We start from the raw sequence: 65968 nt of genomic DNA on the forward strand, positions 1-65968 counted from the left end.
TTTGATTGGACTCCACACACAAAGATGTGTACAAAGCTCTCCCTAGCCCTCCATTCGGCAAATATAACCAGAACTCTATCCTCCTGATTCTTGCTTACAAGCAAAAACTCAAACAGGAAGTACCAGTGAGGCGCTCAATACAGAAGTGGTCTGATGAAGCTGATGCTAAGCTACAGGATTGTTTCACTAGCACAGAATGGAATATGTTCCGGGATTCATCTGATGACATTGAGGAGTTTACCACATCAGTCACCGACTTCATTAATAAGTGCATTGACGACATCGTCCCCACAGTGACTGTAGGTACACATCCCAACCAGAAGCCATGGATTACAAGCAACATCCGCTCTGAGCTAAAAGTTAGAGATGCCGCTTTCAAGGATTGGAAAACTAATCCAGACGCTTATACGAAATCCCGCTCTGCCCTTCGACGAACCATCAAACAGGCAAAGGGTCAATACAGGACTAATATCAAATCCTACTACACCAGCTCTGAATCTCGTCGGAAGTGGCAGGGTATGCAAACTATCACGGACTACAAAGATAAACCTGCCGCGAGCTGCCCAGTGACGCGAGCCTGCCAGACGAGCGAAATGCCTTTTTATGCAATAGCTTGTCTGGACTTCTGTGTGATCACGCTCTCCGTAGCCGATGTGAGTATGACCATTAACCAGGTTAACAGGCAGATTGCCAAGACATGTACTCAGAGCATGCCCTAACCACCTGGAAAGTGTCTTCACTGACATTTTCAACCTCTCCATGACCCAATCTGTCATCTACATGTTTCAAGCAGACCACCATAGTCCGCTGTGCCCAAGAACACCAAGGTAACCTATCTAAATTATTATTGCCCCGTAGCACTCACATCTGTAGCCAATAAATGCTTTGAAAGGCTGGTCATGACTCACATCAACACCGTCATCCCAGACACTCTAGACCCACTCCAATTTGCATACCGCCCCAACAGATCCACAGATGACTCAATCTCTATTGCACTCCACACTGCACTTTCCCATCTGTACAAAAGGAAAACCTACATGAAAATGCTGTTCATTGACTACAGCTCAGTGTTCAACACCATAGTGCCCTACAAGCTCATCATTAAGATAAAGACCCTGCAATTAAGCACCTCCCTCTGCAACTGGATCCTGGACTTCCTGACAGACTGCCCACAGGTGGTGACAGTAGGTAACAACACATCCGCCACACTGACCCTCAACACAGGGGCGCTTCAGGGTTGTGTGCTTAGTCCCCTCCTGTACTTGCTGTTCACCCACGACTGCGTTAATGCGCACGACTCCAATACTCATTAAGTTTGCCAACGACACGGCGGTGGTAGGCCTGTTTACCGACGACAATGAGACAGCCTACAAGGAGGAGGTCAGAAACCTGGCCGTGTGGTGCCAGTACAAAAACTTCTCGCTCAACGTCAGCAAAGGACAAAGATCATGGACTAAAGAAAATAGAGGGCCGAGCACGCCTCCCTTCACATCAATGGGGCAGTAGTGGAGCGTGTCGAGAGCTTCAAGTTCCTTAGTGTCCACATCACGAAGGACCTATAATGGTCCAAACACACCAACACCAACGTAAAGAGACCGAAAAGATTTGTCATGGGCCCTCAGTTCCTCAAAAGATTATACAGCAGCACCATTGTGGGCATCTTAACTGGCTGCATCACCGCTTGGTATGGCAACTGCTTGGTTCTACAGAGGGTAGTGCGTATGGCCCAGTACATCACTGAGGCCAAGCTTCCTGCCATCCAGGATCTCTATACCAGGTGGTGTCAGAGGAAGGCCCTAAAACATTTCAAAGACTCCAGCCTCCCAAGTCATAGACTAGACTATTCTCACTGCTACCGAACAGCAAGCGATACCAGAGCGCCAAGTCTGGGACCAAAAGGCTCCTGAACAGCTTCTACCCCCAAAACCATAAGACTGTTGAACAGTTAATCAAATGGCTGTTTGCATTGACCCACTTTTTTGTGTTGCACTGATTCTCTTGCACACTCACTGGACTCTACCCACAAACTCACACATAGTACACTGACACTTCAACACACACACACATATACGCTCAGACACACAAAACGCACACATGCATATTGACGACCCCCCCCCCCACACACACACACACACTCAAACATAGACACACTTTAACACTCTTTCACACTCTTCACGCACGCTGCTGCTACTCTGTTTATTGTCTGTCATGATTGTCTTGTGACTTTTACCCTACCTACTTGTACATATTACCTCAATCCCGTGCCCTGCCTCGTACTCCTAGCACATTGTCTCAGTACCGGTACTCCTTCTATATAGCCTCGTTATTGTTACTATTTTGTATTTCTTTTTAATACATTTTTTGCTATGTTTCTTAATTTTGAACTGGGAAAGGGCTCGTAAGATAATATTTCACGGGAGAGTCTACGCTTTTTGTTTTCAAATAACCATCACAATACATTTTAAAAGTTGCAATTATGAATTGTTTCAGACTTACAAAGGTTTGTTCCGTGACAGATTAATAGAGGTGAACAGATTGTGTTTCTATTTATTGAATATACGTATCCGGCACACTCTTACAAACTGTACACAAACAGCGTACAGTATGTAATTGCTGTCCCTTCCTTCCTCTTGCAACAACACTAGGCTACATAGAGATATGAAACGCATCTGACTTTCCATTGGACAGATAACTAGCTGTGTGAAGGGTCAACGTGTTTCCTGAAAACTGGGCGAGGGTTGAGGCTGTTTGCAGAACCCGCCAGGCTGTGTTTCTTTCCAAGATGTTCCCTGCCCTGTGTCCTCCTTCACTCCCTTTCGTGAATCTGAGACAACTGGGTAGGTGTAAGAAATAGCTCCACCACCTAGTTTCTGCCATGTTGCTTTAAGATATCCAGTCTGATCAGGTATTGTAAGGGTAGTGAATAAGGGTAGAGTGGAGGAAACACCTTCCTGGAATGAAGAGTAGCCCGGAGCGAGCCAGGCAAAGACAAACAATGGGCGCCTTCCACATTGCAGCCAACTTTAAAGGCGAGTCGAGGCTGACTGATCTACAAAATCATATTGCATCATACATACAGTGCCTCATAAGTATAAGTAACCCCTTTGGATTTCTACACATGTTATTGTGTTACAAAGTGGGATTAAAATGGATTTAATTGTCATTTTAGTCAACAATGTATACATAATAATCTGTAATGGCAAAGTGGAAGAAAAATGCTATATATTTAAAGATTTAAAGAAAAATAAAACACTATTTACCTTCATCAGATAAGTATTCAACCCCCTGAGTCAATATATATTAGAAAGACCTTTGGCAGTGATTACAGCTGTGAGTCTTTTGGGGTAATTCACTAAGAGCTCTGCACACCTTGATTGTTCAATATTTGCCTGTTATTCTTTTCTTTTAAAAATTCTTCAAGCTCTGTCAAGGTGCTGGTGATCATGATCAGCAAATCTTGCCATATATTTTCAAGCAGTTTTAAGTCGAAACTGTAACTCGGCCACTCAGGAACATTCACTGTCTTCTTGGTGAGCAACTCCTGTGTGGATTTGGCCTTGTGTTGTAGGTAATTGTTCTGCTGAAAGGGGAATTCCTCTCACAGTGTCTGGTGTAAAGCAGACTGAAACAGGTTTTTCTCTAGTATTTTGCCTGTGCTTAGCTCCATCCCGTTTCTTTTTATCCTGAAAAACTCCCTTCTTTGCCGATGTCAAGCATACCCATACCATGATGCAGCCACCACAATGCTTGAAAATAGGGAGGCAGTTACTCAGTCATGTGTTGTGTTGGATTTGCCCCAAAGACAAGACTTTGCATTTAGGCCAAAAAGTGTGTTGCTTTGCCATGTTGTTTTGCCGTACTACTTTAGTGCCTTGTTGCATGTTTTGGAATATTTTTATTCTGTCTATTTTATTCTTCTTTTCACTCTGTTATTTGGGTCATTATTGTGGAGTCACTACAATGTTGTGGATCTGTCCTTCGTTTTCTCTCATCACAGCCATTGAACTCACGGTGACTTCCCTGAGCAGTTTCCTTCCTGTCCTGCAGCTCAGTTCAGAAGGATGACTATCTTTGATGTGTCTGGGTGGTTTAATACATCACCACAGCATAATTATTAACTTGACCATGTTTAAAGAGATACTCAATGTCTGATTTGTTATTGTTACCCATCTACCAATCGCTGCCCTTCTTTGTGAGGCTTTCGAAAATCTCCCTGCTCTTTGTAGTTGAATCTGTGCTTGAAATTCAACACTTGACTGAGGGACCTTAAATATGTTGTATGTATAGCGGACAGAAGGGGTAGGCATTCAAACATCTTTGTCAACCCCTATTACCATGTGTCATATGTCATTTGTTAAGCCTAATTTAGGCTTGCCTAAACGAAGGGAGTGAATACTTGTGCAACAACTATATTTTAGTTATTTAATTTGTATTAATAAGTAACATTTTCTTTTCGCTGACATTATAGAGTATTTTGCGTAGATCAATTACAAAAATAATCACTGTTAAGTCTATTTCAATCCCACTTTGTAACTCAACAAAATATGAAAACAATCCAAGGGGGGATAAATACTTACGATACCCACTGTAACTACTACTACTATTAACTCGTATTATTTGTCGAGCGATTTGTCAAGTCACAATTTACCCACGATGCATCACGGTTTTGACGCTCTCGAACGTGGCCTTTTCCCGCAGCGGGGTGACATCTCGCCTGTCCTGGTCTGACGCTGTGGGAGAGGAACAGTTGTGTAAACAGACTGTCATGATAGAGGTGTCACAGCACCTGAAGGCCTCGGGTGTCACGGAAGCATTGTGTGGCGTAGGTTTGGGTGGTCGTTTGTACCCTTTTCTCAAGTTAACCATCAAGCTACATGACCCGTTTTACAACAATGAAAGACTCTATATCGAATGGATATTTTTGTTCCACCTTTTAAGATCAATCACATTTAAAATAGTTGTAATGCATTTCTAAAAAGATTGGATTGAAAAATATAATCATATTTTTTGATTATTATATTAAAATCAGCAGAAATTTTATAACTCAAAACCTTCACATGAAAGGAAGAAACTATTTTGGCAGAGGATCCTAGGCCTATCCCAGTCCAGAGTTAGTGTTATCAGTACTGTGCAGTAATTAGAGCAATGCGTTCAGAACCTGCTATGACATCTAGAGCAAACAGCCATGAACCTTGTGAGATCCTGCACTGTCTGCTTTCCCTGTCTGCCTGCCTGCCTTGCTTGCCTGTCTGTCTGACACCCATCTGAAATGGAGGACAAGGGATCCAGGAAGTAGGGCTGCATTAGAGAACAGCCAGAATTTCCTCGTTCTCACTCTCTCCCGGGCGTACATACCCAAATGAGAGAGCACAGCACAACACACAATCCTACTGTACAGAAACTGTTACTGTAGAGCATGTGATCGTGTGGTTCAGTCTTAGAAAGATTTTGATCCTCAAAACCAGAAAAAGGTGCCTGGTTACTGTGTACTGCCTAAGCTGGCACTGCCACGAGAGGGGTGCCTGGGAGTGGGCACTACCCCCGAAGCTTTCCCCACATGAGGGCGGAGTGTGAGAGCGAGAGCAGAGAGAGCCAGCTTGTGCTGCCTTACAGAGACGTGTGTCCCCAGCACAGTGCTTTAAGAAACAAGCAGCACTCTTTTGAACCGCTGCCAATGGAGGCTGGCCCAAGCTGTTGCAGCTGAAACTTTTACAAGCTCACTGCTCGTGAGCAGGAAGAGAGAGACACGGAGAAATATTTGTAAAGGGAATTTGCATGCGCAGCTCCTCTATTCTCCAGTTCTTGTCTGCGCTCGTTGCTGAAATATTGGCAAGCTTATTTCTTTGTTGATCATTGTTAGTGTTTATTAAAAGGGGAATTCATATAAGGAAACAACTATATTTTTTGGGAGGAGTTTGCATGAAGGTTGAAATGCAAGGTACATTTGAAGGACAGAAATAAATGAGAAAATAACAAAAGAATAGATGACGTCACAGAGAGAGCTGCCCGGGATTATGCCTGAGAAAAGATGATGATGACAGTTTTTGACTGCAGCACTTGTCTATGTGACATACGTGTCTATGTCTCTCTCTCTCTCTCTCTCTCTCTCTCTCTCTCTCTCTCTCTCTCTCTCTCTGGTGGACAGACGGAGGCGGAAGGGGGTGAAATACACTTTGGCACAGTGACTCTGGATTATTTTGGTGACTTTAACTTATTTTGGCACAGAGTCCTGCGGAACTCTGTCATTCGGGTTTATCTTACTACTACCGTCTGTTTCCAGAAGTTGACCCTTTCCTCACCCACCCTCTGTTTGCTGTTGCTGGGGTATCATTCCTGCAAACCACATTTAATGTACACATACAGAAACGCCCATCTGTTACGTTGACAAAAAAGGACACTTTTTTTTTTAACTCACAGGTTGTTTTCTTTCTTTTCTTTTCTTTTCTTTCATCTCATTGCGACCGGGCAATTTTACCATCTTATCTGAAAGCGTGAAAGGGGTTCAAATCAAAACAAAAACACAGGCAGGTGCAGAACAGCTAAAGACGTCTGTAATGCCTACTGAAAATGGGAACCGTGAGGCATGTACTACCTGGGACTGATGCCAACTGCTGACAAAAGGCTTCACTGCACGCTCTGAGAGAAGTCTTTAACTCGTTCTTTCTTCCCCCCCAAATGCATCAGAAATCTACGGGATTGAGTTGTTTTGATGTCATAAGTCTGGCAACACTTTTTTGCCATAGGTACAACAGCCGATGTAAGTATTTCATTCTGGTACCTCTCTCTGCGCTCGTGTGTTTTTCCCTGCTCTCTCTGCCTCAGTGTGTTACTGTGAGATTCATTTGTGATGATAGACTGTCAGTCTCTAGGTTTAATTAAGGGCTATGTGAGGTGTCTTTTGTTTTGTTGTTCCTTACAGCCATTCTTTTAGAGAGGATTTCAAAGTTTAAGATCTCAATTTCCGCTATGAAACTACTTGCGGTTAGAACCCAAAATAAGATTTTTCTTTTTCGAAAGTCATCTGTTCGAGCAGGCTGTTGTGACCTCATGCTTTCTCTCTCTCTCTCTCTCTCCTTCTTTCTTCCTCTCTTCCTCTCCCTGTTTCTGCCTCTTGGCAGCTGGGCCAAAGTGGGCAGGGAGAGAGGAGGGCACGGCCGAGACTGCTCTCAAGCCCCAGCCCTTGTTCGAGTGGGGTTGCTCGCCAGCACGCTGCTCAGCCTTTCCCTCATCTTGCAGACGAAAGAGAGGGACGTGGAAATGCGCTCTCCTCTCTTTTCTTCCCCGCCCTTTTTTTCACCACCACCATGGCCTGTTCACTTCGGGTCATCTCTGCGGAGATCCCTGCTCTGTCCTTTACAAAATCTACTTCCAGGTATTTCCATTTTTGATACTGCTTCTATGCCAGGGCCCTGTAACTTTTGGTTTTTGATCTACCTCTCCTTTACTCGTATCGTTTATATTTGATCCTTTTGCACTTTTCCTATTTTTCACCATCATCTTCCTCCTGTACACGTGTCTGCCTCGCCCCCGCCGCAATGTCGAAATCCTCGCCATTACTGTATGGTAGAAATTATGCTGATTTCCGTAATGAAGAAGTAGAGAGAATTAGTTAGACCATGAGCATATTGTGCATTTTGTAAACCCATTGAAGGTTGATATAGTGATAGCTATTCACTTCGGGGTACAATAGAGCATAAGACAGCGCCCAGGACAAGATGCGTTATTTTGGGCAATGTTGTTTGTGTAGAAGGTTTTAAATACAACAGACACCAAAGAAAAATAAATAGGCCTCTTAGTGGTCTCGTGGTCGGGTCTGGCCTTTGAAGTACCTTTTTGGTTATTTCCTTTTGTTGTGTGTGAACAATAACATTTAATGCATCGTTATAAGGCAAAGAGAGCTTAATCACACTACTATGCCATAAATCCTATCCCCAAAGCCCTAAAAAGAAACGAAACGGCACCAGTACTACCTCTCGAAGGTTTAAAAGGGAAATATTTAGAGACAAAATGTCTTCTGCAATATTTACACTGCGTTTTATCTTTCGCGCAGGATTGAATTCCATAAGGTTTTTAAACATAGTGAACAATCCACATCCAGCCTCCTACATTGTCCATAGTGGAGGAAACACTGGCATATACAATAGGTATGACCAAAAGATGAGGACTCCCAGAAAAAAAGATAAGCTCGAGTGAACATAATGAACTCAAGAAGTTTTCCCATTTTTCAAATCCTCTGACTCTAGTATTAGCAGCCACAATATGAATATTTAAAAAAAAATGTTGTTCTTTTGATTTATATACCAGCATTCAAAGTCTCTTACTGCAAATATGTTACGGACACATTTTATCTCCTCACACAAAACACTTACATGCTGATGTTTTGGGTGATTTGATTTCTTTTCAACGCGGAGACCCTGATCTCGCCTCAAGAGGTTTTTGTGTGAATTATTATGACAGTTCAAGTCATAATACAGTCACATAATCTAAAAAGGTAACCAGTTAGAAGGGCCCCCGGAGGCTTTGTTTCACAATGCGACGAATGTGTTAAAAGGTGAAACAGAGATGTCAAACTAAATGACAACGTTAATTGAGCTAAAAAAAAATTTTTAAAAGAAGTGTTGGAACAATTTCTATCTACTAATTTGGTTGCTAAACAGTCAAGTTATTGCTGTTTCCTCTAGACCTGTGCAGAAACCAGTATGAACCAGATCATTCTGATGCAAGCATTGTTCTATACGTGAAGGAGCTTGTATTGTCGGCTCTCAATTTCGGATGGAGCACGTTTGAATGCTTTTTCAGCCTTTCTGCACTAACAATTGAGGTTTAAGTTGTTATTGTTGGCATGTCGTTTTTTGTTAGATCCTGCAGAATTATCACATTAATGGGGACGACTTTAAAATAAAAAGTATGGATTTATGTTGAAGTGGCTCGTATTTATTTATAGTAGATCTACTTTCAGTAAAGGAGCGAGCGTCAAAAATCTTGACATTTTGTCAGTACATGTCGGTCTACTACAATGCACAGCATTCAATTGCTCAAGTAGCCAAGTTCTACTGTACCTACAAAATGTTTCTCTAGTTTTTGTATGTTGCCTACAGTCTATCTGCTTAGTCTGCGAGTGCGTTTGTGTATGTGTGCGTGTGAAAGAGAGCATGGCATACAGAAAGTCAAAGCTACAGTAATAGAGGAAAATAGAACATGGGTGGGGGTGGGGGGCAGGGAAGGGAAGGCGGGGAGACAGAAAGAGAGACAGAAAATGAGCTGATTTCCCTCCTCCCCCATCCGTTCTGTTTTCCTCAGATGAACTTGTCATGTTACTTGATGATATGTTTTTTTGGAAGCCAGGCCATTCATATCCCCTGCTATTTGTGTGTCTCACCCCCCCGGTTACACGGACATGTTGGTTACCAGGAACAAAGTCTGTTTGCCTTTATCAGGAACTATAAGCATACTCAAACACTCCAATTTGATAACACTTGAAGGCCACTGAGAAGGAAAAAAAGTAACAATATTGAATGTTTCGTTTGAACTCTTTGACGTATGCAACTTCTACAAAATAGAGGGAACAGTTTTAGATTTAGGTGAAGATATTTTATTGTTTTTTTGAAATAGTAGACAATGTAACGTGATTCTGAAAAAAAGAAATAATTGGTGTTGTACTAACAAGCTTGGTAACTTGAATTCAGAAGAAGACCTCAATTGTCACATTTGATATCAATATGCATAAGTGATATGGGATGGGCCTGTATAAAATACAATTATTTGTGTTCTTTGTAACTATGGGGATGAGTATTGAACAAAGTGAAACATGCCACTATTAAATATTAAACAGCCATCTAGGCCTGTCTCGTGGTTGAGTGCAGTTAGGTGCTGCATGTTATCACAAACAGAGGGATGGCTATGCTACGCTGAGGCCTCCAGAGACCACATGATGGAGTCAAACAAGGTCAACGCCAGACATACTTCCTGTTTGGGGCCCGCTATTTTTGCAACCAGGGCGTTCTCCCCCGGTCGAGCCGATTTGACATTATGAATCGTTTCTCTCTCAGTCAATATAGGGAACAGAAGTAGGCTACTGTAATACAGAAAAGTTTACTTGCTTTAGCCCATGTGTTAAAGATATAGTATGCTTCTATCTATAGTGGAGGACTTTACAACTCTCCGACAGTAGAGGCTCAATAGGAAATTGAACTTTGAGGGGGAAAGAAAACGTGTGGAGCCTGATTCTGGTGTTAGCAGAAAAGGTCGTCTGGAGGGTTGGGACATGAACACGAGGAAGACGGTGAACTTGGACTACTTGGCTAGGTGAAGAAGGATCCCACCTGGTCCAGCGTAGAGTACAGAACACTATGGTAATCTTTTTTCGTTGTACATACATAGTTAATGGCATATATGTTATATTGTTTATATATTATAGTTAAGACTGGAAGACGAATGCTGATTGACTCCCAACAGTACATTAACTTAACAATGCGGACTGATTTTTATTGAAAGCGTGTTTGACAGATCAACTCTGGGATCAACTATTTGTCTACTGGGGATTTGATCAACTGATCTCTGCTAAGTCTATTTTGAATATATGTGAAAAGCAAATGTTTAATCACCAGTGATTTCTGGCTTGAAAGCATTGTTCATAATTGATTGGATATGTGTTGACACAGATACTAAATAGCGTATTGTTCTTAATAAAATTAAATATTAAAATGGTCAGTTGCTTGCAAATGGGCGAGCTCAACCTGATAATAGCCACTTCCTTTTCAATAATTACCATACTGAAGTGGCAGGCGATCAAAAACGTTTCTAATTGTGAACGGGGGAAAAAAAGATTGATCTTCCAATGTAAATTCCTGGCAAACGCAGAGAGAGGAAAAATATACAGGACATGTCACTTTAAAAAAATATATATATTTTAACTAGGCAAGTCAGTTAAGAACAAATTCTTATTTTCAATGATTGCCTAGGAACAGTGGGTTAACTTCCTGTTCAGGGGCAGAACGACAGATTTGTACCTTGTCAGCTCAGGGATTTGAACTTGCAACCTTTCGGTTACTAGTCCAACACTCTAACCACTAGGCTACCCCGCCGCCCCAAACCTAGTGAGATGATCATCTTCATTAGATGGAGCAGCACACAAACACTCTAAGTATTTTACTGCATTGGCATTAGACCTGTATCTGGACATTTCTCCGAATTGAAAACTTGAGTTCTGTATCTAGCCGTTGTTGCGATGGTGTAAGTCTGTTCCAATTGTAAGCAATGCCATAGTAGCTACTGTATTGTCAAATACAGACTCCCACAAACTCCCATGGCAGACTCCCATTGCTTCGGTGCCAATATTCCCCTCCCCCCTCAGTGGCGAGCATTGCCATGCTCCCTCCACTACATCACCCGCTTTTTGGTTCATTGAGATTCAGCTTGGCACACAGACAATGCCCATTTCATGGCACCCGGATATTGAAGAGAGGAGCATGCAAGATTCTTCCCCAGTCTCTACCCTCTCGGTCGTGCCTAGTGTTTCGCCATGGACCACCACTCATGATAGATATTTTTCATATTGCGCCCGGGGCAAAATATTAAATGCGAGCAATTTGTTATCCAACAAATTACACAGTATGGAACATGCTAACCAAGTTAGGATTTTTTTTTTGTGACGGCTGTTTTACTCGTCCTCACAAGGATGAGAAGAGCGACTTTCTATAAGGCGACGCACAGACAGAGCATTCTGATGACGTCTTTCCCAGGGAACGTGTGCAGCAAGTGTGACAGGAACACAGCTCCTCTCGCTTACCGCGGCAGCCATTTTCTTTTGTGCAACATAGTCAGCGAGTGAGCAGTCTGGGATTTGAACACTTGATAATAAGAATACAGGTTTATAGCGGACTTGAACATTGAGTTTTTGTGAGGTTTTTGTCTGTCAATTTTTGTTGTTGGAACGTGCTTGTTTTGGTAGGCTATATATTATGTGTACAAATATGGATTTTACTATATATCTACCAAGCCTGCAGATCTGTGTTTCTGTCATTAGGACTCGTACGGGGATCCAGTTAATACACTCAATCATTGAACATAATCTGGATTCTCAGTCACCTCCCATCCCCTGTTGTCACGCATTGAATCTTCAGGCATGACAACAAATATCCCACAGACCTATGAGGCCCATCATTATCATGAGGCACTGTTGAGTGGCTAGTCGCCGCCTACAAGCATTTCAAGCAGGACGATGAGCGTCGTACAGAAAGACAATGGTGTGCGAAAGGTTCTATAGCTTCTTGGTACTTAACCTGGTACTAAAACGATACAAGCGATTATTGCAACGTTTATTTTGGATCAAGCGTTACTAATGTGTCACGCTATTTTTACCATGAAATGTTTTGAAATGGGCAGCCATCTTATTTTAGGTTAGCGTGCTGTTTTGTTTGTTATTCATAAACAACCATTTGGAATTACCCCAACAAAATCCAAATGCATATCAAAATGCATTTCTTATTTGACTTTATTAAGACACCTGAGTAAGTGTACACAGTCTGGATATGACCTAAATGGTGACACTTTCTATGAAGCTTAATTTGCATCATGCATTATACAGCATGACATGTACTCACAATGCACTACGATAGAGTAATAATGCATTATAAGCATAGCTGTAGACACAGATCAAGACTCATATAAACGCATCATTCCATATACCAATACTCCTAATGCATTATAGGTGTAATCTTAATCAATTATAATGCACAGCAATGTAGTGCTTCAGAATTGGGAGTCAAACCCACAACCTTAGTGTTGCTAGCGCCATGCTCTACCAGCTGAGTAACAGAGGACCACCATTTAATAACGAAGAAGAGCAGCAATATCAAGCGGAGCAACTTCTTATTTAGGACCAGCAATGGGCAACAGCTCTCCGTCCATTTTCATGTGTGAGATCTTATTTTCATCATTTGTGGTCATGGCAGAGCGGCATCTCTCCACAAAAGAGGACAGCTTCTCTACCCTCTCTGCAACTTCTAGGGGCCTAAATCCTTAAATGCTTTTACTGCAGTGGGCTAAATATTGGTCAAACAGTGTTTCGTGGTAGTCTTAAACAAATCTACTTTGAAGTAGAAGTATACACCTCACACACATGGTTATGGGCTTTAAAAAAGCAGACACCTGTACCATTTCAGATATAGAGCTAAAATGTATTACAGTTTGGAGTTTGCATCCCAATATTACACTTTATATATATCCCAGAAGACTGAAGCAAAACTGTTTGACATAGAAACACTGGATTTTGGGCTGTTTAAAAAACAATAATGGTAATTAAATAAGAAATTATGAAAAATATGAAAAACATTCCACCCATGAGGCCACTGGGTCATTTGACTGCAGGAAAGGGCTACGAATGTCTGGCGCTGCCAGATACAGCTCGGCAACTGGAGCTGTACGGTCAATCGTGGTCCGGTCCAGTCCAACAGTCTCAAAGGCGGGAGGCACATTAAATGTGGTTAAATAAACATTCAGGAATAACAGACAATCCACTAACACAAGTTTTAATGAATGTGTATTTGTTATCAATGATGTTGTGCTATTCATTCAAATCTCACTTATTTGCCACTTGAATCTAATTGGGCATCTTTGAGTGTGGCTTCCTTCCAATCTGTTTGTGCACTCTATGTGAGTGTTTCGGAGCAGATCTCTTCTGTTTCACTGGGCCTCTCTTGGGAGTTGAATCCATCGAAGAGTCAGAAAGGGCAGAGGTGTCATGAACATCTGAATCATCAGCTGAGTGATCTGAAATATCCACTTTGGACTGCTTCACATCTGCAGATTCAAAATGGATACTTTTGATGGGGTCAAGCCAGAGAAAGAGGCTAACACAATATCCTGTACACATATCCAAGATGCATGTTTTCAAATGTGCTTTCAAGTCTGTACTTTGTCTTATTTTCATTTCTACTTCTCATACATTTTCCTAACCTAAAGTGGCTTCAAGTGATTATTCTTTTTTTCACACTGGTGACCTCTCGGATGAAGTACTCCTTCTTGAACAGTTCCCCTTGGAGTAAGACTTTGTAATCTTTCCGGATTTTTAATAGTCTCATCTCGTATAGCACCTTTTTCTCTCCCTCTCTCAGTCCAGAAGCTGCGTGAGCTGTCTCACCTCGTGAACAGCAGTCGGCGCAGCAACTCTGGTTATTCACACCAACACTGGGTTTCACACCAACACTGGTTATTCACACCAACACTGGGTTTCACACCAACACTGGGTTTTACACCAACACTGGGTTTTACACCAACACTGGGTTTCACACCAACACTGGGTTTCACACCAACACTGGTTATTCACACCAACACTGGGTTTTACACCAACACTGGGTTTCACACCAACATTGGGTTTTACACCAACACTGGGTTTTACACCAACACTTGGTTTCACACCAACACTGGGTTTTACACCAACACTGGGTTTCACACCAACACTGGTTATTCACACCAACACTGGTTATTCACACCAACACTGGTTATTCACACCAACACTGGTTATTCACACCAACACTGGGTTTCACACCAACACTGGGTTTTACACCAACACTGGGTTTCACACCAACACTGGGTTTTACACCAACACTGGGTTTCACACCAACACTGGGTTTCACACCAACACTGGGTTTCACACCAACACTGGGTTTCACACCAACACTGGGTTTCACACCAACACTGGGTTTCACACCAACACTTGGTTTCACACCAACACTGGGTTTCACACCAACACTGGGTTTCACACCAACACTGGGTTTCACACCACTGACTGTTCATTTCTGAGTCAATTGAAGTCCTGAATCAACACTAGAAATGTTACACTGAAAAATCAACCCTGGACAGTTTGTTGGGCACTTTGTAATTGTATAGCAACAACCTATGGTGTATAATATGTGTCTGCCTTAGGCATCACTTCACCTAAAGCAATCAAAGATTACTTTTTGTGGGTTATAAGTATGCTGCAACACACCATAACAAAGATGATGATGCAGCAATATGCTCATTGACAAAAACGTTTGAAATGCATCACACTGATGGCCATTACAATGCTATGTGGTCCTTGAGGAAAAAGCGACCGGCAATGATTATACTCATAATGCATTAGGAGTATTGGTATATGGAATTATGTGTTTTTAGGAGTCCTTATGTGTGTCTATAACTGTGTTTATACTGCATTATCACTCTGTCCTAGTGCATTATGTGTCCATGTATAATGCTGTGTATGGACCTCATAGAAAGTGTTCCTGAATGAATCTCTCTTTCTCAAAAAGCTGAATCTCAACTTCAAGCTCAAAGTAACTCAAACTAACAAACTTTATAACACATTCAGAAATCAAGTTAGGACTCAGCTCTAAGCCTTCAACCATTGCCATGAACTTATTTTTTTGTCGATAGAAATCAGTGTGTCCCCCTCAGTCTGTCTCATCTGTGTACAGTGGCCAGTCAAGGGAGACTGATGCCATTCAGAGTCTAATTAATTCAACATCTCAATTAAGGCCTCCACTCCCTCCCTGCCCCACTACCTTCTCATTCGGCCCCACTGAGCAGGCCCTGACACTCCTACAAACAGCCTCGCGGCCTGCCAAAACATTTCAATCAGTGTCTGCCTTAATTACGCCAAAGAGGAATTCAGAATGTTAATGAACTGCCCTGGTGCCTTTCAGAGGCTATGGTTTACATGCTAATTTATGCAAAGTGGCGGGGCCTCTGCATGGTTTGACCATCGTCTCCCATAACACTGCCTGAGCCGGCCCAACCCACCCAGCCAAAGCATTGCCCTGGGGGGCATGGCTGCACTGCCCAGCTGGTACTTCAAACTCTAGTTGGCACAGTTAACACTGAGCTCTTTTTCAAAGAACTGAATGGCTTTCACACTGATAAAAACAACAATATTGTATTAGGGGGGGACTGAGACTAGGTACACAAATAGTTCACTACCAAATACCATGTCAGCATAAAAAACGATGTAATTTTATCGTTTTTCATTCACCTTCATCTCTTTAAAATTAAGGAAGCTGGAAAGTAGTAAAAGTAATTTATCTTATTCACTCAGATGGGCATAACAGTGCCACCTTTTATCCGGATAAAACAAACAGAAAAATCCATCTGGGATCCAATACGATGGATTAAAAGAAGCAGTGAGAGAGTTTCACAGGTTTCTGCCCCACAGATGTTGTCACTTAAGAATGCCAAGCAACTCCCTAAAATGGCCGAATCGCTGCCATTTTGTTTTCATCCTTTCCCCTTCCTTCCTTCCTTTGCATTTCTTGCAGGCTATCCACACTGCTCTGTGCAGGCTAGGGGGAGGCAACCGGGGGAAGCCATGTTTAAATAAGCTACCAATTAAACAGCAAGCTTCCGTGGGGTTGTAAGGGCTGGAAAGAGCCAAGTTACTCGAGAAAATGGGCACTAATTCCTGGCGCGGCTCTCCTTTATTACATGCCAACCTCTCTGGATGCCAGTGAGTTACGCTTTAGGCTTGCCGAAATTAGCACACTTTCCTTAGTGCCTGCATCGTTTCGTCTTTATTTCGTTAATCTTTTGGCAAAAGCTATCTTATGCGATTCCGTTGCGATCACATGACACACCTTCTGTCCGTATAACTGTTATAGTGGCACAGACACACCTGTCGATGCCATAATACCAACGGATGATTCCTCTGGATGTTGTGAACTGACGCAGTTTAGTAGCACAGTTCACACGAAGCAAAGCAGTCGAGCTTTCACAGCTTCGTTCTGTAGTGGCGAATTTGAACCAGGCCCAGGATTAAACAGCAGAGCCAGAACCAGAGAGGAAATTGCTCCTTTGAGGTAATTCCCTATAAAATTGTTACCAGGCTACCTCCTCTTCAGTCCATTGCGAGGGATGTCATTTTAGTAAACTGGATATGTGCAGGGTTTCTGTTAATGCCTGAATTTAATTCAAGTTGGCTTCATGCACTGTCCTGTAGTGTGTTTGTGTTTGTGTGTGTGTGCGTGTGTGTGTGTGTGTGTGTTTTGAGCTTTTGTACGAGTGCAAATGTGCAAGGGTGTGCGTATGTGTTTATGTACGGTAATGATCAACCACTAACCATACAAAACGCTCTCTTTCTCTATCTGTCTCTTTCTCCCACAGTTCCCTAGTAAGAACTGCTAAACCTCATCTCTGGGTCGACGCCAGACTAAGCACCTGTCCTTGAGGCTGAGGTAGTAGATTGAATAGTTGTGGGGTATATGTCCTCCCTCTGAGATAACTATACAATCTACTGTCTTTCCTAAGGAGACAGACTGATCATCAATAACCCTGAAGAGTGACCGTTCTCCCCTGAACCGTCGCACCCATCTTCCCAGCCTGGACACCTGCCTGCAGCCGGTCTCTGCTCTGTGGGGAAGTTACCCCATTATAGCATATCACCTCCATTTACACCCATTCACAGACTGTTGCAGGACAAAATGAGAACGAGTAACATTTCCTTTGTTAGACCACCCGATGCTTTATTTGGGTTCTTGGGGCCTGTTGTGTTTGAGTGAAAGTTTACTTTAGGGTGAGAGCGTTTGTGTTGTCGCCTCTCGCTGTATCTGTTTGAGTGTGTCTGAATGACATTCCCCCTTCATCCGTCAGTCTTTCAGGTGAATGTGTCCTGGCGAGGTGAGGTAGTAGGTTGTATAGTTTGTGGGAGGGATTTAATCCTATTCAGGTGATAACTATACAGTCTATTGCCTTCCTTGAGAGGCACAATGACAGTCTGCAGCAACGAGGAAGTCCACTGCTCTCTGAATTCCTCAATGTGTTTGATGCAATCTCACTGTGATAAAGCAACAGCTGGAGCACAAATGGGTTTATAGCCTCTCCAGTGCCACTTGGTGGCCAAGGAGCAGCAGGACTCCAGAGACCTTGTAGGTTCAGGATTCAGAGCTTCTCAAGAATGAAAGGATATGAAAAGCACTCAACAGAGAATGCATCAGTGTTACAAAATCTAAACAATAAAGGGTTGGTTCTCCAGAACCAAATCAAGCCCTAAATAAATGCGTATAGGCTTGTGATATGTTTTATGGTAACATTATTCAATGTTGTATTAATTAATAAAGGTTAAATATAGCTATTAAACTTGCATCTAGTCTTTTCATCTGACTTTTTAGGGCATTACATACATCTGATTACTCCTAATTTCAATTCTGAATATATGTTTTGTTGCTGTTGTCAGTAACTATACATGCTATAGGGCTATAAGGGGCGGCAGGGTAGCCTAGTGTAAAGCTTGCAAGTTCAAAGGTGTCAAGTTCAAATCCCTGCGCTGACAAGGTACAAATCTGTCGTTCTGCCCCAGAACAAGGCAGTTAACCCACTGTTCCTAGGCCGTCATTGAAAATAAGAATTTGTTCTTAACTGACTTGCCTAGTTAAATAAATAAAGGTAAAATAAGCTTTATTTTGTGGTCAGTAACCACACATGATAAAGGTTTATACATTTACTGCCAGTCAATTCAAAAGTTGCTGAGAGGGCATTAGTGTCGTTCCACAAAAAGAGTGTCTTTTTGCATCTCTTTGATATTCTAAGTAGAAATTGTGCACCAATATTGAATTTTAAGAGCCCGTTATACTAAATCAAGTGCCCTTTTAATATAGACCACACAGAGAATTCAACCAATCAGATATTTTATGTGAATAAAGGCTTGTTAAAGTGCCCCTTTGTCAGCCCTGTGTCACTTGTGTCACAAGATTCCAAACCCCTTTATAGACATAAGTTGGAAAGCCCTAGTTATAAAGCCCGATTTCATCATGGGGGACAACTACATCTAAATGTACCACACCGATGACTTGAACAGACCGAGTTTGAAGTTCGACCAAACTAAACGTATGTAGCTACTTCTCTTTCAAGAAAAGAGAAACAACTGCCAGGAAGATCAGTTGAGTTCTGATACAGAGTACACGGACATGTTGTCATTATGGCAGGAACACAATGTGTCCGTTCATCTATTGCAATATGCCGTATCGCAACAATAAAATACATATCCCACTGCCATCTACTGTGCTTACACAAGACCAGGGGAATAAATGCCCGGAGATAGGGATGTGCGGCGTGCCAATGGACGTTAATCAAGACACAATATTGTCATTACAACATTTGTATAATACATAACAATGTAATAATATGTATTTTTTTTACAAACCCTTTTGAAATAAAAACATTACTTTAGATTGGATTTCTTAATCTCTGAAAATATATGATGATATCGAAGACTGTCAGAGCTATATGTATACTGTAGGTCTACACACTCTTAACGTTAAGCACAAACTTATGTGAAAAGTTGAAGTGTAAATGGTTGTGTTAAAAATAACCATAATCATAAAAAAGTTCATTAGAGAAGGGTTTCTTTATTGGATAACTGTAAGATAGTACATCTCATCTCCAAATCCTGGGATATCACTGTATAGAAGGTAACAATTATAAGAAATAGACAAACTATTTGATACAATACATTTTGAGGAACTGGCATTTAGACCCAGGAAATGCAACATTGAAATGAAACTTGCAAGCTTTTCATCCTCTTCTTCAGTTTCATTCACAAGACATGCAATTTGCTGTGTAATGCCAACACCGTTGAACAATGCTAAAATAAAATACAGACCTATAACAGTTATACTGTACAACGGGTGGGTCTCATCCTGAATGGTGATTGGTTACAACCGCATTCCAGCCGGTGTCTATTCCTCAAGTTACCACCGGCTAAATCTATAACATTAAAATGCCTATAATTTTCTGAAATTCTACCCATTTTGCCACGGGAGGAAAGACGTGTGCAGTTTTAAAACACATTTTATGCAACTCTACATATGTTCTTTATTTTGTAATGACTATGACCATGTTAATATGATATGTGAGTGAGAATGACTAACAAAATCAATGGGGATCCCCTGGAGGTCAGGCCCTAACTATATAATGTATATTCCACGATGTAATGATCAGAATTAGTGTAAACGTTACAGTTTTGAAAACATTTCGACACAGGCTTAACACCAAACAAACACAAAAACGGATTGCTGTCATTTCTTGTACATAGAACGTTTACCGGGTAAAGAAAACCAATATATGATTTTTTTCTTTTGGGTGTACTATCCCTTTCACTTTTACTGCTGTGGGCTAAATCTGGTTCACACAGAGTGTTTCTTGGTAGTCTTAAACAAATCTACTTTGGAACAATAAAAAACACCTCACAGACATGGTTTTAAAAAAAAACCACCTGTACCATGTCAGATATAGAGTTGAAATGTATTCCATTTTTGAGTTTGCATCCCAATACTACACTTTATATACATTATAGAAGACTGAAATATAGCAAAACTGTTTGACATAGAAACATCAGATTATCAAAAAGAATCATGTTTATTAATGAAAAAATAGAAATAACATTCCACCCATGAGGCCATTGGGTCATTTGACTGCAGGAAAGGGCTACGGTTAATTAAAGCTGGAATCTGCATGTGTGTTATTGTTTTTGTTTTGTTGGGGGGGGGGAACAGAGAGGAGCGTCCAGCATCGTGGTAAAAACATGCAGTACGTACGCTGATGTTCTATCGCGCGTGCAATGATGTCAGAGGGAGATTTTTATTTTTTTGAAGTAAACTTTTTGTTGTTGTAACATAGCAAGCGATAAGCTATATAAAAAAATATATATATAATAAAGAGAGTCGCACACTCTATATATAAACTCCCAGTAATTTATTGGGTAAATCACAAACGTTTCGGCGTCCACTGTGCCTTCTTCAGGGTAGTGATTCCGTAACGTTGGATGATTTACCCAATAAATTACCGGGAGTTTATATAGAGTGTGCGACTCTCTTTGTTTTTATAGCTTACAGTTTATTCACAGTTTTAGTTTATTCAACAACTCTACATGAAATCATTTTCTCTGGGTGTGCGCCAGCTCATGTTGTTTATTCGAGTAATATCGCAAACGGAAATGTCGGTTTCGCCATTAAGGTGAAGCATAATTTTGTGTTGTTAAGGTAAGGGTTAGGGAAATGCATAGACGTTACCATTGCTTGCTTAACCCCGTCCGCTGCCATTCATTTTCTACCGGTCTGTTACAAACAGAGGGTGATGATAGTACATGATGACTTGTCATATACTGTTTAAATGTATCAACAAATCAACAACCTGCTGAATTTCCGTGGCACTGCACACACAAATTTCACTATCGTGACGTCCCCTCTCTGTCTCACACTGGCAAAGAATATAGGCTACCTATCGACACAAGATGGAGCAGCCCGTTTGTTTGGTATTATCTGTTTCCAAATCAGACAAACTCACGCACATTTATTGATCCCTTTCTTGTATTTCTACCTTTTCAGGAGGTCTGATTTAAAACAACGAAAATCCAGCATGTATTGTAATAACTCTACCATCCATCACAGACAGCTTGTGCCATTCAAAGCACGGAGACGAGACAAATCCAACATGTGGTCGTCTGTATAATGTTTGATCAAATCAATGAAAACAGAAGTGAAAACGTAAAAATAACAATTTTGTCAGCTAAGGTTTTTAGTAGAGAATCCAAATATAATGTGAGTATGGTTTTAATGATAAGATCATGCTCGTTATGATATTAAGGATGTAGACCACTTTATCTGATCTGCATCCCTGGGATTGTCTTTTTCAAAGTATCAGAGAATAAATCTGTGGGATTAGCGTTTAGCGCATCGTTGACTATCCCTTGCTCACATTGTTAGGGTTGCTGCTGATATTGTGCTCAGTGGAACGATTGCTCTGAGAGCCCTGGTTGTCATCACGACACACAAAGAACCTCCTCCAGATCCTCAGGTACGCTCCCTGGATCCTGCGGATCTTGAAGGCATAGACGACTGGGTTGACCGCTGAATTGGCATGGGAAAGGAGGATGCCCACATAGAAGGCGGTGTGGGGTATGTCTGACGGGCTGCCAAAGTAGGCAGCACAGTTCATAATGTGCAGGGGGAGCCAGCAGAAGGCGAACAGCACCAGGACCAGAGCCAGGGATTGGGCCAGGCTCCTCTCCTTCCTGAAGTAGGTGTGGGACTGGGCTCCGTGCCCTGCTTTCTCCCTCAGGTTCCTCCAGATGGTACAGAAGATGTAGATGTACAGGACAGCCATGACAATTAACGGGGTGAGGATGCAGAGGAAGAAATTGAAGTAAACAATGTATGACATGGGGATCACAGCCAGGAAATGGCAGAGGATTGCGGTCGAGTTCTCTGAGTGAGACAACGTTTCACGATTGTACCATCCAAACATGGGAGGGAAGCTCAATATAAAAGCAACAAACCAACATGTTGCAACTACCACCCAAGATCTTCTCTCTGTTACCGTCTTCTTGTAGCTGTTGAAGCAGAAAAATGTTGAGATGTTTTAATGAATTGCTTTGCAAAAGAAAACAAGGAATCTGATTCCACCCAAGCATGACTTCCTTTCTTAGAATGTGGTTAACATGGGACACAGCTAGGAGAATAATATGTCCAACTGTAAACCTCCTGAAATGTCACCTTAACAGCTCACCTGAGAGGGATGAAGACGCGTAGGTATCGGTCCACAGCAATGGCTAGCAGTGACAAGACTGAGGCCACTGTCAACATGATGACCACACAGCTAATGAAGAGACAGGCATTGAACGAGGTCTGCACCCGTCCATCCACCAGTACAGCCAGCGGCATGGCCACAGACCCTACGAGGAAGTCAGCCACAGCCAGAGAAACCATAAAGCAGAAGATGGGCTGCCGCAGAGCACTGCTTGACCACACTGCCCAGATAACCAGCACATTTCCCAGGCAGCAGGCAATGGCGATCAGCACCTCCAGCACTGTGTAGACCACCTCTCCTCCAGACATCATGTCAGCTGTCCAATGGAAGTTTACTCTATGACTGAGTATGCTTTATTGTGAATTGTTCCTCTATGACCAGCAGGCTTTTGAGGAAGTTTTCTTGCTCACTGAAAAAATTCATGAAAATGCTACGCCCCTTTGCAATTGTTCGGCGCTGTTGATATAAGGATCTGAAAGCACAAATACATCAAAACAAATATATCACAAACATTCATACACCTGCCGAGCAAACATTATAGCCCATTGACAATACATGGTAATTGTTTCAACTATGCAGAAAATAGAGTAACATTTTAGATATCCTGTGTCATAATGTTTGTAGTATATCATTGTTTCAGAAGCAAGGGAATTTTTGAACATCCTTTAAATTTAACCCTACACAAAATGGCACGAGTCACAGGAAATGCAAAAACCACAATGCGACCAGAGCTAAATATTAAAAGCCTCGCAAATCGGCCTGATCTCCCGAGCTTCCATATATGGTTCGCTGCACGAATACATTCTTGTCATTCTGGCTATTGGGAATCCTTGGGACGTACATACCCTAAACCCTTACCCTAACCTTAACCTTTACCTTAACTAGGCAAGTCAGTTAAGAACAAATTATTATATACAAAACCCTGACCAAACCCTCCCCTAACCCGGACAACGCTGGTCCAATTGTGTGGCGCACTATATGACTCCTGATCACGGCCGGTTGTGATACACGCCCGGGATCAAACCCGGGTCTGGAGTGACACCTCTAGCACTGCAATGCAGTGCCTTAGACCGTTGCGCTAAATTATTTTGCAGGCAATTGGATCAACCTTCCACCAATCAGACCAATGAACCACATGACGTAGTACCAGAGCGCCGTTTCACTACATTCTCTGAGACCTAAACCCCAGCTGGAGTTTAAAGGGTTTGACCATCGAGCCTGTTGAGGAAGCTAAACTCCTACGTATGACAAAAGTATATCGTTGTATTTAGATTTGTGTGACTGTCCTCTATCAGTGTATCAGTGTTTAGCTACTTGTCATGTTTTATTGTTGTTGTGCATCCCAGGAAGAATAGCTGCTGCCTCTGAAAACTGTATCGGGGGATCCAAACAAACAAATAAATGAACAAATATACAGGCGTCTGTTCTATGTAGGCAAACAACATTACTACTAGCAGCAATTGTCAAGGACGCAGGTCCGTGTAATTACTTAGCATGTCTGTGCCCGATTCTCGCCATCTTTGACATGAAAATGTGCCCATAAAAGGCGCCTTAGCAAACACCAAGAAAGTATTTGATTCGACATAAGCAGCAAATTAGAGCATTTTGAACGACTGACTGATGTAATTAGGATTAACATTGCCTCGGTTCCAGGACGATCGATGAGAATTGATTAGAAGTGCCTTCGCTTGGTTGGTAGAGTAGAAGAGGATTTTGCCATTTTTAAAAGGTGGAAATAAGCAGAGAAAGAAACAAGTCCCAATGTCGAAGCAACAACTTCAACGGCTGACAAAGGGACCGAGAGCCTACACCTTCAAAGACCCAAAGGGCTCTAAAAAAGTTGTGTCCCCCAAACCCAGGTCAGAACAAGTTGTCTACCGAGATGCCCACACAGCATAGTCTGAACGTGGTAAGTTGCATGCTGTTGGGGAACAGAACAGAAGACACTGCAAAGTGCATCTATTCAATTTGGGACTTTCCATGCTTTCAACAGTAATTTAAAAATATTACAGCTATAATCTACACAATGATTCTAGAACAACACAACAAAAGTAGCACACAACTCTATTACACCTTGTCAGTCAAAATCCAATGTTGTGTATTTCATTATTTATGTTGGTTTTGTCATTTTATATTAGTGTAGAAGAGAGCAGCTCTCATAAAAGGGAACTTTATTGCCAGAGGACATATGGGAATGATATGGTTTTGCATCACAAATGTCCACTTGGAGTAGAACCAAGGAGCCACTGCACAGGCACTCCAGGGGGAAGTTTCCCCGAGGTACAGCTCTGCCTCCCCTCCCCTAAACCTATCCTTAACCATTCATGGGAGAAAAGCCAAATTTGCCCAAGGTTATCATCTAGGGACAACTTTACCTTACACCTGCACAAGCAGGAGGGGCCTTATAGACAGATTAGATTACTACATGGGGTTGTGGATTGGACAGTAGTGTGCGGTGATAGATAGTGAGAGAGGGACAGCAAAACCTTGTGGAATTCCCAACCCGGTACGTCACAGTATACAAGATACATATCAGTATATGTAGTCAATCACAATGTTAATCATTAGGCCTAACACATGTCATGAGTCAGTTATGCCTACTACTGATGAAACCTTTGCTTTATCTTTCAGGGTCTGGGTCTGAACATGACTGAGCAGACAGGATTATGAAGTCTATTGGTGTCATCAAGGACTTGATGGACACAGCATATAATGAGTTGGAGGTGTCAAAGTCTAGTGGCATCCGTCATGCTGCTCGCCAGACCAAGGGCATTCTAGTTAGGGAGGCAGAGCTGTTAAACCATGCAAAGCGTTCACTACATTCCCTGGTTTTAACAGAAACATTCTAGCTGAAGTCAGCGAGTTGTGTGGGAGGTTAAGGTCCAAATTGAAGGAGCAGACCAAGGTACCTGTTTGAATTCAAACCAATTGGTTGCCAGGCTAGCAGGGGATGAGGGCAGCTTAGTCTGACCATCAAACGATCTCTAAGAGGGAAACAGGGTAGAGGGAAAGATGGTGATTGGTAGTTAGTAATTAGCGTTAGCATGCTAACAGATACCCATTGATTCCAGCTATTTTGCTAATGCTAGTTAGCATTGGTCTTGCAAAACTACCTCTAACATCCTTCATATTAGACACAGACATAAATGGTATCCATGAGTTCATCTGACTCTGGGGATGTAGATAAATGGCCTCATGGCCAAAATCCTGAAGTTTCCCTTTATGTTGTCACTGTCAATATGTTTTAATAATCTGTATTTGTAGACTGTTTTGTATTTATCACTACACCTTTCTCTTTATCATTGCTGTGTCTTCTGTAACAAAGTAAAAATCTAACTTTGATTTATGGTTCTTGATTAATGCATCATTATTTTAAATCCATAATGTTGACAGTTGAAATGAAACACCACTGACAGCTTTGAGTGACAGTTTTAATCATTACATTTACATTTAAGTCATTTAGCAGACACTCTTATCCAGAGCGACTTACAAATTGGTGCATTCACCTTATGACATCCAGTGGAACAGCCACTTTACAATAGTGCATCTAAATCTTTTAGGGGGGGGGGGTGAAAAGGATTACTTTATCCTATCCTAGGTATTCCTTAAAGAGGTGGGGTTTTCAGGTGTCTCCGGAAGGTGGTGATTGACTCCGCTGTCCTGGCGTCGTGGGGGAGTTTGTTCCACCATTGGGGGGCCAGAGCAGCGAACAGTTTTGACTGGGCTGAGCGGGAACTGTACTTCCTCAGTGGTAGGGAGGCGAGCAGGCCAGAGGTGGTAGAGGTGGATGAACGCAGTGCCCTTGTTTGGGTGTAGGGCCTGATCAGAGCCTGGAGGTACTGAGGTGCCGTTCCCCTCACAGCTCCGTAGGCAAGCACCATGGTCTTGTAGCGGATGCGAGCTTCAACTGGAAGCCAGTGGAGAGAGCGGAGGAGCGGGGTGACGTGAGAGAACTTGGGAAGGTTGAACACCAGACGGGCTGCGGCGTTCTGGATGAGTTGTAGGGGTTTAATGGCACAGGCAGGGAGCCCAGCCAACAGCGAGTTGCAGTAATCCAGACGGGAGATGACAAGTGCCTGGATTAGGACCTGCGCCGCTTCCTGTGTGAGGCAGGGTCGTACTCTGCGGATGTTGTAGAGCATGAACCTACAGGAACGGGCCACCGCCTTGATGTTAGTTGAGAACGACAGGGTGTTGTCCAGGATCACGCCAAGGTTCTTAGCGCTCTGGGAGGAGGACACAATGGAGTTGTCAACCGTGATGGCGAGATCATGGAACGGGCAGTCCTTCCCCGGGAGGAAGAGCAGCTCCGTCTTGCCGAGGTTCAGCTTGAGGTGGTGATCCGTCATCCACACTGATATGTCTGCCAGACATGCAGAGATGCGATTCGTCACCTGGTCATCAGAAGGGGGAAAGGAGAAGATTAATTGTGTGTCGTCTGCATAGCAATGATAGGAGAGACCATGTGAGGTTATGACAGAGCCAAGTGACTTGGTGTATAGCGAGAATAGGAGAGGGCCTAGAACAGAGCCCTGGGGGACACCAGTGGTGAGAGCGCGTGGTGAGGAGACAGATTCTCGCCACGCCACCTGGTAGGAGCGACCTGTCAGGTAGGACGCAATCCAAGCGTGGGCCGCGCCGGAGATGCCCAACTCGAAGAGGGTGGAGAGGAGGATCTGATGGTTCACAGTATCGAAGGCAGCCGATAGGTCTGTGGATAGTCTGACTAATCAGTTGCTGTAACAATGCACACTGAGAGAGTTGGGAAGCAAGTTCAGGGAGTGAATACATTTAATCAATGAATAAATGAACAAAACAAGAAACAGCACACCGATACAAAGCAAAAACATACAATGACGACTGGGGAAGAAACCAAAGGGAGTCACATATAAAGGGCAGGTAATCAAGGGGCTGATTGAGTCCAGGTGAGTGTCATTATGCACGTAATGCTGGTGACAGGTGTGCGCCCTAACGAGCAGCCTGGTGACCTAGAGGCCGGAGAGGGAGCACACGTGACAGTAGCCCCTAACCCGACGCCCGGCTCCAGCCGCAGGATGTCGACCAAGATGATGAATCAGGAGCGGACCAATCACCTCTGCTAAGGCGCGGGAACCTGTCAATCCGGCTGAGGCGTGGGAGCATGACGACCTAGAGTGCTGGAGAGAGTGCATATGTGACAGTACCCCCTCCCCGGCGCGTTCGGCTCCAGCTGCAGGACGCCAACCACATGGATGATCCTGGGGATCCGGAGTGGACCAGTTGCCTCTGCTGAGGCACAGAAACCTGACTAACCGGTTGCCTCGGTTGAGGCATGGGAACCTGTTCACCCAGCTTAGGCATGGGAGCCTTCGAACAGGCTGAGGCCTCCCAGGTAGCTCCGACTCCAACACCCGGACCCGACATCACCCCCAACACAAAAACAAAAAAAACACTCCTTGATGCTTCCCTTTGTTGAGTCGTCATTCTGTAACTATGTACGCTGAGAGTCGAGTTCAGAGAGTGAATACATTTAATAAATACATGGACAAGACAAAACAAGGAACAAAAAAAGAAACAAACAGCGCACTAACAGGAACAGAAACAATGACAGCTGGGGAAGAAACCAAAGGGAGTGACATATAAAGGGCAGGTAATCAAGGAGGTGATGGAGTCCAGGTGTGTGTCATTATGCGCGTACCGCTGGTGACAGGTGTGCGCCCTAATGAGCAGCCTGGTGACCTAGAAGCCGGAGAGGGAGCACACGTGACAGTTGCATTTGGACAAGTGACAACACATGGATAGTAACACAGTCTCATTGCTGAGCAGTCATCCAACTAACTAACCGGTCACGGACCCCATAAAGGGACAGTTGTTCTACAGCAGCTTCTAGTGGCTTACTGCCACATTTGTGGTGCCACATTTGTAAGGGTCCCTTTCATTTATGTCAGAGCTGTCCTCATATTCCTCATCAAAGTAACCCATGTAATCATCATCTAGCTCACTGAAGCTATCATGATGGGAAGTGGGCTCTAAGTACTGTCTTTTACTACTGCCTCTATTAGTTCAGTGCTAAATCCAGCACAGGCTGTCTTGCAAGTGTAGAGGTGTGCTGTGTCCTTAACCAAATGACTCATGTACTCCTCTAACATGTCCTACCTCTCTACATTTCACTGGATTGCAAGCGTCTCCTTGTAATAACTCATGTTTGGGGTTAGGCTCTCCACAAACATCAGATGCACATGAACATGATGTATGGCAATAGGTGCAGCACATATGTCCTGGCTTAAAGCAGCCAAGAGGCCCATGATCACTCTGGATGAACTGCAGAGATCTACAGCTGAGGTGGGAGACTCTGTCCATAGGACAACAATCAGTCGTATTTTGCACAAATCTGGCCTTTATGGAAGAGTGGCAAGAAGAAAGCCATTTCTTGAAGATATCCATAAAAGTGTCGTTTAAAGTTTGCCACAAGCCACCTGGGAGACACACCAAACATGTGGAAGAAGGTGCTCTGGTCAGATGAAACCAAAATTGAACTTTTTGGGAACAATGCAAAACGTTATGTTTGGCGTAAAAGCAACACAGCGCATCACCCTGAACACACCATCCCCACTGTCAAACATGGTGGTGGCAGCATCATGGTTTGGGCCTGCTTTTTGGCAACAATATATTTAAGAAATGGCTTTCTTCTTGCCACTCTTCCATAAAGGCCAGATTTGTGCAATATACGACTGATTGTTGTCCTATGGACAGAGTCTCCCACCTCAGCTGTAGATCTCTGCAGTTCATCCAGAGTGATCATGGGCCTCTTGGCTGCATTTCTGATCAGTCTTCTCCTTGTATGAGCTGAAAGTTTAGAGGGACGGCCAGGTCTTGGTAGATTTGCAGTGGTCTGATACTCCTTCCATTTCAATATTATCGCTTGCACAGTGCTCCTTGGGATGTTTAAGGCTTGGGAAATCTTTTTGTATCCAAATCCGGCTTTAAACTTCTTCAGTATCTCGGACCTGCCTGGTGTGTTCCTTGTTCTTCATGATGCTCTCTGCGCTTTTAACGGACCTCTGAGACTATCACAGTGCAGGTGCATTTATACAGAGACTTGATTACACACAGGTGGATTGTATTTATCATCATTAGTCATTTAGGTCAACATTGGATCATTCAGAGATCCTCACTGAACTTCTGGAGAGAGTTTGCTGCACTGAAAGTAAAGGGGCTGAATAATTTTGCACGCCCAATTTTTCAGTTTTTGATTTGTTAAAAAAGTTTGAAATATCCAATAAATGTTGTTCCACTTTATGATTGTGTCTCACTTGTTGTTGATTCTTCACAAAAAAATACAGTTTTATATCTTTATGTTTGAAGCCTGAAATGTGGCAAAAGGTCGCAAAGTTCAAGGGGGCCGAATACTTTCGCAAGGCACTGTATAATGCAATTCCAGAATTTCAGAACGTGTGAGTCCCTCCCTCCCGACTGTCACACAAGGACCAACGATTTTCCTTAAGCATATTAATATAAACTTCTTCAGAAACTCCAGAAATGACTCCTTTATTGGGTGCCCTGCTCCATAGCTCAAGGCACGACAAATCATGATCTCCAAATTGAGTGAGTTCCAACACCTGCTTTTTCTAATCCTCAGAAACCCACAAAATGGAACAAGCCCACTTCACGAGACATTCAACGATTTAACTTTACCCAATGTTTTCTCCACCACTTTGGACATCTTCAATAGGTTCACCAAGTCAAGTCAATTTACATTTGTATTCTCACTGATACTAAGACCAGGGCGTGACAGTCCCCCCCCAATGGTGCGGACTCCCGGCCGCACACCTAAACCCATAGGGGAGGGTCTGGGTGGGCGTCTGTCCACGGTGGCGGCTCTGGCGCTGGACGTGGACCCCACTCCATCATAGTCTTTGTCCACCTCCTTAGCGTCCTTAGATTGGCGACCCTCGCCGTCGACCTTGGCCTAGTAATCTTAACAAAGGGCCCCACTGGACTGAGGGGCAGCTCGGGACTGAGGGGTAGCTCGGGACTGAGGGGTAAGTCAAGACTGAGGGGTAGCTCAGGACTGAGAGGAAGCTCAGGACTGAGAGGAAGCTCAGGCAGGTTGATGGCTCTGGCAGATCCTGGCTGAATGGCGGTTCTGTCAGATCCTGGCTGACTGGTGGATCCTGGCTGAATGGCGGATCCTGGCTGAATGGCGGATTCTGGCTGAATGGCGGATCCTGGCTGACTGGCGGATCCTGGCCGACTGGCAGATCCTGGCCGGTTGGCGGATCCTGGCTGACTGGCGGCTCTGGAAGATCCTGGCTGACTGGCTGCTCCATGCTGACTGGCGGCTCTGGCTGCTCCATGCTGACTGACGGCTCTGGGTGCTCCACGCTTACTGGTGGCTCTGGCTGCTCCATGCTGACTGGGAGACTCTGGCGGCTCATGACAGGTGGGACACTCTGGTGGCTCATGACAGGCGGGAGACTCTGGCGGCTCATGACAGGTGGGAGACTCTGGCGGCTCATGGCAGGCGGGAGACTCTGGCGGCTCATGACAGGCGGGAGACTCTGGCGGCTCATGGCAGGCAGGAGACTCTGGCGGCTCATGACAGGCGGGAGACTCTGGCGGCTCATGACAGGCGGGAGACTCTGGCGGCTCATGGCAGGCGGGAGACTCTGGCAGCTCATGACAGCCGGGAGACTCTGGCGGCTCATGACAGCCGGGAGACTCTGGCGGCTCATGACAGCCGGGAGTCTCTGGCGGCTCATGACAGGCGGGAGACTCTGGCGGCTCATGACAGGCGGGAGACTCTGGCGGCTCATGGCAGTGCTGGACAGGCGAGGCGCACTGTAGGCCTGGTGTGTGGTGCTGGCACTGGTGTTACTAGGCCGAGGACACACACAGGAAGCCTTGTGCGGGGAGCTGCCACCGGAGGGCTGGTGCGTGGAGGTGGTACTGGATAGACCGGACCGTGGCGCACTGGAGCTCTTGAGCACCGAGCCTGCCCAACCTTACCTGGTTGAATGCTCCCGGTCGCCCTGCCAGTGCGGCGAAGTGGAATAGCCCGCACTGGGCTATGCAGGCGAACCGGGGACACCGTGTGCAAGGCTGGTGCAATGTAAGCCGGCCCAAAGAGACGCACTGGAGACCAGATGCCAGCTCTTCTTTGGGGCGGCGATATTCACCTGGCTGTGCCCAGGGTCCTTTTCCGTCCAAGATTTCCTCCCATGTCCAGAAATCTGGATTTCGCTGCTCCTGCTGCCGTTGCCTGTCACCACGCCGCTTGGTCCTGTTGTGGTGGGTGATTCTGTTACGGTTTTCTTCTGGTGAAAGAGAGGAGGACCAAAATGCATCGTGGTTATCTTTATACATCTTTAATGAAAGATGAAAAATCCGAACAATATACAAAACAAGAAACATGAAAAACCGAAACAGCCCTATTTTTTTTATATCTTTTTTTTAAATAAAAAATAATGTATTATCTTCAATACCATTCATTCTTTACAACTCATAATTGACATACATACTCAAATAATGGAATTTTAATTAAACTAATTAAACTAAACATAAACCCCAAACAAAACCTCAGGGGAGCATCTTCCCTCCCCGTTACCCTACAAAATACCGTTCCCTATCTCCCCGTCCCTAATCTATCCCCTTATAAATCTAAATGACACCCAGCCCTAAACCCCCCTTCCACCTCTCCCGAGCAGCATGCTGCCCCCACTTCCTCTCCTCCCTCTTCATCCTCCCCCTCAAATCTCCTTCCACCCTCCTCACTATCCCTTCCACCCCCCAATCTCTCCCTGTCTTCACCATGTTCTGCCTTGCTTCCCACAGCCCCCGTTTAAAGAGACTCATGAGAAGCCAGAGCAGAAACCTGTCCCTATCCGTCCCTCTCGCTCTCCCTACACCCCTCTCTAACCTGGCCCACTTCAATACAAAATCCCCTTTACCAAACCTAACAACACCCGTGCCCTAGCCCATACTACTCCGGCAAAGGCACAGTCCCAAAAGACATGGCGCACAGTCTCCTCCCTGCCACAAGAGGATCTTGGACAGGTGGGGGATTGCACCAAGCTATACCGGTACAAGATGGAACGTACCGGCAAGCACTTATGGAGGCTCAACCAATTCAGGTCCTTGAGCCTGTTGTCCAGACCCCGCGCCTGCACTCCCTCCCAGACCACTTCCGAGATGCCCACTACAGGCGCCGGACTCCCTGCCTTTCTGACCTCCTCGTACAGGTGCCTGTGATCTAAACCTACTCGGGCAACTTCAACCTCAGGGTGCGCACGCAGCCACTTGACCGCATGACCAAAGTGCCACGGCAGCTGTTCCGCCCGAGGACCCGTGTTAGACCACACCATTATGCTTCTCGCCTGATACGAGAAGAACACCCGCAGGAGGTAACTGGACGGGTGTATCACTGGCTGAGCAAGCTCCGTTAACAAGAAAGAAACAAAAATTGTGTCCAGCTTGAGGGGGAAATGTGGTACCTCCCTACCTCCCTCCCCGATGGGACAGATCATGCGTGCCCTGGCAACCCACTCGCACCTGCCACTCCACATAAACTGAAACACAAGCCTCACTAGAGGCCTCCTCAGACAAGCCGGCAATGGGTAGATGTATGCCAAATACAAAAGAGAAGGCAACACATCCACCTTTAGGACCAGGACTTTGCCCATAAAAGACAAATACCTAGCCTTCCACATTGCTAGCTTCCTCTGTACCACTGCGATACGCATGTTCCAGTTTAGCGTCGCTGAGCCGGAGGTCTCAAAATGGACCCCGAGAATCCTCAGGGCCCCCTCACAGAGAGATAACCCCCCAGGCACATCCGTTCTACCGCGCCATCTTCCGAAATACTTGACGGAAGACTTTGCATGGTTCAGAACTGCTCCCGACGCTCGGGTGAAATCCCCAAAGATGGCAAGGGACCTTGTCAGGCACGAGTCCTTGCACAACAGCAAGGAAGTGTCGTCGGCGTACTGCGTCATCTTAACACGCAGCCCACCACTTCCAGGGATCAGCAGGCCTTCCACCCCTGTGTCTGCCCTAATGTCAGCCCCCAGAGGCTCCATGTACAGAACGAAGAGGAGAGCCGAGAGTGGGCACCCCTGCCTGACCCCAGACCAGAGGTGACTAGAAGTGACTATTTACACTAACTCGGCACCCCGCTCCGACATATAATGTACGAATCCATCCTATAAACTTCTCCCCAAATCCTAATCGACCTAACACTCTGAATAAAAAGGATCTATTCACGCGATCAAAGGCTTTCGCCTGATCTAGCGCTGCTACCATTAAAGGCAGTCCTCTATCTTCAACCCAAGCGATGGAGTCCCTGATTAACTGTAGGTTCCATCTAATAGAGCGGCCCTCTACCCCGCACGTCTGATCCTCATGGACGATGTAGGGAAGGGCTGTGCGCAACCGGTCTGCTAAAACCTTTGCTAGTAGCTTGTAATCTACACACAGCATGGTCAACGGCCGCCAGTTGCCAAGGTCTGTTACTTCCCCCTTCTTATATAAAAGTGACAGCACACCAACAGCCATTGATCCCCCCGGGACCCCCGTCTCAAGGATGGCCTTCAAGAGTTCGAGGACCACTGGTCCAAGTATACCCCAAAACTTGAGATAAAACTCAGCCGGCAGCCCATCTATCCCAGGCACCTTCCCTTTTCCCATCCTCCTAAGAGCGCTCTCAACCTCTTCTAGTGAGATCTGGGCCTCCATCACTTCTCTAATGTCCTCCGGCAACCGCCTGGACAAGTGCTCTAAAAACACATTTCCCTGCTCTACATCTATTTCCCTTTCCTTAAATAAACCTTGGAAATGATCAGTTGTCACCCTGACCATATCCTCTGGTTCTCTAACTATACTACCATTTTCTTCCCTAACACCATGCATTACCTTCCTACTCTGTCTGGCCCTAACCAACTTAAAGAACATAGCAGAACAAGTCTCATTATGTTCTAGAAAGCCACTATGTGCACGCTCCAGGAAAACTCGAGCCTTCCGCTCCTGCAACTCCCTGAGCTGCGCCTTTAGGGTTGCGGATCTCTCCCAGTCAAACGACCCGCCGAGGTTGCCTGCCTCGTATTCGAGTTCAATTAACCTTTGGATACGATCCACCTCCCTCCTCTCCTCCCTTTTTTTCCTCTTGCAATACCCTATTATAAAAGCCCTAATCCTCACCTTAACTAATTCCCACCACTCTAACACCCCCTCGCACATGGACCGGAGGCCTTCAAGCCTCCAAAAGAAACCATAAAACCCGTCAACAAAAGCCTGCTCCTCCAGCACATCCCGATCTAACTTCCAGTACCCCTACCAAAGAGGCAGACTGGCGACCCCACCTGCAGGAGCACCCGTCGTGATCCGAAAAGAAAACAGGCAACAGCCGCCCAGACAACTTACCCAAAGACCTGGGTACAAAAATATAGTCGAGCCTCCGCTCAACCCCTGGAGTTGCGCCATGTAGGACCGTCCATTTTCGGAGTAGTGTGCAGACCACCATCTACCAGACCATGGCAAGCCATTAGCCCGGCAATGGCGCCTGCACTGCTATCCCCCTCTTCCTAAATCTGTATTAAAATCCCCCTATCACTAATTTCCTATTTGTGACACACAGGGCGTCAGACAGTCCACCATCTCCCTCCTGTCTGCCACCACCTGTGGCCCATACACCACTACTAATCTAAATGTACAATCCCTTATCGTGACATCCACCCCTATAACCCTCCCCTGCATTACCACAAAAGAATCCTCCACTTTTACCTCCCTGTGCCCACACAAAATCCCTACCCCGATGAGTGCACCCCCAACACCCCAAACCGACTCCCCCTTGTCCCACTCCCTCTTAAACCTACTAACATCCCTCCATCCCTCAGGTGAACCTCCTGTAAAAAACAAAAATCAAACCCCACACCCTCCAAATAACTAAAAACCGCCCTCCTCTTAACAAAATCCCTTAAACCACTTACATTTAAACTAACAAAACTAAAATTAGACCCCATGAAAAAATAAAAACATGTAATACACTCAAATTCTAAACCCAGACAGAAAAAAAAAACAGGAGACTCACCCGATGCTCCCCTGCTCCATATCTACCGGTGAGAACACCATCCGTACTCCCTACATCCCCCCCTCTTCCTCCATCTCACCATCCCAGGATGCAGGAATAGTGTTTGGCTCCGGGGTGCCCTGCACCCTGGGTCTACCCCCATAATCCTCCCCCTCCCCAGTGTTGCAGCTGGTTTGGAAAAAAATCGGGGAGGCTGAGTCCCCAAACAAAAAACTCCCCACCTCCTCCTGTACCCAGTCCTGAGTCTTGTTAGGTGTGTCCCCACCCAACAGAAGTTGAGGGCCTGGGGAAACCAGCAGCAACCCAGAGGTTTCTCCCACCCCCATCACTCTCTTGGCCATCCCCTCCCTCTCACTGTCGGCCAATCGCACCCTCCTCTTCATTCTCTTCTTTGGTGATGGCGGCAGTGGAGAGATACCACCCTCCCCCCCCACCAGCTCCTCCACCATACCCCTCATCTCTTCCACCAGGGCACTTTCCCCCCAGTCCACTTGCTCTTCCACCGTCTCCTTCTCCACCACTCCTCCCTCGCTTTCTTCTCTCTCATGCTCCTCCACTCAGTTGCCTTCTTCCGCCGCTTTTCCTGGTTCTCCTACTCCCGTGCCTTCCGTTTCCTTCTCTCTTCCATCCGCCGCTTCTTGCTCCTCTTCCTTCCTTGTGGCCTTCCCCTCTGGACCTGTACTCTGGTCATGAGGCGTGCTTCCTTCCCCTCCTCTTCTTCCCCCATCCCCGCTCCTGCTCCCCCCAGCCGCAGACGCATATGACCTCTGACGGGCCGGGCACCCCCGCCACAGGTGTGCTGACAAGCCACACCCATGGCACGTCTTAGGCTTGTCACAATCCCTCGCCTCGTGTTCCTCAGATCCACAAAATCTGCATTTTCTTGTACTGCACGAGGCGAATATGTGACCTTAGGCCATACAGCGCCTGCAAAATGGGGGCTGACGTGCATAAAACAACGTCCCCCTGTTAGCCCCTAGGGAGAACATAGCAGGAGGATGGAGGTAGCCACCATGTCCCTTTGGGTCCTCTTTGAGGTGGGCCTGGAAGCCTCTCCTCCCATTCCAAAACCCAAGGGAGTCTTTGAGGTGCCTTGCTGAGGAGACGTTATCCATGTATCTCCCCAGAAAAGCCCTCACCTCTTCGTTCTTAACGTAAGGGTTGTAAATGTTGACAGTTACAACCCTAAAGTTATTCTTCGCCAGGCTTGTTATTTCATAGTGGCACATCGGCCTCTCACCTCCCACTGCTCTTGCCCTTCTCAGGATATCATCGTGTTTTTCCTCTGTATATAGTGCCACGACACAGAAACAATCACCCACGAAATACCCAAAGAATATGGCTGCCTAAATATAGTTCCCAATCAGAGACAACGATAAACACCTGCCTCTGATTGAGAACCACTCTAGGCAACCATAGACTTTCCTAGACTACTTAACTAAACATAATCCCATAAACTACAAAACCCCGAGACAAAACAAACCACATAAATCATCCATGTCACACCCTGGCTTAACCAAAATAATAAAGAGAACACAGAAAACTAAAACCAGGGCGTGACACGGGTACACCTCCAATTGACTCAAATTATGTCAATTAGCCTATCAGAAGCTTCCAAAGCCATGACATCCTTTTCTGGAATTTTCAAAGCTGTTTTAAAGGCACAGTCAACTTAGTGTATGTAAACTTCTGACCCACTGGAATTGTGATACAATGAATTATAAGTGAAATAATCTCTCTGTAAACAATTGTTGGAAAAATGACTTGTGTCATGCACAAAGTAGATGTCCTAACCGTCTTGCAAAAACTATAGTTTGTTAACAAGAAATTGTTGGCGTGGTTGAAAAACGAGTTTAATGACTTCAACCTAAGTGTTTTTAAACTTCTACTATAGATGTCCGGGGCAGGGTGTGTGTGGAGCCAGAGACAGCATTTCCTACATTTTATTATAAAAATGGATTTTGTCAAACAAAACTATGCTACATTTTTATCTCTGGGACCCTCAGGGTGACAAATCAGAGCAAGATTAGTACATTATTTACCTTCAGAGGCGAATGTATCAAACCAGTTGCCATGATAAAGGGGTTTTGTTGCACTCTCCACAAACAATAGCATGTTATTTTTTCACTGTAATAGCAACTGAAAATTAGACAGTTCAGTTAGATTAACAAGAATTTAAGCTTGATGCCCACATAAACATGTCTATGTCCTGGAAAGTTGGCTGTTACTTACAATGTCATAATAATCACATTAGCGCATGTTAACTCAACCGTCCCGGTATAGGGACACCGATCCCGTAGAGGATGAAACCAGGGCTTTCAGAGCAACCAGACCACTGAGAACAATATCAGCAGCAACCCTAACAGTGCGGCCAGAAGTATTGACAGAGATGCAACACAGTTGAGGATACAACATGTTAATAGTGTAGGCAGCCATTAGAGGCGATAGTCCCTTAGCAACGAGTATCAATACCTTATTTAGAACCTGTATAATTCTCATATGGGAAATCTATTGCCAAGGGTATATATATTTGCCTTTTGTTAAAAAAAAATGCATTTGTTAATAAACAAAAAGGGTGAGAATAAAAATGGACATGGAGGCAGGGGAGGGTGTCAGGTGGGTGGGCACTGGGTTCTTATAAGTTTAATTTTACTTTTATAGATTTCCTGTTTACAGGTGAAAGAAAATCTGTATGATTAAGTTGCTCAAAAATAGAAATATGATGCAGTATTTGCCAGTTATCCAATTAATAAGTTTGATCTCCAATGTAAAGGTGCATGTTTGAGGGGCAGATGAAACAAGGAAATAAAAATTGCATTCTCATTTAATGATTTGTTTGCTTCAGTAGTAAATGGTTATATTCCATTTGATCCAGTTGAGTGACAGTGACCAGGGATGTGGGTTGTGTCACGCCTTGGTCTTAGTATTTTGTGTTTTCTTTCTTTATTTGGTCAGGCCAGGGTGTGACATGGGTTATTGTGGTGTGTTTTTTGTCTCGGGGTTTTGTGGGGTGACTAATTAGTCTATGGCTGCCTGAGGCGGTTCTCAATCAGAGTCAGGTGATTTATCGTTGTCTCTGATTGGGAACCATATTTAGGCAGCCATATTCTGTGAGTGTTTTCGTGGGTGATTGTTCCTGTCTCTGTGTAGTTGTTCACCAGACAGGCTGTATAGGTTTTCTCGTTCCGTTTGTTGTTTTGTAATATTATAAGTTATTTCATGTCTCGTTCACTTTCATTAAAGAACATGAGTAACTACCATGCCGCATTTTGGTCCGACTCTCTTTCGACAGACGAACGCCGTTACAGAATCACCCACCACACCCGGACCGAGCGGCGTGGTAACAGGCAACAGCGAGAGCAGAAGCAGCGAAAGGAGGAATGGACATGGGAAGACGTTTTGGATGGCAAGGGTTGTTACACTTGGGAGGAGATACTGGCTGGAAGAGATCGCCTCCCATGGGAACAGGTGGAAGCACTTAGGAGAGCAGAGGCAGCCGGAGAGAGGAGCCGACGTTACGAAGGAACACGGTTGGCAAGGAAACCCGAAAGTAAGCCCCAAAAATGTTTTGGGGGGGGGCTCAGGGAGAGTGTGGCAGAGTCAGGGTTCAGACCTGAGCCAACTCCCCCCGTTAATCGTGAGGAGCAGCGATCAAAGGACTTCTGGACTTGGGAGGAGATATTGGACGGAAAAGGACCCTGGGCACAGCCTGGTGAATATCGACGCCCCAAAGAAGAACTGGAGGCGGTGAAAGCGGAGAGGTGCTGGTATGAAGAGGCAGCACGACGAAGCGGATGGAAGCCTGAGAGTCAGCCCCAAAAATGTATTGGGGGGAGGGGCTTACAGGGAGTATGGCTATGCCAGGTAGGAGACCTGCGCAAACTCCCTGTGCTTACTGGGGGGCTAGAGAGACCGGGCAGGCACCGTGTTATGCTATGGAGCGCACAGTGTCTCCAGTGCGGGTGCATAGCCCGGTGCGGTACATACCAACTCTTCGTATTGGCCGGGCTAGAGTGGGCATCGAGCCAGGTAAGGTTGGGCAGGCTCGGTGCTCAAGAGCTCCAGTGCGCCTGCACGGTCCGGTCTATCCAGTGCCACCTCCACACACCAGTCCTCCGGTGGCAGCTCCCCGCACCAGGCTTCCTGTGCGTGTTCTCTATCCAGTTCCACCTGTGCCAGCACCATGCATCAGGCCTACAGTGCGCCTCGCCTCTCCAGCGCTGCCGGAGTCTCCCGCCTGTTCAGCGCTTCCAGAGCCTTCCTCCTCTACAGCGCTGCTGGAGTCTCTCGCCTGTTCAGCACTGTCGGAGCCTTTCTCCTCTCCAGTGCTGTCGGAGTCTCCCACATGTTTAGCGCCGCCGGAGTCTCCCGCCTGTTTAGCGCAGCCAGAACCTTCCTCCTCTACAGCGCTGCCGGAGCCTCCTGCCTGTTCAGCGCAGCCTGAGCTGTCAGCCTGCATGGAGCAGCCTGAGCTGTCAGCCTGCATAGAGCAGCCAGAGATGTCAGTCTGCATGGAGCAGCCAGAGCTGTCAGTCTGCATGGAGCAGCCAGAGCTGCCAGTCTGCATGGAGCAGCCAGAGCTGCCAGTCTGCATGGAGCAGCCAGAGCTGCCAGTCTACATGGAGCAGCCAGAGCTACCAGTCTGCATGGAGCAGCCAGAGCTGCCAGTCTGCATGGAGCAGCCAGAGCAGCTAGATCCGCCAGTCAGCCATGATCTTCCAGACCTGCCAGTCAACCAGATTATTCCAGATCTGCCAGTCAACCAGATTATTCCAGATCTGCCAGTCAACCAGACTCTTCCAGATCTGCCAGTCAACCAGACTCTTCCAGATCTGCCAGTCAACCAGACTCTTCCAGATCTGCCAGTCAACCAGACTCTTCCAGATCCGCCAGCCAGCCAGGATCTGCCGGAGCCAACTACCTGCCTGAGCTTCCTCTCAGTGCTGAGCTTCCTCTCAGTGCTGAGCTTTCTCTCAGTGCTGGGCTTTCCCTGAGTGCTGGGCTTTCCCTCAGTGCTGGGCTTTCCCTCAGTGCTGGGCTTTCCCTCAGTGCTGAGCTGCCCCTCAGTCCCGAGTTTCCCTCAGTCCCGAGTTTCCCTCAGTCCCGAGCTTCCCCTCAGTCCCGAGCTACCCCTCAGTCCCGAGCTACCCCTCAGTCCCGAGCTACCCCTCAGTCCCGAGCTGCCTCAGTCCCGAGCTGCCCCTCAGTCCCGAGCTGCCCCTCAGTCACAAGCTGCCCCTCAGTCCAGTGGGGTTCTGGGTGAGGACTACTAGGCCATGGTCGGGGGCGAGGGTGGACTATCCCAGGACGCGAAGGGGAGGAACTAAGACATTTATGGAGTGGGGTCCACGTCCCGAGCCGGAGCCTCCACCATGGACAGACGCCCACCCGGACCCTCCCTATGGTTTTGAGGTGCGTCCGGGAGTCCGCACCTTAGGGGGGGGTTCTGTCACGCCTTGGTCTTCGTATTTTGTGTTTTCTTTCTTTACTTGGTCAGGCCAGGGTGTGACATGGGTTATTGTGGTGTGTTTTTTGTCATGGGGTTTTGTGGGGTGACTAATTAGTCTATGGCTGCCTGAGGCGGTTCTCAATCAGAGTCAGGTGATTTATCGTTGTCTCTGATTGGGAACCATATTTAGGCAGCCATATTCTGTGAGTGTTTTCGTGGGTGATTGTTCCTGTCTCTGTGTAGTTGTTCACCAGACAGGCTGTATAGGTTTTCTCGTTCCGTTTGTTGTTTTGTAATATTATAAGTTATTTCATGTCTCGTTCACTTTCATTAAAGAACATGAGTAACCACCACGCCGCATTTTGGTCCGACTCTCTTTCTACAGACGAACGCCGTTACAGGTTGTTGTTGGATAATATTCCACAATGTTCCAGTACAGATGTCAAAAGTATATACCCACAATCCCTGGGGGGTATAACAAGGGAATCAACACTTTCACTTCTCCTGAAGGACACATTGCTGAGTTATCCTTAAATTCTACTTAATTTATGAAAGCAGAAATGACAACCAAAAAATGGACACGCAACCAAAACAAACAAACACATTATTACAAACACAAGAACCACTATAAGAGATGAAACACTCATACAAACAGAAAAATAAATTAGATAGCATGCTTACCAGTGGCTTGGTTATTTGTCTTTGTTTAATATTGATTTCTTTCTAGCTTGTAGACAAGCTTTTAAATTAAATATAACACTGACAGAGTGATTTTCCTTTGTCTAGTCTAGTCTGTCAAATAAGCCCCAGCCCATAACTGAAGTTGTTGTGTGGGCGATAATGCATGAGCAGCTTGTGCTCCTCCTAGCCTTCTGAGATGCTATTGGTATTTTGGCTTTCAATGCCATTGTTTTATTGCTGGTTCCCCCAGAGCAAAACAACAATATCTGGTGACTCATTGTGCTTTATGTTTCACCATTGAAACACATTCATCCAGGCTACGACCATCTTCGTTGTGTGGATGTGCATTACATCAGTCTTGATAAGATAGAAAGTGCTCTGTACTGTAGCTTCAGAGCTGCATTAGCACTAATGGGTAATTCGAGGCATCCATCATCTCTAGAATAGGATGTTTGGTGAGGATGTGGAGAACATTGCACTCATTTGGTGAACCGGTAATAGGACCACCTCACCACAGTCACATAATCCCAGAGGAACCTGACGGATATCTGCATGGTACTAATCTAATTCATGACAGATATTCATAGTGATACAGTCTCAGAGGTGTAATCACTGGCCAGTTGTTTTCTGTCGCAAAATGTACCCAGAAGTCAGAAGTCTGGTGCCTTTTCACTAGAGGTCTACTGTAGATAATATACCATTTAGCAAAACTTTCTCTAAAGCATCTCCACTCCAAAGGTGAAAAAGTTTTTTTTTTGTATGGGTGGTCCCGCAGGGAATTGAGGTCAAAATCCTGCGGTTGCAAGTGCCATGCAACTTACAAGTCCTTAACCAACAATGCTTTAAGAAGTTAAGAACAAATAAATAAAAATAAGTTTTAAGTAAAAAATAAATAAGAAAAAATAGAAAATAAAAGTAACAAATAATTAAACAGCAGCAGTAAAATAACAAGCGAGGCTATATACAGGGGGCACCGGTACAGAGTCAATGTGCGGGGGCACCAGTTAGTCAAGGTAATTGAGGTAATATGTACATGTAGGTAGAGTTGAAATGACTATGCATAGATTATAAACAGAGAGTAGCAGCAGCGTAAGAGGGGTCTGGGTAGCCATTTGATTACCTGTTCAGGAATCTTATGGCTTGGGGGTAGAAGCTGCCTTTTGGACCTCAACTTGGCGCTCTGGTACCGCTTGCCATGCTGTAGCAGAGAGAACAGTCTATGGCTAGGGTGGCTGGAGCCTTTGACAATTTTTTGGACCTTCCTCTGACACCGCCTAATATAGAGGCTCCGTGAAGCATATGATATTACAGTTTTGAATGTCCCGTTGGTAGTTTAATCTTGAACGTAGGTCATCGATTTTATTCTCCAAAGACTGCACGTTTACTAGCAGAATGGAAGGAAGTGGGGGTTTATTTGCCTATGAATTTTAATAAGGCAGACCGCCCTCTGGCCCCCTTTTCTCCGCCTCCTCTTCACGCAAATCCCAGTGATCTGGGCCTGTTCCCGAAAAAGCAGTATATCGTTTGCGCCAGTCTTGTTAAATGAAAAAAAGGATTCTGCCAGTCCGTGGTGAGTAATCACAGGCCCGATGTCAAGAAGATATTATCGGTCATAAAATAAGATTGTGTACAAAATAAGTACAAAAATAAATGACAAGAAATGCAAATGAACAAACAAAAAACATAATCGGTTGGGGACATGTAAAACGTCTTCCTTCTTCTCCGGCGCCATTGCTAAACTGAAATGATTTGGCATGGGTCCTCAGATCTTCAAAAGGTTATACAGCTGCACCATGGAGAGCATCCTGACCGGTTGCTACACTGCCTGGTATGGCTACTGCTCAGCCTCCGACCGCAAGGCACTACAAAGGGTAGTGCGTACGGCCCAGTACATCACTGGGTCCAAGCTTCCTGCCATCCAGGACCTCTATATCAGGCGGTGTCAGAGGAAGGTCGTAAAAATTGTCAAAGCCACACTAGTCATAGACTGTTCTCTCTGCTACCACACGGCAAGCGGTACCGGAGTGCCAAGTCTATGTCCAAAAGGCTTCTCGACAGCATCTACCCCGAAGCCATAAAACTCCTGAACAGCTAATAAAATGGCTAACCAGACTATTTGCATTGCCCCTCCCCTCTTTTACCCGGCTCCTATTCTCTGTTTATTATCTATGCATAGTCACTTTAACTCTACCTACATGTACATATTACCTCAATTATCTCGACTAACCAGTACATTGAATCTGTACCACTACCCCCTGTAAATAGCCCTATTGTTATTTAGCTATACCGCTACCCCCTGTAAATAGCCCTATTGTTATTGACTATATTTTGTGGAAGGATGACATAGTATGAATAAATTAATAAAAATAACGTTTTTAAGTAAAATATGTCAAAACATTATTTGAATATGTTGGTAACCTGTTGTATAAAAGGGATAATACCCTGGAAGCATTCGGGGAGTATCACATAATTATACACAATAAAAGCTTGTCACTATACCTTTACCAACCCTTACATCAAAGTTCACTGTTGCTACGTTACGATTATCACTCTATCATAGAGACCAATGAGACCAATGTTCCCTCTAAATTGCGCGCATGCATCTCCTCCAGGACTGTGTAGCAGAAGAAATGCCGTGCCATGCGGAGACGCAAGAGATTGAACTTCACTGAGTTTGTCCCATTAGTTTGCATTGTTTAGATTCACGTTTTTTTTCTGTAATCGAATCTACATTATATCAACCCCTTTTCAATGCAACAAACCAAAACAAATCTCATTTCGCAAGATTGAGTCTGTGATTTTGTTGTAGGCAGAGCCAGAGTGCAGTTCTATTGGCGTTGGTAGCTCACAAGCAGTATTTTGATCCCCCGCGAGTGAATGCTTTTCAGATCAGATTAGAGCGCAGAGCCGAGCGTGTTCATATTTATTGATATTATTTCCTAGTTATCGAGTTATTAGCCCAGTTATATATAAGTATAGGTCAGCAATGGGGAGTTACTGCTTCCTACAAGAGCACAAAACAAGTAGGCCACATTTCAAGCTGTCTTTTGAATAGCCAATGAAGTAAAACGCGTATTTACGTCTTATGTAAATGGTCAGTGTTGTATTTTGAGACAGGCTTGAATATGCAGAGGGGTAGTTTACACGGTCTAATTTTCTGTATGGTAATAATAATACATTTGATTTTGTAAAGTGTTTTCTTGCATCATACAACACAATACAATGCAATTTATAGTCAGCTATTTGGCCAATGGTGTTACAGACCAAGTTAAAATAGATAATATCAAGCCCTTCATAATGTAAAAAAGTCACATGCAATGTAGGCCTGCATTGAACACCACATATACTGTAGGCTATATCATAGAAATCAAAGCTATTTCCATGTGAAAATGTTATGTGATTTGCTCCATTGGTTTTGTTGGTAGGCCTACATTATGGGCTATATCGAATCTTCCATTCCTCTCAAAAATTTTAGAGAAGGCTGTTGCGCAGCAACTCACTGCTTTCCTGAAGACAAATAATGTATACGAAATGCTTCAGTCTGGTTTTAGACCCCATCATAGCACTGAGACGGCACTTGTGAAGGTGGTAAATGACATTTTAATGGCATCGGACCGAGGCTCTGCAACTGTCCTCGTGCTCCTAGACCTTAGTGCTGCTTTTGATACCATCGATCACCACATTCTTTTGGAGAGATTGGAAACCCAAATTGGTCTACACGGACATGTTCTGGCCTGGGTCAGATCTTATCTGTCGGAAAGATATCAGTTTGTCTCTGTGAATGATTTGTCCTCTGACAAGTCAACTGTAAATTTCTCTGTTCCTCAAGGTTCCGTTTTAGGACCACTATTGTTTTCACTATACATTTTACCTCTTGGGGATGTTATTCGAAAACATAATGTTAACTTTCACTGCTATGTGGATGACACACAGCTGTACATTTCAATGAAACATGGTGAAGCCCCAAAATTGCCCTCGCTAGAAGAATGTGTTTCAGACATAAGGAAGTGGATGGCTGCAAACTTTCTACTATTACACTCGGACAAAACAGATATGCTTGTTCTAGGTCCCAAGAAACAAAGAGATCTTCTGTTGAATCTGACAATTAATCTTAATGGTTGTACAGTCGTCTCAAATAAAACTGTGAAGGACCTCGGCGTTACTCTGGACCCTACTCTCTCTTTTGAAGAACATATCAAGACCATTTCGAGGACAGCTTTGTTCCATCTACGTTATATTGCAAAAATCAGAAACTTTCTGTCCAAAAATGATGCAGAAAAATTAATCCATGCTTTTGTCACTTCTAGGTTAGACTACTGCAATGCTCTACTTTCCGGCTACCCGGATAAAGCACTAAATAAACTTCAGTTAGTGCTAAATACGGCTGCTAGAATCCTGACTAGAACCAAAAAATTTGATCATATTACTCCAGTGCTAGCCTCTCTACACTGGCTTCCTGTCAAAGCAAGGGCTGATTTTAAGGTTTTACTGCTAACCTACAAAGCATTACATGGGCTTGCTCCTACCTATCTCTCTGATTTGGTCCTGCCGTACATACCTACACATACGCTACGGTCACAAGACTCAGGCCTCCTAATTGTCCCTAGAATTTCTAAGCAAACAGCTGGAGGCAGGGCTTTCTCCTATAGAGCTCCATTAATATGGAACGGTCTGCCTACCCATGTCAGAGAAGCAAACTCGGTCTCAACCTTTAAGTCTTTACTGAAGACTCATCTCTTCAGTGGGTCATATGATTGACTGTAGTCTGGCCCAGGAGTGGGAAGGTGAACGGAAAGGCTCTGGAGCAACGAACCGCCCTTGCTGTCTCTGCCTGGCCGGTTCCCCTCATTCCACTGGGATTCTCTGCCTCTAACCCTATTACAGGGGCTGAGTCACTGGCTTACTGGGGCTCCCTCATGCCGTCCCTGCAGGGGGTGCGTCACCTGAGTGGGTTGATTCACTGTTGTGGTCATCCTGTCTGGGTTGCCCCCCCCCCCCCACTTGGGCTGTGCCTTGGCGGAGATCTTTGTGGGCTATACTCAGCCTTGTCTCAGGATGGTAAGTTGGTGGTTGAAGATATCCCTCTAGTGGTGTGGGGGCTGTGCTTTGGCAAAGTGGGTGGGGTTATATCCTTCCTGTTTGGCCCTGTCCCGGGGTGTCCTCGGATGGGGCCACAGTGTCTCCTGTCCCCTCCTGTCTCAGCCTCCAGTATTTATGCTGCAGTAGTTTGTGTTGGGGGGCTAGGGTCAGTTTGTTATATCTGGAGTACTTCTCCTGTCCTATTCGGTGTCCTGTGTGAATCTAAGTGTGCGTTCTCTAATTCTCTCCTTCTTTCTTTCTCTCTCTCGGAGGACCTGAGCCCTAGGACCATGCCCCAGGACTACCTGACATGATGACTCCTTGCTGTCCCCAGTCCACCTGGCCATGCTGCTGCTCCAGTTTCAACTGTTCTGCCTTACTATTATTCGACCATGCGGGTCATTTATGAACATTTGAACATCTTGGCCATGTTATGTTATAATCTCCACCCGGCACAGCCAGAAGAGGACGGGCCACCCCACATATGCTCTCTCTAATTTTCTCTTTCTTTCTCTCTCTCGGAGGACCTGAGCCCTAGGACCGTGCCCCAGGACTACCTGACATGATGACTCCTTGCTGTCCCCGGTCCACCTGACTGTGCTGCTGCTCCAGTTTCAACTGTTCTGCCTTGTTATTATTCGACCATGCTGGTCATTTATGAACATTTGAACATCTTGGCCATGTTCGGTTATAATCTCCACCCGGCACAGCCAGAAGAGGACTGGCCACCCCACATAGCCAGGTTCCTCTCTAGGTTTCTTCCTAGGTTTTTACCTTTCTAGGGAGTTTTTCCTAGCCACCGTGCTTCTACACCTGCATTGCTTGCTGTCTGGGGTTTTAGGCTGGGTTTCTGTACAGCACTTTGAGATATCAGCTGATGTACGAAGGGCTATATAAATAAATTTGATTTGAATTTGATTTGAAATAGCCACAATAGGCTATTGGCTATTGTCAAAAACGGTAGGGGTACAGCCTCAGTGTTCCCTGTAAATGTGCGTTGGAAGTTGCACAGAATTCTCACAACTTTCAAGTGTCCGCTCAAATTATACAAAATGTGCTCAGTGCCTCAGGAAATTACAGGGGACATTGCCTGGGACCCTCTCTGCAGATGTCATACAGCACATGGGAAAGGTGATACCATCTCCAAGACAAGTGATTTACTTCTGTGTCTGCTCACCAACACGCTAACGCACAGCGCACAGTCTGAGGTCAGAGGCAATGATCCCCCAAAAAGTCCAGAGTCATCGGTTTCCTCCAAAAAAGAGAGTATAAAATGAATGTGTTTACAGCAGACGTTGAAACCTCTACTCTCCTTAATGGATTGAGAGGGGCCATCACAGAGATTGCTTCATTACTGCATCTTTTGAAGTGGCTGCCAACTGCCAAGATTTTCTGATTCAGAGATGAACATTGCCTTATTGAGAGAACTATGTTTTAGGTTAATTAAATGTTTTTGTCTACAGGCTTGCTTAACCTCAAATACACCATCCTGATCTCCCGAGCTCACATTAAGCTTGGGAGATCAGAATGGTTCGTACGAGGCTACGGCTTGCTGGCAGTTATCAAAATTCTGCTATTCCACTCCAATTAATTCCCATGCATATGATATCTCAATATGTGAATGTTTTAATTGTGTGTCCCTTTTCTAGCTCCATGACTATTCTAGCAAAGCGCTGGTCCAGAATGTTCAAGTTGATGGAGCGAATATACAGAATGAGGCTTGAAGTACAACTGGCGGGCTGTTAGCCTGTGTGAAGTTCAAGTTTTGAAAAATCACATAAAAAGATGATGAAAAGGAAGAAAATGTGTGTTGTATGAGCATAAATCTGCCTGCTGTTCATCTGCCTGCCGATATAGAATAACAACGGAGTAGGTAGTGTTAAGCACTAATGTACCATTCAAAACGTACTAAACTCAGCAAAAAAAAGAAACGCCCTCTCACTGTCAACTGCGTTTAAATTTCAGCAAACTTAACATGTGTAAATATTTCATATGAACATTACACGATTCAACAACTGAGACATTAACCGAACAAGTTCCACAGACATGTGACTAACAGAAATGGAATAGTGTCCCTGAACAAAGGGGTGGGGTCAAAATCAAAGTAACAGTCAGTATCTGGTGTGGCCACCAGCTGCATTAAGTACTGCAGTGCATCTCCTCTTCATGGGCTACACCAGATGTGCCAGTTCTTGCTGTGAGATGTTACCCCTCTGTAACGGTTTTCGTAGTCGGACCAAAGTGCAGCGTGGTAAGTGTTCATGTTTGTTTATTGAACTGAACACTCATACAAAATAACAAGAGAATAAATGAAACCGAAACACTCCTGTAAGGCGCAAACACTAAACAGAAAACAACTACCCACAAAAACCCTGTGGGAAAAGCTACCTAAGTATGGTTCCCAATCAGAGACAACTATAGACAGCTGTCCCTGATTGAGAACCATACCCGGCCAAAACAAAGAAATACAAAAACATAGAAAAGGGAACATAGAATGCTCACTCAAATCACACCCTGACCAAACCAAAATAGAGACATAAAAAGCTCTAAGGTCAGGACGTGACACCCTCTCTTCCACTAAGGCACCTGCAAGTTCCCGGACATTTCTGGGGGGAATGGCACTAGCCCTCACCCTCCGATCCAACAGGTCCCAGACGTGCTCAATGGGATTGAGATCCGGGCTCTTCGCTGGCCATGGCGGAACACTGACATTCCTGTCTTGCAGGAAATCACGCACAGAACGAGCAGTATGGTTGGTGGCATTGTCATGTTGGAGGGTCATGTCAGTATGAGCCTGCAGGAAGGGTACCACATGAGGGAGGGGGATGTCTTCCCTGTAACGCACAGCGTTGAGATTGCCTGCAATGACAACAAGCTCAGTTCGATGATGCTGTGACACACCGCCCCAGACCATGATGGACCTTCCACCTCCAAATTTATCCTGCTTCAGAGTACAGGCCTTGGTGTAACGCTCATTCCTTCAACGATAAACGCAAATCCAACCATCACCCCTGGTGAGACAAAACCGTGACTCAACAGAGAAGATAACTTTTTGCCAGTCCTGTCTGGTCCAGTGACGGTGGGTTTGTGCCCATAGGCGACGTTGTTGCCAGTGATCTCTAGTGAGGACCTGCCCTACAAGCCCTCAGTCCAGCCTCTCTCAGCCTATTGAGGACAGTCTGAGCACTGATGGAGGGATTGTGTGTTCCTGGTGTATCTCGGGCAGTTGCTGTTGCCATCCTGTACCTGTCCCGTAGGTGTGATGTTTGGATGTACAGATCATGTGCAGGTGTTGTTACACGTGGTCTGCCACTGCGAGGACGATCAGCTGTATGTCCTGGCTCACTGTATCGCTGTCTTAGGCGTCTCACAGTACGGACATTGCAGTTTATTGCCCTGGCCACATCTGCAGTCCTCATGCCTCCTTGCAGCATGCCTAAGACACGTTGACGCAGATGAGCAGGGACCCTGGGCATCTTTCTTTTGGTGTTTTCCAGAGTCAGTAGAAAGGCCTGTTTAGTGTCCTAAATTTTCATAATTGTGACCTTAATTGCCTACCGTCTGTAAGCTGTTAGTGTCTTAACGACCGTTCCACAGGTGCATGTTCTTAATTGTTTATGGTTAATTGAACAAGCATGGGCAAACATGGTTTAAACCCTTTACAATGAAGACGATTATTTGAATTTGTATGATTTATCTTTGAAACACAGAGTCCTGAAAAAGGGACGTTTCTGTTATTTGCTGAGTTTATCTTTCTCACAAGTTAATTAGCTGGGGTATGAAATTAAACCATGGACTGCTCCTGAAGAACCACAAATCATAACTTGCACATTACATAATTCGAATTTCTCCCATGTAGCTTGTGTACTGATGCTTTCTGATTAAGGAGAAATCGATATCAGCATTGTAGGTTCGCCTTAAGACTGGGAAGCACTCCAGCCACACTAAATATGATTTATTAATTTATTAATTCACCTTTAAGGCTAAAGGCAAAAATGCAGGGTATAACATTAATCTACAGGGGATTTAAGGTTCTATATTTCTACAGATTCTCTTTGTGCATATTCAGGAAGTAAAAACGTCACATCACTTACAGAACATCTGGACACAGTGTAAGGTCCATTAATTCATGCAAAGCTATTTGAGAGGATGACAGCGGTCTTGGTTAGCACAAATGCGTGGGGGGCAGATTGTTAGTTTGGTTCTTCACAAATCTTCTTGGGTAAGTGGGCTCAGAGTGGCGCAGCAGTCTAAGGCACTTCATCTCAGTGATAGAGGTGACACGTGTTTGATTCCAGGCTGTATCACAACCGGCTGTGATTGGGAGTCCCATAGGGCGGCGCACAATTGGCCCAGCGTTATACGGGTTTGGCAGGGGTAGGCCGTCATTGTAAATAAGAATTTGTTCTTAACTGACTTTAAATAAATAAAAAAATAAAGTGTTACGGTCATATTTGTAGTGCATCTCAGGTGACAGAGTACTAAAAACTTAAGATGGCACCTTGGCCCTCCAACTTTATTTGATACCCTATTAGCTTGAGTGGCCCTGACGAAAAGCATGCAATCTCCCAAATGCTTGTTTTATAAGACCCACCTGCCAGACCATAGTCACAGCTCCCCTCTATAACACACACACGCAAACACACACGTCGTGTACGCACCCACCCACACACACACACACACACACACACACACACACACACACACACACACACACACACACACACACACACACACACACACACACACACACACACACACACACACACACACACACACACACACACACACACACACACACATACACTTATGATGGTATGTGGGGAGCTCGCTACTGTTCCAGAGGAGTGATGGGAGGTGGTGGTGCTGCAGACTGCTGCAAAGAGAATGAGGCCCCTCCCTTGTTTCAGAGAGAGCCTCTCTCCAAGAGTGAGAGGAAGTGAGGAGGAGGAGGAGGAGTGGAGGAGAGAAGCAGGGGATCAGCCTGTCAGTCAGTCAGTGTGGAGCTAGAAGAGGACGCTGGACATTCATCTCCCCAGATGCTCTCATTGACATAGGGCCCACTCAATCAATGCCAGATCAGCGACAACCCACGCTTCTCTCAACAGCAGCAACTCAGAGGGACCACGTAGAATGGAGGAGGACACAATGAAATTAGTTGAATCCATAGGACCAATTGAAGAAAAACCTCTTAAACCATTTCCATTCTGATGCAAGGCAAGCGGAGATCTGAGGACTTTTAAAATGTTTTCCTTTCCCGGTATCCAACCACGGGAGCATGTGGACATGATTTACATCTCCATGGAGACAGCCATCGCCCTGGCCTCTGTGCTGGGAAACGTGCTGGTGGTGCTGGTGGTTTGTGTAAACCGCGCCCTGAGAGACACCACGTTCTGCTTCATCGTGTCTCTAGCAGTGGCCGACATCGCTGTGGGAGCCCTGGTCATTCCCCTGGCTATAGTGATTAGTCTGGGGCTGAAGACTCAATTCTACACCTGCCTCTTCCTCTCCTGTCTGCTCCTCATCATCACCCAGGGTTCCATCCTGTCTCTAATGGCCATCGCCATTGACCGCTACCTCCGGGTCAAGATTCCCATCAAGTGAGTTCACTATATAGCCACTGGTTGCATGCTATTTATTGAAAAACAACTGCCAAATTCATGACAAAAAAACATACCTTAACTGAAATACATCACATGAAATACATTTATCTGGTCTGTAGCACCACCTGTCATGAAATTACAGAGTATTCTGGGTTTTAAACTTTTAATAGAGGATTGTCCATAATGAGATGGATTTTGCTTGAGGGCAACGGATTTTACTGTATTCCTAGTGAGGACCATTTTCTGTTCATTCTAATTATACATTAACTTAGAGTGCCTTCAGAAAGTATTCACAGCCCTCGACTTCTTTTTCCACATGTTTAATTAAAATTGCTAACGTTTTGATTTTGTTTCACTGGCCCGCACACAATACCGCATAATGTCAAAGTGGAATTATGTTTTTGTACATTTTCACAAATGAATTAAAAACGAAACGCTGAAATGTCTTGGGTCATTAAGTATTCATTGCCTTTGTTATGGCACGCCTAAACAAGTTCAGGAGTAAAAATGTGCTTAACAAGTCACATAATATGTTTGTGTGCAATAATAGTGTGCACTCTGTGTGCAATAATAGTGTTTACATCATTTTTTATGACTGCCTCATCTCTGTACCCCACACATCTGTTAGGTCCCTCAGTCAAGCAGGGAATTTCAAACACAGATTCAACTACAAAGACCAGGGAGGTTTTCCAATGCTTCACAAAGAAGGGCACCTATTGGTCGATGGTTAAAAATAGAAGAAAAAAAACACATTTAATATCCCATTGAGCATAGTGAAGTTAGTAATAACACGTTGGATCAATACGCCCAGTGACTACAAAGTTACAGGTGTCTTTCCTAACTCAGTTGCTCAAGGGTTTCACCATGAGGCCAATGGGGACTTTATAACAGTTACTGCGATAGGAGAGAACTGAGGATGGATAAACAACATTGTAGTTACCACACAATACTAATCTAAATGACAGAGTGAAATGAAGGAAGCCTGTACAGATGACGGAAGCTTATACAGAATAAAACAAATACAAAACATGCATCCTGTTTGCAATAAAGTAAAGTAAAACTGCAAAAAATGTGTTCAAAAAAAGTACATTATGTCCTGAATACAAAGTGTTATATTTGGGGCAAATCCAACACAACACATCACTGAGTACCACTCTTCATATTTTCATGCATGGTGGTGGCTGCATCATGTTATGGGTATGTTTGCCATCAACAAGGACTAGCAAGTTTTTGGGGGGATAAAAATAAACGGAACAGAGCTAAGCACAGGCAAAGTCCTGAAGGAAAACCTGGTTCAGTGTGCTTTCCGGCAGATGCTCGGAGACAAATTCACCTTTCAGCAGGATAATAACCTAAAACACAAGGCCAACTATACACTGGAGTTGCTTACCAAGATGACATTAATGTTATTGAGTGGCCTTGTTACAGATTTGACTTAAATCATCTTGAAAATCTATAGGAAGTTTTGAAAATGTGTGTCTAGCAATGATCAACAACCAACTTGACAGAGCTTGAAGAATTTTTTAAAGAATAATGTGCAAATATTGTATAATCCAGGAGTGCAAAGCTCTTAGAGACATAACCAGAAAGACTCACAGCTGTAATCACTGCCAAAGGGTATTCTAACATGTATTGATTCAAGGGTGTGATTACTTTATGAGGCGCTGTATAAGTGGACTTTTTCAATGGCCTCTTCATATTGATGTGCAAGGGATACCAAGGGAGTATGCGGTAGCAATGTGCACTATATATACAAAAGTATGTGGACATCCCTTCAAATGAGTGGATTTGGCTATTTCAGCCACACACGTTGCTGACTTGTGTATAAAATCAAGCGCACAGCCATGCAATCTCCTTCGACAAACATTGGCAGTAGAATGGCCTTACTGAAGAGCTCAGTGACTTTCAACGTGGCATCGTCATAGGATATCAACATTTCAACAAGTCAGTTCGGAAAATTTCTGCCCTGCTAGAGCTGTCCCAGTCAACTGTAAGTGCTGTTATTGTTAATCTGGGTTTGGCGGATGCTAGAAGAATGCTACCTGCCCCAATGCAGGTACCTGCCCCAATTGTTTCATTGTTCGGGCTAGGCCCCTTAGTTCCAGTGAAGGGAAATCTTAACACTACAGCATACAATGACATTCTAGACGATTTTGTGCTTCAGTTTGGGGAAGGCCCTTTCCGGTTTCAGCATGGCAATGCCCCGTGCACAAAGCAAGGTCCATACAGAAATAGTTTGTCTAGATGGGTGTGGCAGGACTCAACCCCATCGAACACCTTTGGGATGAATTTGAACGCCGACTGCGAGCCAGGCTTAATCGCTCAACATCAGTGCCTGACCTCACCATTGCTCTTTTGGTGGCTGATTGGAAGCAAGTCCCCACAGCAATGTTCCAACATCTAATGGAAAGCCTTCCCAGAAGAGTGGAGGCTGTTGTAGCAGCAAAGGGGGGACAAACTCCATATTAATGCCCATGATTTTGGAATGAAATGTTGGACGAGCAGGTAACCGCATACTTTTGGTAATGTAGTGTATCTGAGGAGAATTTCTCTCAGACTGCGGAAAGCCATATATCTATGCTTAGTTGAATAGAAATCAATGGGCCAGACATTGAAAGCTTTTAAGTATATTAAAATGTTATTGTCTGTCCCAAGGAGTGATTTTTAAGGCTGGTTGGTTTGGCATTTTTGGCAAAGTTCCTGGTGCGTCTTATTTATTTGTATTGTCATGTGGACAGGGGACCAATCCCACTGGGTACACACTAGTTGAATCAACGTTGTTTCCATGTCATTACAATGAAATGACATTGAACCAATGTGAAATAGATGTTGATTTGGCGTTTGTGCCCAGTGGGAACTTACTATTAAAGGGAAAGGTTCCTTAATTTGGCTGTTTAATATTAAATTATCATACATTTGGTTTAAATTGTATTGGTTTCATAGTGCCACCTTTTATTTTCTCACATAATTTTTTTTTTTTAATATAAAAAAATCGGGAAAGAAATGTAGATGTTTACATTTGCTTAGCTTTCAGTATTTTGCATCCCAAAAAATCCATATCTTTGTCCTCAGGAAATTTGGTGACTCTTTATAAATCACCATCAATTCATAAATGAATGCATTGTGCTTCTGTCACAGAATACGTTTGACACCCTGTTAGCTTGAGTGGCACTGAAGCAAATGGGTATAACAGTATGACAGTCCATACATTAATTTAATTCATAATGCAATAAACCGAGATTGTACATCATTGTTATTCATAACATCTCATGCTTTGCTACTTATAATAACATGTACTTTAAAAATGCATCTATCAAGCATTTCACACAGATGGCTTATGAGAAGATATTTCTAGATATATTTGACTGGAGATTATCTGGAGTCTAAGCGAAACTTTATCTCCAACTGTTTTGCATGTTCCATGTTTGACTGTGTAGTTTTTCAAACTGACTTTGATCATTCCTCTGGTCCCCTTCAGGTACAGCATCATCGTGACCCAGAACAGGGCATGGGTGGCAGTGTTCCTGTGCTGGCTCCTCTCTGCCCTGACCGGGCTGGTGCCAATGTTGGGCTGGCACAACGAGCACACACATGGTAACCTCAGCACCACCAGTGATGACATAATAGTTTGCACATTTACCACGGTCATGCGCATGGACTACATGGTCTACTTCAACTTCTTCGGCTGGGTGGTGGTTCCTCTGACCATCATGATCGCGCTGTACGCTGAGATCTTCAGGGTGATCCGGAAGCAGCTCAACATGCGTGCAGAGGCCACCTGCGACACCAGCAAGTACTTGCACAAGGAGCTAAAATTAGCCAAGTCCCTGGCGCTCGTCGTCTTGCTATTCGCTCTATGCTGGTTGCCCCTACATGTCATGAACTGCATCCTTTTCTTCTGCCCGGAGTGTGGGATGCCCAAGAGCGCCATGTACGTGGGCATCTTTATGTCCCATGTCAACTCTGCCCTCAATCCGCTGGTCTATGCCTTCCGGATACAGCGGTTCCGCGCCACGCTAGTCCAGATCGCCCGCCGCTGCATGCTGTGTAAACACAAGGAGACCAGCCCCTGCCCCAACCAGCCCAGCCCGCCACCCTTGTCTGATAAATCTCCAGTCCACCCTTAGCCATGACCTTCATTGTTTCTATGCTTTTCCTGCGGAATAGTTGTGTTAAAGAAGTAGCCATAGTGCAATGAGGAGGAAACTTGTGTTACGCAACCGTGTGAGAGACATCTGGGATGCAGGAAACAGTACGTGGACGCCCCCAATTACTGGAATGAACTCCAACAAAGAGCGCTTCACTGAATTATGGAAACGAAATGAATTTACAATTGATATAGGCCCCACCTGGGAAAGACAATCCAGGCAAAAGGAAGACTTTAAATAAGAATTAGCCCAGTCCATATCTGTAATTTCACTCACTGATGCCAGCTGCAATGCATATTGAATAATTTGCTGTATATCGAGATCCTTGTCAAATTGGCCTGTAACACACTCATCCTCTTTCAACTTTAGTGCCAAGCTAGTGGCATGTGTATGGGTGGGGTGCTGTTACCTTGCCAACTGTTTTGGCAAATGGCGTTGTAACAAAAATAACAATTTACAAGAGTTGGTTCAGTATTACTGTAAAATCCCATGCTTTCCCAGGAAGATCACTCAATATGCCTATATCCGTTTTACAGTCAAGCTATTGTCCATCACGGTCCACAAAGGAAATGTAAATCAAGATAATTCTCTGTAAACCAAGCTCCACAGATTATTCTAAAGAAGAATGCTGTTTTCAGGTGAACAGGTTCAACAATGCTTTGTTTGAGAAGAATGATCTGTAGTATTTTCTCCTGAGCTTGGTTGTGCCATAATTTTTATAACACTGACAGGGTGTTGGAAAAGGCTCCGGGCATCTGAGTGAGCCCGATTTAAATCTAGAGTGAATTAATTACATGCAGTACATTATGGCTGTGTGATTTATACAACCTTTATGCAAGCCTTTGTCAGTTCTGCTTCCTCATCAACTTGACCCTCACAAGGCACTTCCGTATAACTGATACACATAGGGGTAGGTGGTTGGAAAGAGAGTCTGGGGATATTGCATTTGCATTCAAAGTTAATAAATAATCACATCCTACTAATTACACAATAGCTAAATTGCTTGACAATCTGCATCATCAGCATTGTTTTATATGGCTATCGGAGTACGAGATTTTTTGAGATTCTGATATTACCTCCAAATGTTTCCTAAATGTAGAGATACTGAAAGCATGCACTGTCCTTGTTTATGATGTACTTCGACATCATCTTTATCACAAAGTACAAATACATCTCTGACTGAGGAGCACGCGAAATGTGGGTATCCCACCACTTGGCAAAGCACGCCGCAGAAACCAATCAATCCTGAGCCCAAAGGGGGTTAACACCTGACCCCAGAGAGTGAAGCGGTGGACTCAAATAAAGAGAGGGCTCAGATCCTGCATGGATCTGTTAGAAATGGACAGTCCACACAGACAAATGACTTCATGACAGGACATGGGAGAGGTGACACTGAGGCAAGGGCTTGTGCAATTTGCTCCTGTCACTCATGTTGTCGGTGAAAGAGGAGACTGACCTGATTGACAAAAGCCAATTTTCCATGTTTAGTTCACACACACACACACACACACACACACACACACACACACACACACACACACACACACACACACACACACACACACACACACACACACACACACACACACACACACACACACACACACACACACACACACAAAATACAAGTATTCAGAAGGGACACTCTAGCAGTATTGATGCTGTAAAATTATAATCACCAGACACTTTGCATTACTCTTTAGTTTTGTGAATGTTGAAATCTTGAAATCCTAAGAGGATTTAGGGTGATGTGATTCATAGAATCACCCAATGGAGGACGTCTTAAAGAAATGTCGCAGGAAGACCAACCAGGAGAAGAGTACCTACTGCATGGACCGTTGCTTTCTTGTCTTTGTCATCTTCTTCCTCTTTGTGCTGTTTGGGGAGGTTATCTACAAAACGTGGTGGGAGTCAAACGAGCATAAGCTTAAGCCGTTTATGATCGACTTTGCCACATACCTGTTCGCCCAGGATGAAGGGGAGGAGATGATTGAACTGTATGCCTATTGGACAGTATAACATCCTCATGATTACCTGAGGATCACCACACCAGAAGCTGTGATTTGTCAGTAGGCCACTTTGCTTTGACAGAAATATTTGAAATGTGATTAATTGTTGTCTGTTTGGAAATCCTGTTTTTGTTTATAACTGAACGTGTGCATGGAAATCCATTAGATGTACTCTGAATAATCATCTAATCTCCAATATTGTCAATTACTCAATAAACTAAACTGTGTAATTAAAGTGTGCTCGCTGAAAGCCAAGCACAACTTTAGAAATAGTTCATAATTCTTCTCCCTCTGCCACCTCTAGCGGCAAAACCATAAAAGCTACCAACACAACTGTAAAGGTCAATTGCCACTTAGAACCAACTTCTCTGGTTTTAAACAGCTTATGTTGCATAGATATGAGTCAGAAACATTAATTGTAGTGTCAAAATCGACTACCGACTGTAAATTGGATAATTTTGGTCATAAAGTCAGGCTCGTCCAAAACAGAGTTTTGTAAGTGAGTTCGTCACAATTTACTGGAGGATTGGGTATGGATTATTTACACTTTTGCCAATGATGCCCAATTGCCCAGAAACAACACGTTGTGGTCTGCCCCCCAGCTGGCATATGAACATTTGTTGTCTGCATGTGGATGTAATGTACGCACATTTCCCTCTGAAAATAGGAATGAAAATGGGCTTCAATAAGTTTGTTCAACAATCTTGTGCAGATGGATAGGATATGGATGACCTCTTCTACTTGGGCTGTCAACCGTCAAAATCTAAGACTGGCGTGTTGTTGGTAAATAGCTACGTTTTGTTTATAGCTAGCTACATTACGAAGCATGTGATAAATACATTTGATTTGATGTACATGTCATTATGGGATAGGCTATGTAGCTATGATACTAGGTTATTATAATGTGGTACAACAAGCTAAATACATAGCCTCTCCCTGACATATAATGTGAGAGGAAGATTTGATAGCTAACGTTGTACCTGAAGACAGATTTGATCCCTGTTAGCTAGCTGGCTAGCTCATATAAAAAAATATAAAAAACTGAAAACATGTTTGATGCATGTTGCCAGCTTGCTTTCAATAGTGTTTCAACTCAAACTGGCTAACAATACTTTTTTCACTTCTTCCACACGGACTTTACGGAATTCAAAAGTACAATTCTTGTCTTTCATAATTTGGACCGATATACTTGGATGTGTAGTGTCAGCGTTTGTTGCTGGCATATCAATCCCTATGTTTGCTTATCTTGAAAATGAAAAAGTAATTAAAGTAGTTGGCAATATCAGTGGGCTTTGTGATGAATGAGCCATCTGATTCAATGAATGATGAGGCAGAGTTGGCTTTTTTCCCCCAAAATGTCATTGAAGGTGCCCCAAAGCTTTTTACTATCATTCTTTATATCATTTATCTTCGTTTCATAGTCTAGTTTCTTTTTATTTAGTTTAGTCACATGATTTCTTAATTTGAAGTAAGTTTGCCAATCAGTTGGGCTGCCAAACTTACTTGCCATACCTTTTGCCTCATCCCTCTCAACCATACATTTTTTCAATTCCTCATCAAACCAAGGGGATTCAACTGTTTTTAGAGTCGATTTCTTAATGACTGCGTTCTTATTAGTAACTGGAATAAGCAATTTCATAAATGTGTCAAGTGCAACGCCTGGTTGCTCCTCATTACACGCCACAGACCAGCAAATATTCTTTACATCATCGACATATGAATCACTACAAAACTTCTCGTATGACCTCTTATACACCATATTAGGCCCAGCCTTTGGAACTTTGGTTTTCCTAGATATGGCTATTATTTTGTGATCACTACATCCTATGGATTTTGATACTGTTTTAAAGCACATTTCTGCAGCATTAGTAAAGATGTGATCAATACATGTTGATGATTTAATTCCTGTGCAGTTTGTAACTACCCTGGTAGGTTGCAGGCACTGGTTACCGTTTGAAGTTTTTTCCTGTGTGGGCAGCTTGATGAGAGCCAGTCAATATTTAAATCACCCAGAAAATATACTTATTTGTTGATATCACATACATTTCACACTTATTATCCAGATACTGACTGATAGCACTTGGTGGTCTATAGCAGCTTCCCACAAGAATATGCTTTAAGTGAGGCAGATGAACCTGTAGCCATATTACTTAAACAGTATTTAATGTTAGATCATCTCCAAGCTTTACAGGAATGTGGTTCTGAATATAGACCACAACACCGCCCCCGTTGGCATTTCTGTCTGTTCGGTAGATGTTATAACCATGTATTGCTACCACTGTATCAAAGGTATGATCTAAGTGAGTTTCAGATATAGGCAGAATATTTATGTCATCTGTTACAAGCAACTTACTGAAGTAATGGACATTGTTTCTCATGCTGTTAATATGACCTAATTTGAGCAATTTTCTGGGTTGCTTAATTGATTTGAATGCTTTACTGGGAAGCTTATCAGAAGTAGACTTGCTCATGTTATTTATATTGGAGCTGATAGTGCAGGGTGAGCTACACAAAATTATCTTCCTACTAGAGCACATCGCCTCAGTGCAAACAGTGTAACTCTGGTTCAGAGGTTCATGGTTACTGCATACAATAGCTGTAGGATAAACAGAGGTATTCGGTGCAATTAGGGGCACATAAAGTTACTTATATTGTGTTTGCCAATCAAATCAAATCAAATTGTATTTGTCACATGCGCCAAATACAACCTTACAGTGAAATGATTACTTTCAAGCCCCTAACCAACAATGCAGTTTAAAAAATAAGAATAAGAAATAAAAGGAACAAGTAATTAAAGAGCAGCAGTAAAATAACAATAGCAAAACTATATACAGGGGGTACCGGTACAGAGTCAATGTGCGGGGGCACTGGTTAGTCAAGGTAATTGAGGTAATATGTACATGTAGGTAGATTTTTTAAAGTGACTATGCACAGATAATAACAGAGAGTAGCAGCAGCGTAAAAGAGGGGGTGGGTGGGAGTAATGCGAATAGTCTGGGTAGCCATTTGATTAGATGTTCAGGAGTCTTATGTCTTGGGGGTAGAAGCTGTTTAGAAGCCTATTGGACCTAGACTTGGCGCTCCGGTACCGCTTGCCATGCGGGAGCAGAGAGAACAGTCTATGACTAGGGTGGCTGGAGTCTTGGACAATGACTAGGGTGGCTGGAGTCTATAACTAGGGTGGCTGGAGTCTGGGCCAATTTTTTGGGCCTTCCTCTGACACCGCCTGGTATAGAGGTCCTGAATGGCAGGAAGCTTGGCCTCAGTGATGTACTGGGCCATACACACTATCCCCTGTAGTGCCTTGTGGCCGGAGGCCGAGCAGTTGCCATACCAGGCAGTGTAGCAACCAGTCAGGATGCTCTCCATGGTGCAGCTGTAGAACCTTTTGAGGATCTGAGGACCCATGCCAAATCTTTTCAGTCTCCTGTGGGGAATACGTTTTTTTGTGCCCTCTTCACAACTGTCTTGGTGTGCTTGGACCATGTTAGTTTGTTGGTGATGTGGACACCAAGGAACTTGAAGCTCTCAACCTGCTCCACTACAGCCCCCTCGATGAGAATGGGGGCATGCTCAGTCCTCCTTTTCCTATAGTCCACAATCATCTTCTTTGTCTTGATCAAGTTGGGGGAGAGGTTGTTGTCCTGGCACCGGTGATCACTGTTGTGTCATCCGCAAACTTAATGATGGTGTTGGAGTCGTGCCTGGCCATGCAGTCATGATTGAACAGGGAGTACAGGAGGGGACTGAGCACGCACCCCTGAGGGGCCCCTGTAGTGAGGATCAGTGTGGCAGATGTGTTGTTACCTACTCTTACCACCTGGGGGCAGCCCGTCAGGAAGTCCAGGATCCTGTTGCAGAGGGAGGTGTTTAGTCCCAGGGTCCTTAGCTTAGTGATGAGCTTTGAAGGCACTATAGTGTTGAACGCTGAGCTGTAGTCAATGAATAGCATTCTCACATAGATGTTCCTTTTGTCCAGGTGGGAAAAGGCCGTGTGAAGTGCAATAGAGATTGCATTATCTGTGGATCTGTTGGGGTGGTATGCAAATTGGAGTGGGTCTAGGGTTTCAGGGATAATGGTGTTGATGTGAGCCATCACCAGCCTTTCAAAGCATTTCTTGGCTACAACATGAGTGCTACGGGTTGCTTAGTCATTTAGGCAGGTTACCTTAATGTTATTGGGCACAGGGAACTATAGTGGTCTGCTTAAAACATGTTGGTATTACAGACTCGGACAGGGAGAGGTTGAAAATGTCAGTGAAGACACTTGCCAGTTGGTCAGCGCATGCTCGCAGTACACGTCCTGGCAGTCCGTCTGGCCCTGCGGCCATATGTCTGCTGACCTGTTTAAAGGTCTTACTCACATTGGCTGCAGAGAGCGTCATCACACAGTCACCTGGAACAGCTGGTGCTCTCATGCATGTTTCAGTGACATGTTTCAATGCCCTTAGGATCATGTACATTTGATACAGCATTATGATGACTCATTGTCACAATGGTAGGGATTAATTGAGATGGTCTTGGATCATTGAAAAGTCATTGTCTCAACGGAGCCTTGAAATGCTTGGACAGAGTCCAGGAGCCAAGATGATTTGGATGTACTCCGTCATTCCTGAAGAGTGTCCTCTGTTTCCAGAAGGTGTCAAAGTTATCCATAAAATTAACTCCAGCAGAGCTACAGTAATATTTTAGCCAGATGTGTAATGCCAGCAGTCTGCTGAATCTTTCACACCCACGGCCCAACGATGGTACTGGACCTGAAATGATTGGCAGTTTTTTGTCGTATTTTAATGCTAAAATCAGTTCTTTAAAATCCATTTTCAAATGTTCCGAGCAAGCCCTCCTGATGTTGTTTGACCCCACATGGACCACGACAGTGTCAACTCCCGGCATCTGTCGTGGAACAGTCAGAAGCAGCCTTGTGATGTTCTGTACTCGTGCTCCTGGTTAGCACAGGGTTTTTGCCTTGGGAACTGAGATGTTTCTCACCATAGAGCTGCCTAAAATGACAGCTGGTTTATGTTGAATGGGCCGGTCTCTCAGTCAGCCTCATGGTCTGATGAGGGTGGGAGCTCTGAGGATCTGAACCCGAGGTAGAAGCCACCGGAGAGGAAGACAGAACCGAGGACGAAGATGCAGGTACATCCGGATCCAATATTGAATGGAAAGCCCACAAGGAAGAAGGCGCAGGAACCTCTGAATCCAGGGCTGCAAAGCTGTTTCTGGTCTGTTTTCTTCAACTTCTGTGGCGAGTGACGTACCTCTACGGCTGGTTCGTTGGGTCGAGAACAGCTCTGTTCTCCGGGGAAGTGATGGAACCCTGCTTAGCATCGACCAGTCGGCCTTGGAGAGCCGACCAGGTGGCAAAAATCAGACCAGAACGGTGTTTGGCTTCTGAGATGGAAGAAAAATAAAAAGTAGGCGGGGGTAGATTCACCACTAGCTTGTGTAGGGTTGCTACTTGTTAAGAGTTGCCACTTCGCTCCTGTTGTCTTCCTCAAGCAAGCAGTAGCTACATTGAAAGTCAGCGTGGTCCACATTGTCCCAGAACAAAGCAAAGTAAACACAGCTCCTGCAGCACTGGAAACGTTCAATAGTGACCTCTGTTTGAGACCGCCGAGCCAACTAGGCTAGCTGGGCTTTCGTGTCGCCCCCCTCATTCCAGAAAATTATGTCATGGCTTTAGAAGCTTCTGATAGGCTAATTGACATAATTTGGGTCAATTGGAGGTGTACCTGTGGATGTATTTCAAGGCCTACCTTCAAACGCAGTGCCTCTTTGCTTGACATCATGGGAAAATCAAAAGAAATCAGCCAAGACCTCAGAAAAGAATTGTAGACCTCCACAAGTCTGGTTCATCCTTGGGAGAAATTTCCAAACGCCTGAAGGTACCACGTTCATCTGTATAAACAATAATACGCAAGTATATACACCATGGGACCACACAGCCGTCATAACGCTCAGGAAGGAGACGTGTTCTGTCTCCTAGAGATGAACGTACTTTGGTGCGAAAAGTGCAAATCAATCCCAGAACAACAGCAAAGGACCTTGTGAAGATGCTGGAGGAAACAGGTACAAAATTATATATTTCCACAGTAAAGCCAGTCCTATATCGACATAACCTGAAAGGCCACTCAGCAAGGAAGAAACCATTGCTTAAAAAAGCCAGACTATGGTTTGCAACTGCACATGGGGACAAAGACTTTTTGGACTTTTTGGAGAAATGTCCTCTGGTCTGATGAAATAAAAATAGAACTGTTTGGCCATAATGACTATCGTTATGGTTGGAGGAAAAAGGGGGAAGCTTGTAAGCCGAAGAACACCATCCCAACAGTGAAGCACGGGGGTGGCAGCATCATGTTGTGGGGGTGCTTTGCTGCAGGAGGGACTGGTGCACTTCACATACAGATGGCATCATGAGGGGGGAAAATTATGTGGATATATTGAAGCAACTTCTCAAGACATCAGTCAGGAGGTTAAAGCTTGGTCACAAATGGGTCTTCAAAATGGACAATGACCCCAAGCATTCTTCCAAAGTTGTGGCAAAATGGCTTAAGGACAACAAAGTCAAGGTATAGGAGTTGCCATCACAAAGCCCTGGTCCTGTAGGTCCAGTTCCTATGGGCAGAACTGAAAATGTGTGCGAGCAAGGAGGCCTACAAAACTGATTCAGTTACACCAGTTCTGTCATTACGAATGTGCCAAAATTCACCCAACTTATTGTGGGAAGCTTGTGGAAGGCTACCTGGAACATTTGACCCAAGTTAAACAATTGAAAGGCAATGCTACCAAATACTAATTGAGTTTATGTAAACCTCTGACCCACTGGGAATGTGATGAAAGAAATACAAGCTGAAATAAATCATTCTCTCTACTATAATTATAACATTTCACATTCTTAAATTAAATTGGGGATCCTAACTGACCTAAAACAGGGAATTGTTACTTGGATTAAATGTCAGGATTTGTGAAAAATTGAGTTTAAATGTATTTGGCTAAGGTGTATGTAAAATTCCGACTTCAACTGTAGGTATATATGACTAGTGTGTAAAAAGTGTTTTTTTTAATGTCTTTCCAATATACACTGAGTATACCAAACATTAAGAACACCTTCCTAATATTGAGTTTCACCCCCCTTAATTAGTCGGGGCATAGACTCTACAAGGTGTCAATGGCGTTTCACAGGGATGCAGGCCCATGTTGACTCTAATGCTTCCCACAGTTGTGTCAAGTTGGCTGGATGTCATTTGGGTGGTGGATCATTCCTGATACACACAGGAAACTGTTGAGCGTGAAAACCCCAGCAGCATTGCAGTTCTTGATGCAAACTTGTGTGCCTGGCACCTACTACCATACTCTGTTCGAAGGCACTTCAATATTTTGTC

General features: G+C 44.5%; 2 protein-coding genes across 6 annotated transcripts; one reads left to right on the forward strand and one right to left on the reverse strand.

The window, feature by feature from the left end:
* The first annotated feature begins 5672 nt into the window (after positions 1-5672).
* Positions 5673-58202, forward strand: LOC118399958 (adenosine receptor A1). 5 transcript variants are annotated; one of them, XR_004828939.2, is made up of 4 exons: positions 5673-6757; positions 7119-7372; positions 17134-17204; positions 17278-18109. XR_004828939.2 is itself a non-coding variant. In XM_035796233.2 (3 exons), exons 2-3 carry the CDS (start codon positions 7305-7307, stop codon positions 56551-56553), a joined length of 717 nt encoding a protein of 238 aa, XP_035652126.1. In that variant the 5' UTR covers positions 5673-6757; positions 7119-7304; the 3' UTR covers positions 56554-58202. The 5 variants fall into 5 exon arrangements, 2 of the variants coding, with proteins under 2 accessions (XP_035652126.1, XP_035652125.1); XR_004828940.2 differs by lacking the exons at positions 17134-17204; positions 17278-18109 and adding an exon at positions 25183-25893; XM_035796233.2 differs by lacking the exons at positions 17134-17204; positions 17278-18109 and adding an exon at positions 55905-58202.
* LOC118399959 (adenosine receptor A1-like) lies at positions 21453-22941 on the reverse strand. The gene is made up of 2 exons (XM_035796234.2): positions 22531-22941; positions 21453-22354 (listed from the first exon to the last, which is right to left on the reverse strand). Exons 1-2 carry the CDS (start codon positions 22860-22862, stop codon positions 21706-21708), a joined length of 981 nt encoding a protein of 326 aa, XP_035652127.1. The 5' UTR covers positions 22863-22941; the 3' UTR covers positions 21453-21705.
* Positions 58203-65968: the final 7766 nt, after the last annotated feature.

The sequence above is a fragment of the Oncorhynchus keta genome, chromosome 21, assembly GCF_023373465.1.
Source record: "Oncorhynchus keta strain PuntledgeMale-10-30-2019 chromosome 21, Oket_V2, whole genome shotgun sequence".
NCBI classification, from domain to species: domain Eukaryota; kingdom Metazoa; phylum Chordata; class Actinopteri; order Salmoniformes; family Salmonidae; genus Oncorhynchus; species Oncorhynchus keta.

Coding starts and splice junctions, on each gene's coding strand:
- LOC118399959 (XM_035796234.2), bottom strand. CDS start 22,862: ATGATGTCTGGAGGAGAGGTGGTCTACACAGTGCTGGAGGTGCTGATC. Junction 22,355..22,530: donor CGCGTCTTCATCCCTCTCAG/GTGAGCTGTTAA, acceptor CTGCTTCAACAG/CTACAAGAAGACGGTAACAG.
- LOC118399958 (XM_035796232.2), top strand. CDS start 52,068: ATGTTTTCCTTTCCCGGTATCCAACCACGGGAGCATGTGGACATGATT. Junction 52,424..55,904: donor CGGGTCAAGATTCCCATCAA/GTGAGTTCACTA, acceptor GGTCCCCTTCAG/GTACAGCATCATCGTGACCC.